General features: G+C 42.0%; 3 protein-coding genes across 4 annotated transcripts; all 3 read left to right on the top strand.

Moving 5' to 3' along the window:
* Positions 1-45,927: 45,927 nt before the first annotated feature.
* On the top strand, positions 45,928-56,312 carry lancl1 (LanC antibiotic synthetase component C-like 1 (bacterial)). 2 transcript variants are annotated; one of them, XM_071532953.1, is made up of 10 exons: positions 45,928-45,981; positions 46,343-46,492; positions 46,613-46,730; positions 48,404-48,614; positions 49,511-49,658; positions 50,403-50,549; positions 51,298-51,480; positions 53,086-53,262; positions 54,548-54,620; positions 54,810-56,312. In XM_071532953.1, the coding sequence occupies exons 2-10, from the start codon at positions 46,406-46,408 to the stop codon at positions 54,884-54,886; spliced, it is 1,221 nt and encodes a 406-aa protein (XP_071389054.1). In that variant the 5' UTR covers positions 45,928-45,981; positions 46,343-46,405; the 3' UTR covers positions 54,887-56,312. The 2 variants fall into 2 exon arrangements, with proteins under 2 accessions (XP_071389054.1, XP_071389056.1); XM_071532955.1 differs by lacking the exon at positions 45,928-45,981 and adding an exon at positions 46,076-46,165.
* Positions 56,313-59,626: 3,314 nt separating this feature from the next.
* Positions 59,627-63,660, top strand: mylz3 (myosin, light polypeptide 3, skeletal muscle). The gene is made up of 6 exons (XM_071532957.1): positions 59,627-59,683; positions 60,270-60,297; positions 62,033-62,176; positions 62,293-62,463; positions 62,592-62,669; positions 63,138-63,660. The coding sequence occupies exons 1-6, from the start codon at positions 59,681-59,683 to the stop codon at positions 63,164-63,166; spliced, it is 453 nt and encodes a 150-aa protein (XP_071389058.1). The 5' UTR covers positions 59,627-59,680; the 3' UTR covers positions 63,167-63,660.
* A 3,715-nt stretch (positions 63,661-67,375) lies between these two features.
* On the top strand, positions 67,376-71,863 carry acadl (acyl-CoA dehydrogenase long chain; the record flags this gene model as incomplete). The annotated part of the gene is made up of 7 exons (XM_071532952.1): positions 67,376-67,565; positions 68,397-68,576; positions 68,723-68,860; positions 70,172-70,336; positions 71,158-71,224; positions 71,342-71,506; positions 71,762-71,863. Coding segments are annotated over exons 1-7 (906 nt in total), but the record flags the coding sequence as incomplete, so codon positions are not given.
* Between the last annotated feature and the right edge of the window lie 226 nt (positions 71,864-72,089).

Raw genomic sequence — 72,089 nt, 5'->3', positions numbered from 1 at the left:
TGTATTTGTGTGAAGCATGGGCAGTTACAGTTGTTACATATAGATGTTTTACGAAAATAAATGTACTATATATACATTTACATGTGCACAAACATAACTTAATGGAATATAAATATCAGTATTTATAGAGTATGAAATAGTGGAGCCATCATGAAAATATTATTAATTTATACAGAGTATAACAATGAGAGACATATGTGAAAAAAGTGCATCCGTGACACATCGGTTGATACATTGTTTGGTTTGAATTGGCAATTTACTGAAGAAATTCCATCAGTCTTCTTTTTTCCTGCTGCATCTTTGTCAAAGTATCTCTAATTATTAAATTTACAGTTTAGGCACATAGCTCACGCTCTTATCCAGAGCGATATACAGTGTGCAACAGTAGAATAATAACAGTAGAATAAATTATTTGATTGTCAGCATAATAAGTGACCTACTGTAAGGATTGTAGTATTATGATAAAGCTACCAAAACCTCCAAAGGGCAGTATATTGGTGTTTTATGTACTCTATGTATTTGTGTGTGTTAGTCTTGTATTTTCAGGTCTATGTTTGAGCCCTGCCCCAGTCCCACATGGCCACACCTTATGGGTTTAGTAGGAAATGGGTGGAGTGGCAGGAAGGGAGAGAACAGAGAAAAAAACAAACTGAAGAGCTACATGGCAGATAAATGAAACTAGGAAAATTCAGTACAATAGTTTGGCAGTGTAGTTGTGTTAAAGCAAGAGGGGTAGATTTAGAGACCTTGTTGAGTGCCAAGAAAGTACTGGAGTGTCAAGGAACTGAACAGATCTGGTAAGACCAATCCTTTTTTTACTATTTTGCTTTTCTCTGAAGGAAATTATTTTTGGAATAATGTAGTTAGGACGTTGTATTAGGAAACAGCCTGCAGGATAGAGCCATTCAGGTTAAAATTTCATGTTGAACCAATATATTAGCTAACTGTTATAACCTCTGCAACACACCTGCACCCAACCCTGTTTGAATATGTGAATATCACGTTGTTAAATCTAATTAGAATGAAAAAGTGTCAAAGTCTTTGTGTGCAACCAGTTCAACTGGCTTCTGAATCCATCAAGCAAACATCAATAAAAAAAATCAATGGAAAAAATTAGGGGGCCCGAAATGTTTCTGTTATTTGTTCCCTTGCTGCTGCTGCTGTTTGCGATAAATGCATGAAGATTCATTTTTGTGCCCCATTTTTTTTTCCTCTTAATCTAATTAGTAACTAAAATATGTATTCCACAGATAGCTTCTGATGGCTAGCATTTAGCCAATCCATTAATTTAATTGAGTCACTGCAATTAGTTAAGGTATGTCATTGTAACAGCAAATCATACGGCGTGATCCATTAATTCAATTGTGCGTCACTGCGATTGGTTAAAGTATGTCATTATAGCAGCATTGTGGACAGACCTGTTGAGCTGCCTGCTGTCCTATTCCAACATACAGAATAGCTCTCCTTAGTGTAGTCAAATAGGTTGTGTGTGTAAAACATTTTTTTATAATAAATGCAAGGGAAAAATGTGTAATTGTCAGGATAAAGCGACAAAAACATAAAGAAACGGCCACAACAGCAGGAGAGGAGGCGTAGTGCAGACTGAATAGCATGAATGGCAGATACAGTAGGTCATGAAGCCAAGGCAGGATTCCCTATTTTCTTTGTTTCTTTCTCCCTCCCTCTCTCCAAACAGCCACATCTTGCACTGAGTTGATATAGAGCCAGGGGTGAGAGGAGTTCATCGACTTGGACAGCTCGATAGCAGGCGTTGCTTCAAAAACTCCTGCTCTCAAATTGCCCGTAATTTCATTTTTGTGTGTAAATATGTGTTTCTTGTCAGGTGCGTGGCGGCGAGAAGAAAAACAGGCGAGCAGACAGCTCTGACAAGCAATTACACCGTAGCTTGTTTGGGAGGCAGGTTGGGATGAGCTCCCGTCTGCTAGCGGGGCAGGGGGAATGAATACTCGAGAGACAGAGAGGAAAATGGCCAATGGGAGAGCGGTGGCAAGAAAAGCCAGGGCCAGAGCGGGTGCTTTTCATTTTATTCAAATGCTTCTGGGATTGATTGAACTTGTCTGGTGTGATGGGAGCAATTGATTTGCCTCAATGCGAGCAAATAAACCTGAACCACCTGGGGCCTCATTTATAAAAGGCCTTGTGCCATAATTCAAAGGTCCTGGGTTTGAATCCCACTGCATCCAACTTGTCCATGACAAGCTGTGACCCTCCCATAACCTAAGGGCCACAGGTTTGATCCCAGAAACATCCTGCATGTGTCCTGTCAAAGTTATTAATAGAACACTTCAAAATAGATGAAAAGGACATAAAATTGGGTGTTAAGAGTATTCACTTCTAGTAAAAGGTTTGGACACACCACATTTTTCTTAATTTTTACTATTTTTCACATTTTAGAATAATAGTAAAGACATCAAAATTATGAAATAACACAAATGGAATTATGCAGTGACCAAAAAAGTGTTGAACAAATCAAAACTATCTTATATTTCAGATTCTTTAAAGTAGCCTCCCTTTGCCTTGATCGAAAGGCAAAGGCTTTGGAAATAAATTCATACATAGACATCAACTTCAGTATTTACATTTGTCTAAGAAACACATTTCAAGCATTTCAGCATAAGCCTTTAGATCAAAATGGCTTTAAGAGAATGAAAAACATAGTACATTCAATCAGGTGTGTCCAAACATTGGCCCCAAATATCGTAAATATCCTGATTGGTATTTGTTAGTGCTTTCAGATGTGTACACATTGTTGTGAGATGGTACATTTCTAAGACGACCTTTTTCTACTTATTGAGTATAACCTGCCATGCTTTATGCACACTGGCTGGTGTTTCCTCTTCTGTTTTGTTCCGTGTGCTGGTCAGTTCAGTAGAGGTAAACTATGAAAAGATATAAACATGCCTTTGTACCGGCAGCTGGCACTGCTGAACAACAGACAGCTCATTATCTTTCTGCGCATTGTGCTGTTATGCACTTTTCATGTTATTAAAAACTTTGTAAACTCCTGCCCGCAGGTTACTGGATTGTATGTGGAGTGTATTGTGTATTATGTATTTTGTCTTTTAACTCTAGAGCCGGCTGAATTTACCTGACTGCAAGACCAATATACTGTACCTTGGGGTATAATCAAGTTTCCCTTCAACCTTGAACTATGAGCATTCTGGTAGAACACCCAAATACATCTGGCACTGGCCAACATTCAGAGAGTTCTGGCAGGAACATCTGATGTTCACAACTCCAGCGGGAAAACCAAAGTGCTGATGCTACACCAAACCCAGAGTGGGTCTAATTTGGTATGCAGTAGAACAGCTACAAATGAGATTTTGAAAACCTTTCTGCCCCTGGACTCCAGGCAAACCTGTAACCTCTCCTCCACATAATTGAATTCATGTTATTTTTAATGATCAGATTGCAATTGCAATCAGATCAGCAGGTCTGCTAAGACGGCACGGCGTTATGCCAAGGCCACAAGTTTAGGTCTCGGACATCCTGCCATCCCAGCTGATAACTTGAACAGCGTACAGCAGTGCAACAGAGCATGCTGACTGGTTACATCCAATGTGTAACCTTCCCACGGTGCGCCCATATGTGGATGTCAGAGTCGGAGGCTGAGGAAGCGGGTTTGACAGATGGGCGGGCCGGCTCACCTCTCCCTGGCCACCGGCCAGGAAGTCCCGCCCTCAGGGGGAGTCCGAGGGGGAAGTGTGACGGCTCTGTGGGAGCAAGCACAGTTATTTGGTTCAGGGATGTTCCATTAACTTGATTAATGGCCTAATTACCGCCAGTAAACACTCCTAGGAGATAAGAAGCAGGAAGGAGGAGGAAGGTTGGGGGCGGTAAAGTGAGACAGAGAGAGATTGTGAGAGATTGCTTCAAGGATCACACTTCAGGCGGTGTTCTTTTTATTTTTTCAAAGAATACTCCAAAGGTCTCTGTGTGATGTGTATGTGTGTGAACAAGTGCATGTGCATGTATGAGAATATGTTCTTGCTTGCGGCACGATGAATGCTCTTTTTTTTCTCCTTGTGTGTGTCGTCATTAGCAGACCTTCTTCCCGGCTGTATTCCTCTCACATAAAAAAGACATCATTGTGTGCTGTGTAGGTACAATGTTCTATTTCTTTTAGCCGCTGCTTCCAGTCTCTTATCTAAACCCAGCTGGTTCATGGTCAGTCCATTACACTTGTTCTGTGGTTCCCAAAGAGCATGCTCCAGTCTCATCGTAGTGTTACTGCATACACTACCAGTCAAAGGTTTGGACACATCTGATCTAAAGCCTTATGCTTAAATGCTTGAAATTTGTTTCTTAGACAAATATAAATAGTGAAGTTGATGCTTTTTTATGAATTTCTTTCCAAAGCCTTTGCCTTTCCATCAAGGCAAACGGCGGCTACTTTAAAGAATCTAAAATATAAGATAGTTTTGATTTGTTGAACACTTTTTTGGTCACTGCATAATTCCATTTGTGTTATTTAATAGTTTTGATGTCTTTACTGTTATTCTAAAATGTGGAAAATAGTAAAAAACAAAGAAAAATATGTGTCCAAACATTTGACTGGTAGTGTATTTATGTCTTTTACCTTAGAATTTGAAGATGAAACAAAATACAGAGCGAGGTTCTCCTGGAGCAACAAAACTTGCTCTCAGGTGTCACTGACAATAAACAAAAACAGGGATGTAAACTCTGCAAATCATGGTTCTCCGGCTCTCTGAAAATAGCAGCCAATTGTGAAACAAATGGCCCCCACAAACGCTTTGGAGCAGCGTGTCTGGTGGCCCCTCTGCCATTTCCAATCGCCGTGTGGGCGGATTGCTTCAGCCTCGGTTCCCTCTCCCCTCGTCTTCCTCTACAGATGTGGGTTGAGAGTGTTAGGAGGCCTTTGCTCTCTCGCTGAGAGAGGCAGGGAAGCGAGCCTTCATCCTCCTCCACACTAGTCTGAAATGCAGCCAAGTTCAGCCAGGCAGGCGCGACCCGCCCTGTGCAACACTTACAACTAGTTCAAAGGCCAGTTCCTGCTCCGTGATTTGGAACAGAAATGTGAATTTCTCTGGTAATTAGTGGAATAGTGGTAAAATAAGTGGAATTTATGATTGCAAATTATGCAAAGATGGGAATGTGCATTATGACCAATGTGTGGGCAATATGACCAGAAGAGGCATCTATCTTATCTATCTATCTATCTTGAACCTGCTGGGTTGTGTTTATCTGTGATGGAGCCTCAACAATGATTATCCAAGCTTTTTATAAATGGCATGTGCTGCCAAATCCTTTGCAAAATGTTTCATTTACTGGAGACATGAATGATGGTAATGATTGTGATCATTGTAGAAGTGATGCTTGACTGCTGACGTTTTTTGCACAGAGAAGCCAATTTCCTAAAATGAGTCATTTAGTCTATTATCGAATCCTAAAATCCTACTTTTCTTAAAACAAGTGAAACATTCTGCCAGTGAGGAGAGATAACTCCACCTGTTTCTGATGCAGTTTCACTTGTTTCAGGCATTTTCTAGAAATGAGTGTCAGTATCTTAAAACAAGTCAGAATAAGGCAGATCACTGCACTACTATCAAGAAAATGACACTTGATTATACAAAATTCTTGAAACAAGTTGATTTGCATTGGAAACAAGTGAAATTATCTAAGCCCATTGGCAGATTTTTTCACTTGTTTTAATAAAATGAGGATTTTAGGACTCAATAACAGATTAAATAACTTATTAAAATGGAGATTTTTCACAACTTTCTGTTGTTAACAGACTTCTTCACTGCAGTATAAACTCTTTGGAAACCTCCCCCTTGGCAGTTGGCACAACTTCATTCCACTTAGCTCTTTCTTCTTTAGCTCCTCTGCAAATTATTTTGTTGTTCGATTGGGGTTCATTTTGAAACCCTCACACAGCATTGCTGTTGACTTGGTATGAAATGCTGACATTTTCCTTTAAAGTAAGGTCTGTGGCCCTATCCCAGTAACACGTGTTTGAAATGGGACTCTCCTATATTGTTTTCATTGATTCTGTCATGGCAACCTTGTAACAGAGTCCTGCTTCATAATTGGATTCCTACATTGGACACAATAAGCTTCAATTCCCCAGCAAAGCCACAGAGACGGAGGAAAACGGAAATGCTTGTCTGTTTTGTGCGATGCAGAGATATGGCCTCTTCTGCTGCGGAGAAATTACTGATCAAAGGGAGATTGGATCTCACACAAAAAAGCTCAATTTTTCGATATAGGGTATGTTTTCCGTATAAATGAAACGTGTACAGTAACAGGATGGTTAACTTATTATCAGGTGGCAGGAGAAACAGTATTGTGAAGGGAAAGATATGAGTTTGTCTGTTGTTTTTCCTCAGTCACTTCAGAAGCCGTTGTGCACGGTTTAAAGAAATATTGTCTTGTATTTAACCCCAGGAACAATACACACTGTATTGCATAGTATTGGTGATATCTGGTAATGGTAAATGCTCTCCTCTCCTTTTTTTGGAGATTTGGGCAAGATTCAGGATCTACCTAAAAACAACCAGATAGACCTCAACCAGAACAGGATGATAGCTGTAAGGCCAGTATCATTTCACCCAGAATAACCCTGCAGAATAGGGGAATCAAGTCTTTTTATTTATTTATGAAGAACTCTGTCAATAGGATGAGACAATTTCACCGGATCCAATGCAAATCGACTTGCTTCAAGAATTGGCAGACTTTTTGTCACTTGTTTAAAGAAAAATAAGATTTTAAGATCCAATACGTGATTATAGCACTAGTGAAGATGGATTGCATTGCAGTGCATGAATTATTAATTAACATTGGACTGTTTCATCCCCATACAAACACTCTTTATGGTACTAGATCTCAGGTGGCCAGATGGTGTAGTGGAAGCTAAGGCCAGCATCTGGATCCACACATGTCCCCGATGGTATCGAGACTTTCTCCTCTACCCTTCTGTCTCAATATAGTGAGAGGGAGAGCGGACTCCCCACTCGGACAAATAAAACAGAGTTTGTTTTTATAGGATGCCGACTTGTGGTATATATCTGAAAAAGATGAAGTCTGGATCAGGTAGGAATCCCTCTGGTGGGACGGCAGAATGAGGTCATCATTCTATAAACACCAGTCTTTTTATTTATTTATGAAGGATTCTGTCAATAGGTTGAGAAAATTGTTGACTTAAAAAGTTGTCTTATTTCAAGATCTAGTCGCTTGTTTTAAGGAAATTCCTGAACCTGGTGGAATATCATTGAAAAGTAAAATGGTTTCTCCCTATTGGCAGACTTTTTTTCACTCGTTTCAAGGAAAATAAAAGTGCCTTTTCCCTATGGGATCAATAAAGTGTCGCATTATGATTGCAAGCTTGGCTGAATTAAGCCCTATCAGGACTAGTATTATGTGGGGATTCAATACGGGGTGATGAAATTTGCTGAAATCACAGGTGCCAGGCATACAATTGTATAAAGTCAAGATTTTATATTTTTCTGATTTAGCAAAGCAAACTTGAAGTTTGCGTAGAAAATGCATTCAAAACCTTCCTCTACAGATTCTTGGCTCTTTTTTTCATGACAGGAGGAAGATAGAAAAAATAGCTCTGATTTTACTAAAATACACAAGGTAATTTGTGCTGGAATTTTTATTTAACAAATTACAGACATGGCAGATGCACAAGATTAAAATCGCCAGCAATCTCTGCAATTATTACGAATCATTGGACATCACCCACTAATCAATCCTGTGTGAAAAGGGGTTTACTGCTGTAATTAGTTCTAAAAGTTTCCAGCCGCGTCCCGACTCCTGTCCAGATCTTGTGAAACTCCACGAAAGGAGAGCAGGTCTTCTCCATGGGAGTGGTCTTTAGCACCTTGACAAGATCCTTTATTGTGGTTTTCTCTCCTATCGGGTCTGAGCTGGGGGGATAATGGAGAACACAGTGGCACAACAGATGGCATCTCACCCCCTCGCTGTCCCCCGAGCCCACTCAGTGACCAGTGCCATGCTGCCACTCTGGGCACAGGCAGTGTGAGGCAGAATTCATTAGCAGGATCAGGCTGGCAATAAGGAGGTCTAGGAGGAGGAGGAATCACTGGTCAGAGGGTTCAACATTTCCCGTGTTTCGTCCTTTTCGAGAAGTTCCATTTGCCGCTCAAGTTGCTGTGCGTCTGCGAGTCTTGCCAGCCAACGATTATCACTTGAACACTAGCCTTGCATTGAAGATCCCTGCAAACGAGTCATTGATTCGGGAAATGAAAACTACCTTGGGCAAAACCAGAAAAAGTAAACACTTTTCTGTTGCGATGCTACACGCCAAGCGGATCCATAGAGCAGACGCGGCCGCACAATACAGGACGGGGTTTTTTAAACGCCACACTCTGTCACACCGCGGGGAGAGTGCTGGAGATAAATGGATTGAGGCGACCAATTCACAGCAGAATAACCTTCGCCTCCACGCTCTAACCTCGTTGCTGGCCGCATCTCAGCCTCTTATGTTTGGCCTTTTTATACAAATCACATTACAGTCCAGTGGCCTTTTGGAGCGGACTTTGAATTGGAATGAAATGGAAACAGACACTTCTGCTAAGGCACAGCTGCATCATCAGTAGTAAGGACCACTCAGTGCAGTCCTTGTGTTTTGAAATGACCTCTCAATAGCTCTCTGAAAAAAGAGTGCATACAAGAAAATCCACGTTCTAATTATCAGGTCAGTGAATGCCAAGGCAGCAACGATGTGGGCAGATTTCCTCAACAATGCTGAGGTGGTATTTGAACAGATTCCAGGTTTCAGCAGTTCGCTGTGATTAGATTACATATCAAAATAAACTCAGATGCTCAATTTTGCAGGGAGCGAAAGGCCAGCCTTTTCATGATTTCACCTCGTTTCACTACAGCGAGAGAAAGGGAACAAAGAATTTAAATCACCGAGCGCAGATACTTAACAGAAATTTAACAGCAATATTCTCCAGAAGACCCCCAAGAGGATCACTCAACCTGCTCTTGGAAACATAAGAAGAGCAGGATGTTGCTCAGGCACAGAAAAACTCTCCACTCTCCATGAAAATTTGAAGTATACGAATGAAGAAATGGGAAAAAAAAATAAAACGCAGAAGGGTGTTAAATTTCACATCTTGGAAGTGATGGTTCCATTTGGTGTCTGGCAGGAAACAAAAATATGTTTTTGCCCACATCTGGTGTTTTCATGTTGCAATCTCAGGTTGGCGCAGGATAAGCACAGTTGGTCATTTCTCTTTCAGCCGACTAGTCAGTCTGCCTGTTTATCTGTGTGTGTCTAGAACAACTTAGTCCCCAGAAAGGGGAAGGAGCTGCAGCTACATTCCTCATTACATATTCCCCCTGAAGAACTCCAGACTATGTTCACACAAACTCTGGCTCCTGAGACAGACGGACTGAATCTCTCTCTCTCTCTCTTTCTCTCTCTCTCTCTCTCTCACAAACAACCCGACTCCTCTCCTGTATTTCCAAACCTGAGTAGAATAGCAAGAAGGGAGGTGATACAAATTATAGAATATGGCAGTATATATTTGGCCACTGTCTTTAATGGATTTGTGACTGGAGTGAACGTAGCTGCGGTTACCGAATAATTGACTGTGAAAGCTGCTTGTATTCCTGCATCCACTGTAAAACTCGATTTGACAAATTTAAAATTGTATCTAGAAAGTTCATATTTCGACATGCAAATTAAAGCCAAATCTAACAGTCATACCACATGTTGTCAAATGTTAACTAATACTTTTAGCTTCACCTACATGATCAAATACACTCTCGGCTGAATGGCCCAGGCAAACTTAGTCGAATGCGTCGGGCCAAAATAGAATATTTTCTCAAATTATACAGCGTTTCGTTCTCAATAAGCCTCTGAGTAAATAATGATTTCCCTACACTCCTCTGTTTGACTCACAGTTAAATCTGTCCTGTCTGAATGTAATGCAATATGCATTATCAATTTGAGTCTGGAGGATGGTGGTGGGGTAAGCTGGTGAGTTTAGGTTCAACAGTGCCACCCTCTGACCATCCTGAACACCGTCTCTGTGTATGACTCATAATCCAAATTATGCATCCAGGATATGTGCCATCTTGGCTATAGGGGAGAATGTGTAAAAATGATAATAGCAGTAATACAAACTGTTTAGTGTGTGGATTCTTTGGCTTGACAATCAATGAGATCCAACTTCAGCAAGCAAAATCAGTATAGTCCATATGTCTTTATTTGTGGATGCAGGAAGTGTTGCTATTATTTATTTATGTATCTATTTTTTAGTGTTTATTGAAGAGGTTTGACGCAGTGGACCAGTAGCGTAGGGAGTAAGGTGAGGTGAATATTGTTTATCCAGGAGTTGGAAGAGAGAGAGACACACACACACACAGACACACACCCAGTCAGATAGCCTTGCTGGTTTGTCTCGAAGCTGTTCTTCACCCTGTCTAGACAAAGTCGGAGCGATGCTTGAGTAAAGATGACACTTGTCCGACTTGTCTGCTCTGCGATCAGCGAGGAGCTTCGACAAACTCCTCAAACTTGTTCCGTCTCTGCAGAATTCACCGACCTGGGAGCGGTTCAAATCCCCAGCACATCATGTCAGAGTTGTGCTCTTCTGCTGGCTACTTCCATACGCTGAGTACTACAGACAGACAGACACACACACACACACACACACACACACACTCCTGTCTGTCACAACTTACCACTGGGGTTGCCACAGACATGCACTGACATCACAATTAAACCGAGAACGCCCCAGCGCTGCACGGTCATCCATCACATGCACCCCACACACACACGCACGCACACACACACACTTCCTCCTGTCACACACACACACACACACACCAGCAGGAACAGTGGCAGGAGCGTCCTCCTGCATGCTAAGAGGGAGAGGTGTGCATCTCCACATGCTGGCAGTGGCAGCTCCACACATCGCATCTTGATTGGGGTGTGGAAAATAAATTTGCAGCCTCAGTCGGGCGGTCGTCTACTTTATCCTGCCGCTCTTGAGTGAATTTTCTTGTCAGATAAAAGGACAATGTGTTTCTCCCTCTCTCCCTTTCCCCTCCCTATCTCTCCCCCGCCCTCCCTGTCTCTCCTAATATCTCTCTGTCATGTTCTATGAGACTAGACTTTTCTGTGCAGCGTTTCGCGATACATATGGTTATATTATTACTACCCCACTCTCTCCCCGCTAATACCCCCCTAGTGAGCAGTCAGTCACGGCACGGAGGTGTGGATAATTCCCCGAGTATCAAGGAAGATGCCCTCTCAGGGGGCCGCTGGCACTCAGCAGGCAGGCGGCCCCGCGATTCTGATCTCATCAAGCGAGCACGTCCGCCTCCATTAGTCTCTGGCATTGTGCTCGAAATTGCTCTGACTTGTCGGGTGATTACCTCAAATGAACAATTAGGCGGCTGGCTGTCACAATAACGTGCTCCCCGTCTGTGAATTGGCTCGCCGGTTTTAACGGCTGCTGCCATCAAGGTGCTCCAAATAAATGATCCATTCTAGAGGGGAAATGTCAGCTATAGCCCTCATAATGAATTGGTGCGCAACAACTAGTCGCATGCGCTGTAATGGGATGATGAAATAGATAATGCTGTTATTGGACAATGAATTAGTTGGCGGAGGAAGTTTCTTGATTGAGCCGTGAAGAGATCCGCTTATGGTGAATGCACTTCAGGGTGTAAAAAAATAAATAAGTAAAAGACTGGAAAAGATGTGTTCTGTGACGCGAAGGCCTTTACGGCAGTTTGGACGGAAGTTCGTTTTGGTTTATTAAATTAAAGCTTTTTCAGAGGGTTTTTTATGTGATGTACTTTGTGGTTCATTTGCGTGCATGTATCACAAGACAATGTTACTGTGGCAAGCAAAGGTAATCTGCCAGTAATGGATGCCAAGAAAAGATACTGTTGTTTTAGCAGACTTACCCCATTTGTTAGCAGAATAATGGAAGAAAGCTGATATTGATCCTGGCTCTTTTTCAGTCTCCTCTCTGGTTCTGCAGTCAGAGCTTTTTACCATTTAAAATAGTCCTAGAAATTCAACTAATCTTCCATATTAGAAACAGAATCGCTTTAATCAACAATTGCAATTCAAAAATTGCAACAATTGCACAAGAACTTGCCTTAATGACATTGTGCAGACACACTGACCATACATGGTGCAATATATGGGACCTTGACAGTATTAAAGATGCACTGTAGAAGTCTCTTGTTTTACTGTAGGCTTGTTGAACTACTGCCTACTGCAGGACCTTCGTTCCATCCCCAAGAGGATTTGTTTAGAAAATCAGATTTTGCTCTTTTTTTTAACTGGTAGGAAATTGCAAGGAATGGTCTGGTACCTACAGTAGTTGGTTGAGAGACACTAGAGTGTTGAGTATACAGTATTTAACTTAGTTCTGTTATGAAATGTTGAAGAAATAATTGTCTGCAGTATTAATGCAGGATAGATGCAGGCTAATCGTGTGAACGGGGCCTTACAATGGCCACCAGGGTATAGACAGGAAATTTTACATATCACTTAAAATATATATGTATATGCCTGTAACATCATTATTCCATCAGGCCTGGCATGAGCAAATCCACTGAGATTCACAATCACCGAGGACGACTAGCCTGTGTTGTTTGTGTGTACACTTCCCTCTTCCCACTCCCCCCCCCCCCCCCCCCCTCATAGGAGCAACAGAGCAAATCCATATTCATCACTGTGTTGCCCCATGCCCCCCATCACACACACACACACACACACACACACCCCACACCCAGAATTCAGAGCAAAATCTGGTCTGCTCCGATTGGTTTCAGCCACGGTGGGCACCTCATCAGAACCAGCAGCCATTGGTTCCGGACACATCTCTATGAAGCGTGGAGATCCAGTAGAGTACAATCTGTGTGTGTGTGTGTGTGTTTGTGTGTGTGTGTGTGTGTGTGTGTGTCTTTCTCTGTGTCTCCACTCTACCTCTCCTCTCGGCCGCCTCGAGGAGAGCCCCCGCAAGGAAATCCTGCATCAGTTCCGGCCAGATTACCGATCGGAGCGTGACCAATGTCAGAAAGCGCAGAGCGGAGTAATGCGGCCTAATGGCGAGACAAGCCGGGGACTCTTAATGGTAATGAATACACAATGTGAGCCCCGGGCGGGATGAGAGGAGTGGAGGTGGGGGGTGGAGTCGTGACCGGACTGGTGAGGAGGGAGGAACGACTAGAGTGTGTGTGTGTGAGGGGAAAAGGAGAGGAAGGTGTAACGCTCACAATACCTTGCGTACTAAAACAACTTGGCAGTTTCATACATAGCCCCAGGTCAAAAGCCAATAAAACCTTTTGTATGTTTGTTAGCAGACACACACATGCACACTGACACACAAACACACACAGTGGTTACTACAAAGCCTGATATGCCTTTAATGGCCTCTCAGTGCTTTGTATAACTACATATTCTCAATTTTGGAACCATTATGTTATATATTGGTGATTATTTTGTACCAAATCTTTTATCATCCCAGTAGGGTGTGAATGTAGGAATTTGTCACTATAGGATATTGTCATTTTGTAAACTGCTTTGGCAATATTGCTTCTGTTAAGTGTCATGCTAATAAAGTTACTGGAATGAGATAGAGGGAGAGAAAAGAGAGACAGAGAAACAGAGAGGTTGCAGGAGAGCCAGCCTCGCAGTATTTCTCATTTACTGTTCGCTGTTTGTTGTGTGCGCAGCCTTCAGCCTGGGTGCTGTGTGTGACAAAGGCTTCCTTTGGTGGCAGGGGCAATAAAAACAGGAATTAAACATGATCAGGGAGGCTCTTCACCTCACTCACATCCTCCTGTGGAAGCTCAGTGCCAGCTGTTGGTCTCTCTCTCTCTCTCTACCTCTCTCTCTACCACTCTCTACCCCAGACTTCATCTCTCTGTCTCTTTTCTGTCTCTCCTCCCATCTTTCTTTTCGTTTCCCCGTCTATCTTTCCTGCTGTCCTCTTTTCATATTCACATATTCACATTTTGTAGTATGTCAATACAAGCATATATTTAACTGTAGTTTTCATACTTAGCCATTTATATTTAAAACTGCAACTTTTTTCACATTAAAATAATAAATATACAGAATATATTATAGGCTATATTATCATCAGCCTGTGTCTGTTTGTGACCCTGTGTGTTCATGCCTTGATGCCTGAAATTGGCTTTTCAATGAGGCTTGGGACATTTGGGGTGTGTATCATTCGCCGTGGGCGTGGCCAGTGGCGGCCACAGATCAGGGAAGTCACAGCAACAACAACAACAACAGTGGCAGAAAGCAGTCAGAAACAAAAGAACAGCGAGGCGTAAATGTGCATCAGACAAGACCGGTTAACAGAGAACCAAGGAAAAAGACGTCACAGTCCCGCCCACACTGTTTGATTGACAGACAATCTACTTGTTGGAATTGCCAGCTGCATACTGTATGCTTATATAACCCCAGATGTTTATATTCAATTTTTATGTTAATATTTTTTTCTCAGCTGTATACTGTTAGTTTTGCTGCTGCAACAACCCAATTTCCCCACAGGGATCATTCAAGCTTCATTTAATTTCATTTGTTATATGTCTTTCCTCACCTCTGCGCTCTCTTTCTTGCTCCTTCAACCCTTTCCTTTTGAAAAAAAAAAATCCTTTTAAAAGCGCGGACAATGGCATATCTTCAAACAAAGGGGATGCTGATGAGATGGTGAATACAGAGGCGATATCACATGGAGATAAGAGAGAGGAGAAGACAAAAAAGGGGTGCATGGATAGACCTGCAAGACGGAGATCTCTTGAAGTCTCTCTTCGCCTTAGGGAAATCCATTATTTGGATGATTACCTTCTATTCATGAACCAAGCTACTGCGAGTGAGTGCAAACGATGGTAATCAAAACAGACTTACCTTGAAACGCAGCTCAAAGTCTACACAGTCTATTGGACCCAATCAGGTGAATCAGGGAAATCTCTCAGCCAAAATGATCTGTTTCAAGCCATATCCCTACATTCTACAATTGATTAAAAGGTTTATTAGTAGACGTCCTCATTTGTCAGCAGAATGGTAGCAGACTGAAAACCACTCATGGTGACTCTGCTTAAATCTACTAGTCTTAAAAATTCTATAAATTTCCAGGATCGGGCCCAGAATCCCTTTTTAATTGGCAAGTAAAACAGAGGTACAGGAATTTTAAATTACATATTGACATATTGTACAAGGTAAACAGGAACTCACATGCAGTGAGACAGTAGAAGACACACAGTAGTACTGACAGAACACAATACAGTACATATAAATATTCATGTAGGCTACAGTCTGTGATAAGTCTACTGGATCCAATCAGGAGGTGAAATCTCTCAAACAAAACAAACCGTCTCAAGCCGCATCCCCAGATTATGTTCCACAGGAGATTAAAGGACGAAACTTTATATCAAGAAATGAAGGAGTATTGCTTCCAACACTGCTTTGCAGGGTTATGAAGTTATCTTTAGTCACACTGCGTGATTTTTCGTTAATGTCATTCGTTTAAAACAAATTTAAAAAAAAAGATCTAAAAAAATAAATTGATATGGAGTAAAAGCCAAGTACAAGTGTAAGAATTTTTTATCTTCATTTTAATATCCACTGTGTAAGCAAAATTGGTAACGCTTTATTTTACAGCCCGCTAATTACTAGTGTAACTAGTTTGTAATTATGGGGTACTAATAAAATAATGCTGTAGTTACAGGGTAACAAAACAAGAAGTCCAGGAATTAGGGGTAACAATTTTGTAATTACGAGAGATTTATGAGGTAGTTATGGTGTAACTATTTTTGTAATTACTGCATATTTAAAAAAAAAAATTCAGGGTACAATAACGTAATTAGGGGGGACAAAACAAATGTTATTGGAGCATTGTTATTTTACTAATACCCCATAATTACAAACTAGTTACACTGTTATTCATTTTGTGTTTTTGTTTGGGTTTTTTGGGTTGTTGTTTTTTTTTACAGAAAACAAGTGGTATATTAAAAGCAAAATGACTCTCAGTGAAAAAACAACCACATTTAGAATAAATATTGATTATATTGTTAGTAATAGAGGTATAGAAAATGTTAATGGCCAACATATATTTACTAATTCTATTACACTTTCACTGCATTAGGCTACAGGTTACCCATAACTGCATGAATAAAGGTGTGTTTTGAAGAAATGTGCAAAGACACTATAACAGTAGTGTGCAAATAAATATTCAAATAAGATGATTCAGTTGTTCAGGAGTTCAGAAGTGGACTGCAGGTGAGAGGGTGTTCAAGCAGGGCTTTGGCTCATCTGCTTCTGTTTGGCAGCTCTGTTGGAGTGGCGTCTCTGCTGTTGTAGCCATGTTGTCAGCAGATTTCTTGTTCTTCTTGAATATGCGGCATAGCCAAGAAAAGAAGCCACGCTTCTTCTTCTTTGGTTTTGTCGACAGGCTGTCTTTGGCACTGGAACTCTGAGGTCCTGTAGGTTTGACCAGTTGGACGGGTGAAAGTGTCTTTTCCAGGGTCAGACCGGACAGATCCTTGGTGTCCTTTACAGTTTCAACCACAAGGCTTGGTGGAGCTGTGACCTCAACCTGGATAGCTGGAGCCTGGGACTCCTGAAGCAGGTTGGTTGATCCTTCCTTAAGCAGGTGAATCAGAGTGTATTCAGCAGGAGGGACGGGGAGAGCCTCCTCTGAGGTGGAGTTATTGTCAGGTCCAGCAGAGAGGACAGTGACTTTTGTTCCCTCACATTCAGGTTGATGCAGGACGGTGACAGCGCTTCCAGCAGCGGCCTCAATCTGTGCACAAGAGTTGACTTCCCTCTTGATGATAAAAGGACATTGTTCTTTCTCCTTCTCCAAGTCCTGGAGGAACAGCATCAGTTTAGAATCAGCTTTGACGATTGGCTCCCATTCATCAAGATGATCTTGAGTAGGGGCATAGTGTGCAGCGCAGGCAGCCATAAATGTAGAACTCACTGTTGAGGAAGCATGCATGTGCTTTTCACCAAGTTCCTCCTGCTTCAGGAGGACTAAGAGGAACTGCATCAGGTGAGAATTAGTGCTGACTAATGGTTCCCATTTGTCAAGCTGGTCCAGAATCGGCAGTCAACTACAAATCTAGAGAGATGTGATGAAGCGTAGAGGAGCTCCTCACCAAATCCCTCCTTCTCCAAGTCAAAGTGGGATTTGACCAGTGGCTCCCACTCATCCAGGCAGCCCAGAGTGGATCCACAGGGTGAGCAGCAGTCAGCCACAAATCCAGATGTGTCACACGGGGGAGCATAGAGATATCTCTTTCCAACTGCCTCCAGGTTGTAGTCATCGTCAAAACCATTGGGAGAGTGCTGAAGCTGACTCAGTCTCTCAATGATTTTGAAGTCATCAGTCATTTGAGCCTCATGGGATGGAGCCTCAACAAGGTGGAGCAGGTTGGTCTGAGCCTCAACATGCTGAGCTGGGTGGATGGATGCTCCAGCATTACCTAACACTGTGTCTTGGGTCATGAGAGGAGACTCTTTCTCTGTGGGAGGAAGGTCTCCTTTGTCCATATCTGAGAGAAGTTTGTATGCTGATGAAGTTGTGACTATTGGTTCCCATATATTGAGGCTCTCAAATCCACAAGCAGGTTTGGAGCCGAGACCACAAGCAGACTGAGGTGAAAGATCACAGTCGAGCTCAGCAGTCACTCCAGAGAAACTAGAGGCTGCAGCATAAAGGTTTTGCTCCTTATTCAGGACTTTTGCAAACGTGCAGTTGATGTTTTCATGGTGATCGTCATTAAGGGCATTGAGTCGAGCGACCATTTGCATGGATGCTGAAAGAAATGCAATGGCAACATCTTAATAGTCAAATACCCATAAGGCCACCTGATGTAGCTTCATTCAAGGTCAACATGCTTCATCATAGCTTCATCTTATGCCTTTCATCATAGTTTTCTTTCAACAACAAATCTAACTGTGAATTTACAATGTAAACAAAACTAAGGAAGAACTGGACACAAATGCAAATCCTTCAACACAAACAACTAGTCTATCCTGACTGTCTGTCTCGTTTATCTGTTCAGCAAAATCCTCCGTACTGATCTGTTCCTGTTAAATAATAAAATTCTAAATACATGTGGCTTACCAAGATGAAAATCACTCTCCATGGTTTCCTTTCTAAAAGATAGATATTGTTGATGTTTCTCCAAATGAAAGCAAAGTGAGTTTTCTGTCTCAATTTGCAGGTTAACACCGATCAGAGATGAACTCTGCTGCATTATATCCAGCTGCATTATGATTCATCAGATGAAGCTCAGGCCCCAGTACACATTGGTGACAGAGATGTCTCACTTCATACATGGTTTATAAACTACACACGATTAAAAAACACATAACTGAATATTTGGAATTTGTATTAAGATACTGTATTTTTAATGTGGAAAATATCTATTTAATTGCAAATTCCTATTGCAATTTCCCTAGTTTAAACCACAAGTTAGCTCACTCTAATCTTACTACTAACTACTACTATTACTACTACTATATATTACTATTACGACTACCCACTATCATATCTGAGGGGATACTTTAGGAAAAAAAAGAAAAGTTATTCATCTTCAATTCAGCTTTTCAGGTGTAGAATTTCTTTTTCCAGAACAACCTGCATCAACCCATGTAGAAACTTTACAATGGCCTTTTGCCAGTGAATGAACATTTAAGCACCGATAACATTTGTTTAGTCCCCCCTAATTACGTTATTGTACCCTGTAATTATTTCTTTTAAGTATGCAGTAATTATGAAAACAGTTACACAATAACTACCTTATAAATCTCTCATAATTACAAAATTGTTACCTTTTAATTAGCGGGCTGTAAAATAAAGCGCTACCGCAAAATTCTATACATCCATTTTACAGGAAAAACATGGTAACTTGTTTTTTCAATATTAAAACAGTTTAAGTCTTACTATTTGTAAGCAAAGATCTTTAGAAAGCTAATAGATTCAATATGTGTCAGCTTCCCCACTCTATCCACCCCCTTTCCTCTAACATCACAAGGTCACTTTCTACATAGGCACTCACCTTTGTGGAAAATCCACCCTCAGATCCTTTCACACTGTTATATAACATCAATTTGTGATGCTCAATACGTTCCAGGGGTTATTTTGTGCTTAAGTGTTGTAATTTACTTTTTTGGTGTACTTTCTTTCCCTCAACCTGTCTCTTCTACTTCTACTTCTGTTAGTGATTTCCTATATTTCCCAGAATGCCTTTTGACAAAATCCTTGAGAATATGTGTGAACTTGTTGCATTCAGCTGTGGGTGATAAGTGTAAGTGGAGAGAGCAATAGCATAGCAAGAGCAAGAGTTTTTCCAATCAAGAAAAAGTGATAGTTGCACCTCTTACTCAAAACGTGTTGTGGCTGCATTGCATTCTGGTCTCTCTCCTGCTCCTGTGGGTGGAGAAATTGGTCTCTCTCCTCTTCTACGATGGATTTCTCCCTGTATGATTGTTGAACGTCTCTTGGTGCAAAATGGCGGCTCTAGAAAGAAGGCCTCACTCTTTGATTCTGAGGAACTGACCAAAAAACCTGACGTTTACCACTGATGTTTTAGATTGCTGAAACATTTTCTGCTGTCAAACTCCATTGTAGCTGCTGGAAATAATGGTGTGAGGTCATGTGGTCTATGTTTGGCCCATTATCCAGGGGAGTAAGACAAATACACAACCAAACAACAGAATGAACACAGAAATGCAAGGTACGTCACCAATAGCTGTGTAACAGTGTTAAAGAGTAAAGTGTGGATTTTTCCTTCATTAGCACAAGGAAGAGTTTCACCAGATCCTGTGCAGCGGTAAATAGAAAATCAAATAATAATCCATTATGAGTTTTTCTTTCATGCCAGTAATCATTTTGTAAGAATAGATGAATAGGCCTCATCAAGTTACAGATATGAAATGAATGGTTTGGTCCTGATTACCAAGAGTGGAAAAAAGGGTGAAAAAGCAAGCTTGTAAAATCATAGGTGAAACATATTGTTTCATTCTAGCTCTTTCAATGGATGTCATGCAACTAAGAGAAGAGAGTGTGGCATGCTTTTTGTCATTTTTACCCTCCATCTATATGCCCCATTAGCCAGCATCTCACTGGCTCTTTCTCTGCCATTGTAAAGCTACAGTTTACTGCCAGCACGCATTGTCAGGTTTGTGATTCATCGAAAATGATTAGGTAACGCCTCAAACCTGGACGAAAAATACACGGCTTTAAGAATGGATGCCCTATATTTGAGCCACTTGAGGGGTGCTTGATTTAACTGGCCAGAAACCTTAACTGCCTTCAAAACGTTAGCGCTCCTAACACTTAGCGCTCCTTGTGTTATGTCAAGAATGTGAAAACGCCAATTTTCCACAGGAGTCCATTTGCTGTAAAAATGTGAGCCTGCCTTTGTAAGCCATCAACCTTCTCTGGGGAAAGTCATCGAGCACCATCGACTTTTTCTGACCCTATTCTTTTTTTTTTTTTTTAAAGCTGTCTTAATATGGAGTCATTGCCTGTGAGCGTGGCTAATAATGTCTTTTCCTTAACTGGGAAGGAGAGATAAGTAGGAGAGCATCTGAAATCAATGGAGGAGGATTAAGGGGGACCCTGGGGCTTCCACCGTCTCCATTCAGACTCCTGCGGTGAACCCATGCTTCTCTTCAGTCCCCCCCGGGACCATGAGGTAGGAAATACCTCTAGGCTACACATCCTTAAAGACAACATAATGGTACCATCACCATGTACAATACAACTGTTTGCTGACCTGTTCACATCATCGATCTCGCTAACATTTCATCTAATCCAGTAATTCTCAACATTTTCATTTAATTTTCATATCAAGGACCCCTAATTTAGTCCACATCAGGGCCACGGACCCCCATTTGATGAGATTTTGTCTCACGGACCCAAATCTGAGAATATTTTTATTAGATATGATTTTGTCCACAATCCCATGACTATCTGTATTGTAGGTAGAGAGATAACAGTGAAACTATGACCAAAATAGTCAACATTTCTTCTACATTCTCTAATTTTGTTAACTTCTTGTAAATTAAATAATGCTGACGTTTTTAACAATTCATCAGTTTTCTGGGGACCCCCTGGAACCCCCTCAAGGACCCCTGGTGGTCCCCGGACCCCACGCTGAGAACCACTGATCTATTCCAACAGTAGATAAACTTTGGTACCTAAATAATACTATTCAATGCTGTTGCCGCCGTTTGCTTTATTTGATGTATTTGATTTGGTTTGAACATTATTTGAATATCAAGTGTTGCTTTTATTAATGAGAGAAGGTGGCGCTGTGCTGCACACAACCAGAGAACACAGGTGGGACCTTTGAAGCTGACATTTCAGTTTCAATTAATATATGCAGCATATCATCGGAGGGCTTTGGAACCGCGGCGTCTTGGAAATGCTGGGGAATTATGGAAATGCAACCTCAGCAAGGAATTGACTGCCCACGGCTAGGAAATTACACTGCGACAAAATAATTAAAAGCCATGTCTAATTTAAATACATGCCTCGGCACTCCAAAATATCCCTCAGACCGTGCGAGTCTGGAAAATGCCGCTTCCACAGGTTTTGAAGTGAAATCACCCGAGGGCATCTGTGCCTAAGCAACAATGATTGGACCTGCCTTTAGAAAGAGTAATAGAGAAGAAAATAAGACGTAACCCTTCAGCAGAATCAAAGAGGTGCTTTGCTCTCTGTGTGTTTTGTATGTGTGTGTGTGTGTGTGTGTGTGTGTGTGTGTGTGTGTGTGTGTGTGTGTGTGTGGCAAAGAGCATGCAGAGAAAAGGAGCAGTAAGGTGAAATTGAGAAGAGGTGGAACAGAGTGGATGGAGTGTAAAGTGGTTGGCAGGGAGAATGGAAAAACCAAGCAGTGAAGATGGGATAAAAGGAGGAGAGGAAAGAGAAAATATTGTGTGTGGGAATGTGTGTGTGTGTGTGTGTGTGTGCCTCTTTTTGTGCGCGTGTTCATATGTCTTTTATGTGTGTGTCACTTGTTTGTGGTTGTATGTGCACCCTCCTCCACACACACACACACACACTCACATACACACGTCTATATGTGCCAGGTATAGGCAACAGCCCTATTATGAACCAGTGAAGCGGCTCAGCCACTATCCCGGGCCTTGCTGACAAAACTCTAATGTATAGGGCCTTGCGCTCTCTGCACTGGGATTCAATTAGCCTGTCTAACGGTAGGGCCTGCCTGAAATGGGATGGAGGAGTTAGAGCCCTGTCATATTGGCCCAGTGGGGCGGCAAGCCTCCACTCTGTCTGCCTAATACTGGTGTCAGCCACAGGGAGAGGCCCGGCCCAATTTGACTGACTGAACGGACTGAGTTTATTTGGTGGTTTTTGTCTTGAAAGCTGCACCAGGCGAGACGTTTATGTAAAAATGCAGCTGTCTTATCAGCCTAAATCACAATATCCCATCCTCCCTAATTGAGATGCTGTAGATTTGCCCGATTTAAATTCTGGTGTCGGGTATGGACACTCGCCAGGAAGTGACAAATCAAAACTTAAAGGTCCCATATTCTCCACTTTCCAGTGTTTTTTTCTTGAGGTCCATTAAAAGATGTTTGTGTGGTGTCATGTACCAAAAATACTCTCAATCCATTTTTACACGTTCATTTTCCAGCATCTCTCTGAGCCTTACCAAGAACAGGCTGTTTCTGTCGCTGTGTCTTTAAGGCTCATTAATATTAATGACCCCTCTGTTGTGATTGGCTAACCGTTTCAAGAGTGAAACGTGAGACACCGCAGCCCGGCAGCTACAGGAAGGGAAAACTCTCCGGTAATAAACAATGACAACCGCTAAAAATATGGACCGTAATAATATGAACCGTAATAATATGGAATAATATGGAAACCGTACCATACAGTAAAAATAGAAAATGCCAGCATCACACAGTATAACCCTGAAGCTTATTTCCATTATTCTCCTCTAAGAAAGAGTTGAGGAGGGAATGGGGAAGGACAACTGATCTGCAATGACAAGAATGCAGAAATAAATCAATGCAACAGTATATTAAAATGAATTAAAACATCCTGTTATCATACAACTATACAAGTCTGTCTTGAGTGACCTGACAAACTGTTGGTTTAGCTGTGAAGCAGCATAGCGGCTGCAGGTGAGGTCTCTCTCAGGTCACAGATGGCTTCGCTGGAAATGGCAGATTTTGTTCTTTCATTATCGGTGCATTATGTGTTGGTGCAGAGCTCATATGAAGCATGTTTGCCATATGGTGCTGATATGAAACGAGGCTATATGGTCCCTGAGAGTGAGTACACTGGAGTCACTGCTTGTGACACCACAGAAGCATGTAGACGGCAAAGATATTACATGTCAAGCAGATAAGCGGTTTGTAGGGCGCCGTGAGCCTCTAATGCAATCCTTGGTTTGTGCCCGCTGTCAGCTTGACACACAGCTTGACATTTCCCCCCCAGTTGTCCCCCTTGCCTTTTATATACTTGATTGTTCATGCATAATTAGGTGATTGATACTAGGGCTGAAAGATATTGACACAAAATCGAATTGCGATTATTTAACAGAATATTGCGATTGCGATTTAAACTGTGATTCATATCATAATTTTTCTTGCCATACATTTTCTAGAACTTTAAAATTGAAAGAAAAGTGATTTTGTTAAAAAAAAAAAAAATAGATGTTATTATGCAGGATTAAGTGTGAGTATGATGAAAGGTTTTCACTGATATCTTACTTGATTCATGGACCAAAGATTACATGCAGTAATTGTTCTAATTGACATCCCCACTCCCCATACCCTAAAACACATCCCAAATATCCTAAAAGGACAGAAGGTAGAAAGGAGCTAAAAGCCCCAGGTTTGAGCACCATGAAAGCCCAAAGCAAACTCACCTGAAGCCTGGGCAAACAAACAGCATTCAGTCAATCTATAGAGCAACCGAGGACAAGAGTCTAATTTCTAGTTGAGCTTTTTCGGTGAAAACCTGAGTTGTAAGTGCATCAGCCTTTTAAAGACAAGGATTTGGCGTGTTTAGAGTAGTTCCATACTTTGAATTGCCATTAAACAGGGTCATGTTACCTGCTGAGGACACTATTTGCAGCCAATGTTTGAATATTCTCCTCCAATTTATCCACATTCAGCCAACCATTATTTCAGCGAGGAGCCCCTATTTGTCATTTATGAATTTCCTGCTTTTGTTTGTGCAACAAACATCACTCCTGTCTCCTTTAACCCGCCTCTGATTCGACGCAGCTGCTGAACAACATATCTTCCTTCCCGCGCGAGGCCGTGTCTGCAAGCCAATCCAAACAACTTTCCCTGACATGGAAGCCGGAGCCGAGTGTAATCAGGGACAGAGCTTCAGAAGCACACCCCCGCTGCAAAACACTCGACATGAACACAAGAACTTAACCAGGTAGAGCTATTCCTCAGACTGTCCTCTCCACCCTGCGCCGAAGCCACAGCCAGCGGGACGGTGGCCCGACCATCGGAGACTCAGCATGGGATAATCAGTGCGGAGCTGCGGCTGGGACGGCGGCGGGAAGGTGGGGTGCGGGGTGGCGGCGAGGGGGAGGGGAGGGGGGGGTTCCCACCATCAGCGGAGCCCTAGGACGCCAAGAGCAGAGACCCAGCATGAGATGTAATAATCACCGACCCATCAAGAGCCCCAAGCCTGCCGGCTAACTAGCCATTATGGAGCGCAATCACGAAGGAGGCAGCCCATCAGGGAGAAAGACAGAAGGAAAGGAACAAGAAGAAGACATAAACACAGTAATACCTGGCTTTGTATTTGAAGCACTTTTGGGGGGGGGAAAGATAAACAAAAAGTTGAGTGAGTGGCAAACTTCTAGTTCACTTGAGGAGGCGGCATGCAAGCGAAGTTCTGTCGTGAATTATTTCTCTGGCAGAGTACAAGGGGGAAATGAAGGCTTGGGTAATTCGATATTACATTGAGTGAATATTCAATTTTGGATTATCTGCATGTATTATTTTACAATCATCACTGATGGAGATAACAAGAAAACAGCAAAGGAGAAGAGGAGATGAAATGAAACTCTCTAGAATCAAATTTGTCTTTGAGATATGTGTACAGCGATATTAAAAAATAACACAATAACACAAAAATAACAGTTTCCCCAATTGCACATTACCCATAATGCCTGTTTAAAATGGACAGTACGTACATACTGTATCATACTAATCATTTTACAAACACCTTTAGTCTACTTTACTTTTAACACTTTTTTTTGACACTTTTTGTCTGATTTTGGCTAATTAGCTAATTTGGAATTTTGCCCTAACATACCAAACATTATTCATCTCCAAAAATATGTAGTGGGATCATTAATGCAAGGGCTTTTTATTTTCTAATGTGCCTAATTGCATTGCTCTTCACAGATGAATGGGCACCATGAGAGTAGTTCTGTTATGCAACTGCTAAACGTATAATTTAAGTCCCATTACCATCCGTTTTGAAAAGAGCACAGATTCACAAAAGAGATGGACTGGATGCACAAGACAAAATTACCGTCAGCCGGTACTACTGCTTATTAAAATGATTGTCAAGAAAACACAATGAAGTCTTTTAGTTGTTTTACAGAAAAGCTGAAGGAATCATGTTTTTTTCCGTCTCAAGGGTGACCAGGCAGGAAGGGGTGGAGGGTCATTATCACTTTAATTCAACAGAAGATGATAGTTATTGTTGAACATTCTCAGTGTTTAGATGAACCCCGGAAAGAAAAAGTAATTTTGCACATAGACGTACTGAAGTAGATGAGTATCTGTATTTTATTCACTGTGTGTGTGGGTGGGTGGCAGTGGGTGAGTGCTTGCATGTCTTTTGTATCATGTTTTTTCACGTCTTTGCAAGTGTATTTGCATGTATAACTATTACAATAAACATAATGGTTCAGCGAATTGTCACACATATATGAGAGCCCAAAACTTTAAGGTGCAATAAGAAGGATTTTTACTGTCCCATAAAACAAAGTGATCATAATATATCTGCCGGTGTTTGATAGGGTTGTGGATCAACACCAGTGACTCCGATTACTTCACCAGGTGCTGATATATCTGGCTTTAAAAATGTACTTTGTACTCTGTTTTGGAACAAAACTTCCCCACCTGTTGGAATTTCAAGACACTAAAAAGCCTCATTCTCAAGCCAAATGGCAAAACAGCATTATTGTTACAGTATTTAGCACGGTGATATATTACCTCGTCAGCAGACGTTTCTGCTGGATCTCTGCTCTAATTAGCTAGCTCACTCATCCCTGTGTGAAAATGGGACTTTATTGTTTGTGTCAATTGCATGCCACCGTCACTCAGGCGGATGGCAGGCGGGGGCTGTGCCAGAGACGTGCAGGAGATAGTAAGTCAATGTTGTGCAATTTACTGGTCGCCAATAGAGGTCGATAAGTCAAGACAAGTCAAGCAGATTTTTTGTCATTCAAACAAATACAGTGCACAGTATATAGAGGAATGAGTGGCGTTCCTTCAGGACCACAGTGCAACAGGACAATACAACACACAGGACAACAATACACTACACAACATTTAAACTACATTTGGGCTACATTTAGTGCAGTTAGACATGACAGTGTAAACACAATATAATAAATACCCTAGCTCAGTGTATAAAGTGCAGGTTATGTAATATTTACATGAGCACAAAGTCTAAAAAATATGCATAATATAAAATATAAAGTATAAAAATATAGGCTACATGAGGCAAAGGTCATAGATTACGTAATGCCCCTTTAAAGTGCATGTCCATTTTGGTCTAATGATTAAAACAAACAATTTACAGGCAAGAAATGCATTTAAATTTGTGGTTTTCTGCTCAAACAAAGAGCATTAAGCATCATCATAATCTGTCTTAACCCTGCACACAAGACCAGTGTTTCAGCAGGGTCATGGCAGCATGTACAGCACTTTCTCACTTTTACCATTCACCATGGAAGCTGAGATTATCACTAGAGGATCAAAGATTGGTTATAGGTGGAGATAAGGGGGCCTAGTGGCTAAAGAGACTGTCCTGCGACTGAAATATGGCAGATTCCAGTCAATGTGTCCACTATCATTCATGTTAAAGTGGCATTGAAGCTCCATCTGCTCACTCATTGTAAGGGATAAGGGCATTTGTAAGTGGCTACAAAATAATATGGTACATGTCATATATTTCCTGGTAACACTTATCTTCCAATTGTCTCAGGTGCTTCTCCATTATGCCTCAAATGTAAGATGGACACTGGCAGCCTTACTCATTGTCTTTGGTCCTGTCTTCAATTACAGAAATATCAGGGAAATTTGTGAAATTCAGAAGGGTTTGGGAATGGAACTTGAATTTAATCCGGTGTCTCTTCTTCTGGGTCTACCCTGTGAACGTATTACTGATGCACACAAGAAAAAAACATTATAATGTTTTAACATTCTGTGCAAGGAAAAACATATTCCTTCCTTCAGTGTCTAGCTCTTTGCCCAAGCAAGCCCTCATGCTCTATTCTGAATTTATGCTCATGCCTGATTTTTTTGGCTGACTGTTCACATCTATTCTAGAATGTGATGCATATCTGTTACCAATATGAACTGACAGCGATGTCAAAAAGACACACATGCATTAGATTAGTAACAGAAGACATCACAAACCATTTTTGTTTCGAACACAATTCGGTTTTAAGATGCTTTTGAGTTTTTAATGAATTGAGGCATCTCTTCAAATATCAATGAAGTCAACTTTTTGGCTTTCTTTCCATGGTCTCGTTGTCTTGCATGCTAACACTAGGCACCAAAATCATGACATTTGTCTCAGGTGTATGAGGTAACTTATCGTCATGGCAACGCTGACAAATTCTGATTTGAGCGTTCCAATATAAGTCACATAGGTCATGTCATGCCTCGGGATTTGATTTTGCACCAGATCGGAACTGGAAAAAATGTGACTCCATGCAGCTTTTTTTTCTCCTTTTTTTTTTTGCACACTGATGAGAAAACTTCAGATGTGTGTCACATGTGAGGGAAGAAAAATAAATTGGGCCACTTCTACCTTTAGTGTGAACACAGCCTTTGTCTGCTGTTACAGTACAGCTTCTATTTTAAGCCAACAGTGCAGCCGTTCCTTTAGCCTTTTGACTGTGGCTACAGCACAGTTCCTGAATAACCGATGGGCTGTTTCAAAACAGCAGGGGCGGACCTCCTGTAAGGCTGACGATGTTTAGATCGATGGTGTTGAGTTGGAAAATTATTTGTTGCAATCTTGTGGGCTTAAGTCTAACTGAGTATTGGTCTGAGAGCAGGAATAGAGGAGGGCGGCTCTGGGATGCTGGAATTCACTGTTGAGCTTCTTTGAGGTGCTGCGGGCATACGTCAGCAGAGCATCTGTCATCCTTACATAAAATACGCTTGTGAAAGAAAAAACGATGTCTTTGGAAGTGGAAAAATAGTATTTGATTCTAAAAATGTCTTTGATTAAATCAATAGAAACCAAGCGAGCATTAAGGTGAAAGTAGTACTCCAAACTCTCAGATTAGGCCTTTAAAAGAGAGGTGTGTGTGTGTGTGTTTGTGTTTGTCTGTCTGTAGGTATTTGTTTATCTGTCGAGCTCTCTTTTTTGTCTGTCTGTTTCCGTACTTGCATGCAGATAACAGTTTGTTCCAGACTCTACATCTTAAAAAATTCATGCTTCCTCTGGCAATAGCCTAAAAAAAATTATTTCCTGGCAAACAGGTACACAGGTTTTAACTCAACATGGAAATGGATTATTATACTGTCTGGTTGCATCATTATGTCAGTGTAAAAAACCTCTGAATTCTCTGAGTGCTTTCTGACAAGACATATTTATTTGAGTGTGAGAATTTTGCCTGTGTCTCTTCTTTATCTACCTAAAATCTCATCTAGGGAAGCTGAGGATGCATTAGATTCAGATCAAAGCTTCAGCTGAAAACAACACAGCTCAGGAGAGCAAAGGGGGAAACAACAGCTACAAGGTGCAGTTCTAGCTCTAAGTAACCATGTGGTGGTGTGTTTGGGTTTCCTCTCTGTTCGACACTTCAGAACACAATTAAGATATCGCTTTTTTTTATGTTTCTGTGAATATCTTGTTGCAACATCCAAGGTTTTGCTGTAGCTGCAAGTGGAGTCAGAATATTAATACGCAGAAACTTTAAAGGAAGGGAGGAAAATGAATGTGATCACATGAAAAGAGGAGGAGGCTGCTGGCAGTGAGATCTATGAACTGTGACAGGTTGGTCCTGCCATGAGTATTTGCAAATTGAAATTGCCTAATACCATATTCATTAAGAAGTCTAAATGCAATATTACAGTCCATACAATGTAAATTATCTCCTTATAATTCACCATATGGAAAATCCATTCATTCAGTATTCATGGAGCTTTAGCGAAGGTTCAGTCAGGAAGACTATATTTTGCATGCTTATGCTGTAGTTTCACTTCTCATTCCATACTGCCATTCACTTCTCTCACGCATGCTCACTCATTATTTCCTTGCTGTCTTTCCCGGGCTGTCAATTGAGATATCAGCTGTTCACATCAGCTGGTCACATCTATCCAATAGCACAGCGACACACCTCTATTGTTAGCCTATCATTTTGCTGCTGTCTTTTTAAATATGTCTCTCTCTCCGCTGTAGTCCATCCATGCTGCTGTTATGCGCACCCCTCCTCCTCCCCGTCTCCGCCCAGTCTTCGCAGATCCATCAGCTTCATCAGCTTCTTCACTCATCAACCTCACCAGCTATCAGTTTCAGCAGAAGTCATCAGCCACCACCACCAGTGTCTGGACTCCACGGGGGGGTTTATCTTGCTGCTGCTCAGGGCTGGTGCCCCTCGATTTCAAAAATCTCCCTGTAGAGTCTAAGCGCCAAAGACTCTTGTTAAGTCCTAATTCTCACCAAATCATCTATTATAATAAACTATCATCTTTACTTCATTCACTCGTCTCTCCTGATTGAAATGCAGTTGTTATTCCAACACAGGATTGCACCACCGATGCCAGCACACTTTAGTTGCTGTAATAGTTGACTCATGGTTGTTGTTTTTTATTATTATTGTTTCTTACATTGTGTTTATCTGCAACTTTTTGCCATAAATCTGGAATAGATTTACCTCCAAAATGTCAGCTGTGATTCCATGAGCTATACATCATGGAGGGCTATTTCCAAAACCTTGTCCATGTTGGAAAAAATGCTACCTGAAATTTATCACTCAATACTTCATGACAACGGTTGATTTCATCCTTAGATGTGATCTTATTTCAGAAGCATCTTGGAAGATCTTAGGTTGGCTAATAATCTCAATAGTATTCCACGATTAAAGGATATGGCTGGTGTTTTTAAACACATTTCTTATTGTCAACAAATCCTATGAAAATAACAAAATCAACAATGTGTTCTACTCCCATTACTTTCAGACTTCCCACGTTCCCTTTTTAGCCTTCAAACCGGAAGTCATTGGCTCCAATTGTAAGCTAAAAACCTTTAAATACAGGCCACAAAGACATAGTTTCAACTTTAAAAATCACTAACTTACCATGAAAAGTCAGGCTATTGTAGTTATTACCAAATCAAATTCAAATGGGAACAAATTCTTCATTACTCCGGGGACTATTTTTGTTCTACAGAACTACTTTCCAGAGATGGAACACGTGTTTACAGTCGGCTTATTAAGTTGTTTGACGAAAAAGTCGGCTGGCCCGGTGCATCGCAATGATGAAATATGCTGCCAGAGCAGCGGCATGGCTCTCTGATGTGTTTCTAATAGTTTTTTTAATACAATGGAGTTCTATGGCTATACTGAGACATGGTTTTATTGGACATCGGCTACATTACATTTTGTTATTTTCATAGGATTTGTTGACGGTAAGAAATGCAAATCTTTGGAAATCTTTGGACAATGGCTCCTCCAGCTGAGAGCAGAGATGGGGCTCCTTGTGTTCGAGTTGCATCAGTATGCGTCACTTTCACCGGCTGTGGTCCGGCATGGGAGAAGGTGATATCCAACTTTTATATATGGACTAAGAAATGAGTGGAGACGGGGGCAGAGCGTGAGCTAAAATCCTCTTGGTGATAATATACCGCAAACCGAAACATTCTTCGGCTGTAGATATAGATATAGATAGAAGAGGAGAAAGCTTTTTTTTTGTTATTCAGTTGTACATAAAATGGAAAGAGAACAACATACCACAGCTGATATTGCATGGTCTTTATTTATTTCCTTCTTCCTCCAATCACCATAATAGAATTTGTGCTACATCCAAGATATTAAGTATTTTTAGCAAGCAACATTTTCTGGTTTGAAAGAGTTTTTTATTGAAGGTCTCACAGGTTATCGATTGTTTACTGGCAAGATTTCGTTAGCTGTCACGCCATTAATAAGAAAAGGTGAGAAGGGGAAGTCAAACTAAGAAGACTCAATACTGGATGCATTACTTTTTAATGTAATGAGTGGGAAAACGTCCCCAATGAAATCTTCAGCGGGTCTAAGAATCATTGATTAAAGTTGGAGGAGTCTGAGTGACTTTTCCAATTATTCCTGTTGAAGTTTTCATTGTTGAATATGTGCGAGTCATTACAGTCTTAGATGTTTTCGTCTTGTGTGTTTGAACATAAGAGCATCACCCGCATTACTTTTTAATGTATTGTAGGACTTTTTCCCACCAGCTATCATTGATTTGTTGTTCTTTTGCACGATTGCCAGCTTCTTCAAAGAACCCTGGCTCTAACATGAGACCCATTCTGACCTCTCGCAGCATTTTTTTTCCCCCCTGCTAATAATCTGCTTTTTACATGCTTATAATGATGTCGGACTTGCGCTTTCTGTTTCAAAGTCTGTGGACATCCTCAGGAGTCGGGATCTATTACTGCATTACAAGAAAGCAGTTAGCAACACACACAAACACACAAGCAAAACACACGAACACACCTCAGCCTTGGCCGTTATTGGCGAAGCGGCGGGTCGGACACGAGCGAGCCCCAGCCACAGATAGCACATAGCAAGGAACATGGTGTGAATCTAAATAAAGGACATAGCAGGTAGACAGCAGGCTGTGGAGAGTCAGCCATTCATTGAGTAATTGACAAGTAGTTCTGCCTTGTTGTAACGTTCATTGTTTCTTATGTGTTTTTCTGCTATTTTTGATACAGTATGTGTTTTGCTTGCATTTTTCTACTTTCTGGATCATTTCTTTCACTGAAGTTTTAGTATTATCAACTTGCATGCCTTTTACCCTTTGCATATTTAAAGGTTTAATAAGCAAGATTTTTATGGTTCCATAGCACAAAATGCTATGGGACTATATATATAAATATATCTATATCTTTGTTGATGAATACCAATGGCAAAAGGTTTTGAAATAGGCTACTGTAGGTTATTAGCTAACTTTTTTTGGTTTTGTTTTGGAAAATAAGTTGTACTTTCATGTCAGCAGTCATTTCGTACGTGTCTCTGAATAATGGATTTCATTTTCGAGTAAAAGTCTTCAAGATTCAAATGCTTCAATGTATCCAACCACAAATGATTGGATGGAATAACTAAAGTAAATTGTACTTTTCTGCCTATAAAGAGGCAAACAGGAGGAACAGTTGTGTTTTTAAGTCCACAGGCAGAGTTTGGATTCCATATCAACAAAAAATACACCTTTCCATTAAATGATATGCTGTTTACTTTTGTACCAACAGTCATTTTTCAGGACAGGGGATCAATTTTGAAATCATTTTTTAAGTTACTGCTGATTGGCTTTGTAGGCAAACACTATTACTGGGTCACTATTTAGCTGGACCGGGTCTTAAAGTAAATGACCGAGAAAGGCTTTACCTGTCATGTCACAAACTCCCTGCTGCCAAATTAACTTAGATGCTTGATGCCTGAAGCACATAACATGATCGTGAATTTTCCCAACAACAGTTCCAATTAACACCACCGACCGCCACTTCTACTGTGGCCATCCACAGATCTGGGTTGAAAAACGACCCTGGCAGCACATCACAATGAGAGGGCCCTTGGCTACCTCAGGCCCCCCTTCCTCCTCCCCTGCAGAGAGAGGGACCCCTGCTACTAGTCCAGGTTCCAGGCCCAGAGACAGTTTGGAGCGGAGGATCCTGGAGCCTGGACTGGTAGCAGGGGTCCCACTCTCTGCAGGGGAGGAGGGGGGGCAGCCTTATGATTCCCTCCACGTTCCTCTGATTCCCAGCCACTCGCAGATCAATAGCGGTCTTTGAGCAAAGCAGAAGCCCTATTGTGGCCGCCTCAGCCGGGGCCAAGCTATGGCCACCGTTGGTGCTGCTAAACCATGACGGATTCATCCCGGCCTGGTTCTCCCATTAGTCAGCCACCACGGGTGAAAACACAGACTTAAGGTCCCCTAATGGGAATTTAATGCACTTCAATGTACCTGCAGCCAAATAGAAAGAAAACGGCCGCTGTTTTTCCCTCCACAGATGATGACTCACAGTGGATATTAGATCTCCACAGTCGGCGAGAGCGACATGTATCATAGGCAGAATCTCTTTGTGTGCAGAAGCGGCTCCAAATTGGAACCAGGGCATTGAGTGCACTTCATGTGCTGCCGTTGGGTATATGGCTTCGTGGATGGATCGTTTCTTTTACCGGGCAGGGAGTGTGTGTTTAATGGGGAGTGGGAGGAGTGTGTGTCGGTGTATATGTGTGTGCGTGCTCGCCTTGACATGTGTGCATAGATGTAGGCTTGTCCGTGTGTGTGTGTGTTCATCTCTCTCAAGATGTAAGGATTTTCTCTGTTGCTCCACGTCAAAGTAAAGAGCCAGAGAGAAAGCGAAACTTCACTCTGTGGTAAATATAATCCTCCAATATCCAATTCATTTGTGTTGCATGCTACCTGAAGAAGAGTACAAGGCGTGAAATGTTGCTGATGTTTTTGTATTTGTAAACTGAATATATAGCAAATTCTGATTTTAGCACTATCAACATTGTGAGCAATTTAAGCATATTAAATGTTCTCCCATTCTCCACTGAAGTGGCTTCCAGTCTCTTTTTGTGTTAAGCATGCTGCACATGAATAATGCATATGGATAAATGCATCATACAGCTCATACTGTATTTCCACTGTTGCCCTTGCTAAGCAACATCCCAAAACTTAAAAAAAAAAAAAAATCTTTTTCTGCTTGGCTGAGGCCTTAATTGATCTAATTACTCGCTCAATTTGACTCTCCAATCTAAACTTCCCTTGAAGAATTCTCTTCGGTAGTTCTAGCAGTGCATGAAGGGGTAAATATTTTCATAGGTCCATGTCCTGGTTCGAGCCCAGAGAAAAAGTAAACACTGTTTGTAATGCTAAATACTGTGCTGAGATGATCGGCTTGAGAAACTATTTTATACACACTCGCACTCCTATCTGCGAGATACTGAATGCTCATTTGTCAGGTTGCCTGGGCTTTAGCAGACCAGCAGTGGAGGTCAACAGGCTCGGAAAATTAGTATCATAACACACCTTGGTAGGCTTAATTTGATCCAGTGGTTTTTTAGAGCTGCTTTTCTCTAGTACTTTTACGTTGCTTTTAAAGCTCTATGTGATAACTTTAAAAAAAAAAAAACATTTGCATTTAATTGCTATATGTGTTTTTGGAGTTTGACTTTCCAAGTTTCAACGAAACCATCAAGATAACATGAGACTCTGGAACATGAGGGTAATAGTAGAGTCGTAGAGAAAGTGATTCGTTTTACATAACATTTGGCTACTATGTTAGTAGACGCTAACGCTAATGCTAACTACTGCGGCTGCGTTAGCATCGTAGCTATACTATTGTGATGTGAATGAGCTGTGGGACTCTGTTCAGTGACGTAATAAGCATGGACTCACCGATTGATTGAACTGATTGAATACAGGTGGGACTGATTGCGAGCGGGGGAGAGACTCTTAAGCAGACAAAAGACTGAGCAGAGGTCGCATTCAGGAGGAGCATCTTGCTGATGCGGTTCGGCACTCTTTTGGGAGGGAGGGTGTCGTTCGCAGTTATTTAGGACTGCCGGCGATGAAGACAGGCAGAATAGGGGGTTAGTTGTTCCTGTGTTAGGAGGGGAGGTCTGCTGCCTCCTGTAGAAAGTCAGGGCCGGGACTGTAGAAGAGTGCAGTAGCCGTCACCGCTCCCTGCCTTATTTTCTGCCGTCTGGCGTGACACTGGGGCCCCGACCGAATCCTGTCCACGCCGTCCAGCGAAGCCGTTTCCCCGGGGAGTTGGACGGTAGTGGTTCTTCAACTTAGTGGAAACCTTGACTGTCCTGGTGTGGCTGGTTGCCCCTAGTTGTTTGTAGTCCCCCCTCACCTTTTATGAAGTTGCTATCTATATATATATTTGTCTGTGACGATTTAATAAAGATTGCTCTGTTTGTACTGTATATACTTGCATCTGTGGTTATTCAAAGGCTCTGGCATTAATAGCAGTATTCTGCTAAATAAGGACAAAACCCACATTTATTACACTATATTAGCCCGTTAGCTTTTGTGAGTAGTATTCTACAATGGTAGACACAGTGTTTTATCCCAAGCATCTTACAGTATTGTGAGTGTTTCTGTGTACAAACTGTTTTATCCTAAGCAGCTTCATGTGTCATGAGTGTTTACTGATCAATAAAGCACATGCCTGTTTGTTTTCTGACGTCATTAAAAGTGCGACGGCAGTAAAATCGACAGAGTGCAGTTGCGAATTCTGACCAGAGAGCGTTCATTTTCTTGTTGAATGGAGTTTTTTCTTTGACCCCTGCTTTGTCAGCACTACTTTCCTGCAACTATCTCTTCTGTGTGTGATTTCAGTCAACATCAACAGGAGCCATACAGGCCAAGCCCCCTCTGTGTCCTATGCCTTGGGCCACGACTCTGACCCTCCAGCTATGAGGAGAGGGCAAAGTACTGGGCCTGGCTCACACACACATGCACACACACACACAAGCAGTGGGTGGGGGATGAGTATAAAACATGACAGTATTGGCAGGTCCCCAGATAGCTGGCCCCTGCGCGGCCCTCAAGGTGTTGGGATTCATAATGACCCTGTACGCTTCCATCAAATGTGTATTGAGCGCTTGTGACACATAAAACTGCCGTGGCGTGATGAGAAATAACCACTGTCAGCCCACATCTGCGCTTCAAAAGATTTAAGCGTGGATGGAGGAGGGGGGGGGGGGATGGACCAGACAGAAGAGGAGGCACAGAACAGAGATAGAGGGGGGGGGGCAAAGGGCAGCATGATTCATACGACTACAACAGGACGGCTGATTCAAAAACAAACTCCACACTCTGTGTCCCTGGTTTAGTCATTGAAAGCACTAATCCCTGGCGTTTTCATACAAATAAACTTGTTTTGCTTCTCTCTATAACTGATTGATATAACACAGTAGTGATACAACCTTATTCAGTTCATGAAAGCTTTTACATTTGCTGTTCTGAACACCCGGCGTCTGGTAGCTCTTTCTTGGGGAAAAAAATCCTCTGCTGCAGGAAGCGATGTGTTTTATGCTACTGGCAGCAGCAACAGCGGTTTGTTTGGAATAAATAGGAGAAGAATTCAGTTGCTAAAATGAGCAGTGATCGCCACCATGCCAATAAAACACATGAAAGTCACAGGCTTACTTTCAGTGTGGCCCTTGAGCATAAAACAGTTTACAATGTGTTGTATGTCTAATTAAACACCGACTAAAACGCGAATAAACAGCCTTTGATTTTCTTTTTGTACCCGGCTTGTTTTCAGGCGTGGTGGACTAATGTGATTTTGAATGATGAGACGCGCTCAGCGTGTCTTCCAACTCACAGAGGGGTTCCAGGTAGCTCTACCTGTTAGCCGATTGTTAGCCTAAGTGTCGGAGCGGGCTTCCCCGCGGCGAGGCAAGAACGTCAGCTCCGTGGGGGAGGAGGGGAGGGAGGGAGGCGGAGGCGATGAGAATCGTGTGCGGCCTCCCAATCATGTCATCAGTCTTTGGAGCGGAGAGAACTTTGTTAGTCTGCGTCTCTGCACAAGACAGCCCGCCTGTGGTATCTGCATGCTTGTGAGGTGGACACACGGATATAACCATGAGCATGCATGCACACGCATGGGTGTGTAGGGGTCGACCGATGTGGGTTTTGAAGGTTTTTGGATTGAAGCCGCCGATGGACAGTATTTTGTGCCAATATTTTGTTTATTTAAATGACCAGAGTGGAAAAGCCTCTGAAACAGCATTTAGACCATCATGGGACTCTCCATTGACACCCATGCTAATGAAATTCTGAGTTTGGTTAGCAGCTCCTTAAGGCAGAGTGAGGTAGGTTTCATTCTAGGTTTTACACACTGCCATTGACTGACCAATATCCCATTGTTATTGAAATATCGCCCAATATATCATTTTTGTAACCCTAGTATACATGCTCTCACACACACACACACACACACACACACAAAGGCATGCGCACCTGCACAAAAACAAACACACACACACACATACACTCAATGCAAATGTGGTGAGTAATCACAGCTGTTGTCATAATCCACTGTTGCATTGACTGCCTCAGCCGGTTCCAGTGAGTCATGCATTGTCCAACTATCTGATTGGGCGCCACCTTTTATCTCTCCAGCTCTCCAGCCTCTGCCTCCCCACCTCCACTCCTCCGTTCCCCCATTCCCTTCTTCCCCCCACTCCACCCCACCCCCCACCTCCACATCCCCCCACCTCTACTTTACGTCTTCCCAGAATCTGATATTCCCTGAATGAGTCACACTTTTCTCATCCCTCTCTAAGTTGAATTTCTCTCTTTCTCTCTCCTCCAGTAAGTTTAAGAACTGGTTGTGTGTGTGTGTGTGTGTTTTGGGCGTTGGGACTAGAGGGGGCAGCTTAAGGTCTACGGACCACACCGAATCTTAATTTCAACCCCTCCCAGACCTTTTTGGATGAGCGTATCCGTGCCTCCCTCCATGCCGGAGGCCTCCCTGGGGTGCTGAGCGAGCGATGAAACGGGTGGAGGGGGGTTGGCATGGCGGTGGGGGGTCTCAGGGCTCCGCACAATCAGAGCGGTGCCTGGCTTTAATGAGGAGCCTGTTTATTAAGTCCACTCAGGGAGCCTGTGCAAGTGCTTAGCATTTGCTCCCTAATTAGGAAAGCTAAACAGTCCCCATTGCTGAGGATCAACCATTAAGGGGGAGAGGGGGCACTCAGCGTGGCTGTGCGCTGGGTGCAGATGGCCATGCCAAATACCGGCGGACGGAGGTGGAGGAGGAGGGTGACAGGAGAAAAAGAAAGAAACAAATGCAGGCCTGGTGTCATTAGAAACAATAGGCCCATATTTTTAGAAGATTAAAGAAGGGAATCGATTTTCACAGTCATACCTATGATGAAGAAAGCAATCACATACAGAGCGCCAGCAGGAACCATCTGAAGCTAAATTTATCAGGCTGGGCCTAGTCATTACAAGGCTTCCACCTAGTGGGCTTTTACTGTATTGCAGCAAAGCGTCCCACTGGAGTAGTCTGAATAGGAGCCAAATTGCTTGATGCAACTCCTAAAACGCTGTATGTCTAGATAATGAGATACAGGTTACTGGGAGATGCCATGCATTGTTCAGGTAGGAGCCAGTGCATGCTCATACAACTAGTATAGCTGTGGAGTTCAGGCGAGAAAGCCAATTGGTAATCACAGTCATTCATATGCAGTGACAAAGTAGGGTACATTACAACTGTCAAGGATTTGAAATTGAAGACGACCTGCCATTCCCAAGCAAGAAAGTAACTAATTACATTTACTCAAGTGACTGTATTTGAGTTGCTTTTTTGTGTACTTGTACTTTTTTGAGTAGTCAGTAATAAGTAAATAATTTTACTTTTACTTAAGTACATGGTTGCTGAAGTATTGAATTTGTACTGTGATGGATGTGATTTAAAATGTAGCAAACATTTTAAATCACATCCATCACAGTACAAATTCTGTGGCTTTCCATAAACATCAGAAACTGGACCAACGTAAATTGACAAACTGTGGAAGAAGAGTAATCTGGCTTTAATTTACAAATTTTCCAATGAAAGGAAACAAAGTTGAACTCTGTCCTCTCATCGTTTGAGCTGCATGGAAAAGATCACATCCAACAGTACTTTTACTTCTACTTCAGTAAAATAAGCCATAGTACTTCTACTTGAGTAGTTCTAGTACTCTTTCTTTCCACCATTGTTCCTCAGAACAATGCCTATTTCCCAGGTCTGTGCAGCACAGGGAGCCATGTGCATGTTGACAGGGAAAACATCACCATTCTGCCACGGCGTCTCTTATTCACACAATAAATGCCTCTCTGATTATCCTGTTCCCCATCACACAGATTGCTGTTAAAGTGCAAGGAGAGACGAGCGCTTTTTAGATTAAGACCCTGATCAAATTTTCATAACTCAATTTCAGCGAGAGAGGGGCTGCTGTGGGCGAGAGGGAAAGAGAACGTGGGCATCGCGGTGCCTTTTTTAAATCGTTCCCTGTAATCAGCTTTCTTTTGTCTGCGTCTGTGTCAATCTGAGCAAAACTTTCTTTCACTGCTTCGCTGATGATAGCGTCACGTGTTTCATTGGTACAATGCGACATCACGGTCACAAACTTGAAACCCCTGTAGTTTGGCAATAATAGATCCATTCTTCTAGTTGGAGCATAACCCGTCAACAACACACTTTCGGGTTCGACCGATGTGGATTTTTGAAAGCCAGTGCCGATACTGATGTTTTTGCATTTAAGTCACCAATAGCTCTTTAATTTTGACCATTTTTATGCCAAAAATGTACAAGTATTCAGTGTTTCCCCCAGAATTATATTCTTGTCAGGGTGGAAAAGCAACAACATTATTATACAATTAAATGAATAAATAAAACATGCAAAGAACAATTGCACTATCACTTTAGACGTGCTCAGGTGGAGGGGTGGGGTGGATTGGAGTGAGTCAAACCATGCTGACGTTAAAAATTAATGCGTTGATTTAGTCACTACAGCTAGAAAATCACGCAGCTACTTCCTGGTATATCTGGATGTACTGCTTAACCTAGAACTGGCTGATGCTTGTGTGACTTCTACCGTACTGTCTGGTGTACGAGTGCACACTGTATTTCCCTTATCCAGGGCTCTTAAGCTATGTTCACATTTTAGCGCAAGAAAGATTTTGTGCACAACTCGACCACTGTGTTGGTCGAGTGTTGGTCTGAGTTTTCGAGGAATTTTGAATAAACTGAACTTTGAACCCCCTCTATCAGAGAATACCCAGACCACACAAAGAAGACACATGGTGAAATGTTGCGTGTTGTTATTCACTTGTTATTCACGCCCCCCCCCACTGTGCTGGAGAGGTTACAACATCACGCTTGTTAACGTAGCTTGTTGTTTCGCTTAAATATAAACACAACTTTAAAGCTGGTTTATGCTTCACACAGACATGGGCGCAACACAGTGCACGGAGTCAAAATGATGTAATTGCAGCCAGAATGACTAGGTGCATTGGAGTTGTGCATTTGAAACAACGCAGACGGCGCCACAGGATTGTCTGAATAAAGAGAAATCAGAACTACTGGCTCATTCCAGTTGGGTTATTGTTTCTTGTTGGGGGATGTGGAAAGAATTATTTACAGCACCACTTAAGTACTGGAGTTTCCAGGTGTGTGATTGTCATGAGAAGTGCGGCAAGCATGAATGCCAAGGTACACAGATGGCATGTCTCTCTAGCCACACAGAATGTATGAACCAAGCCTAAAAATAAGCACTGCACATTGTAAAACGTTACGCAAAGCATTACGCGTGAACGAAAGAACCAACAAACCAACAAACACACAGCCTGGCTCTTATAGAGGTGCACCTGAGCAGCTAATAACAGGCCGCTGTTACACATCAAATCATATCACTCCGCAGTCCAGCTATCGGGTTGCTGATGTCTAATCAAATTAACTAGCGCCATCTTGTGAAAAAAAAACATTAGTCCTTGGTTACTGCAGACATCCAGCTAACCTAGGTTGGAAACATGAAAGATTTTTTACAATATTTTCCAAAGAGCACAAAACTTTTCATTGCTGTGGTTACAGGCAATCTTATTGGATTGATTTATGTTTCTATGGTTACAGTTCTGCCACAGTGTCACCCATGGTTGGTACAGGAGGTTCTATGGTTGCAGTCCTGCTTAACTATCTTTTGGCAGAGGCTTGTAAATTACTTCACCTTGTAATAAAATCATTTCAAATCAATATTACGTGTCAAACGATTATCTGGTGAATTGGTAAGTAGCCGTGTAATAAGTGGGATAATGAACAGCGAGTCAGACATTATTGCATTTGGTCATTAAGCCCCAACTGGCTGATTCAAGTCCTTTATTTCTCTTGTGTAATAATGTACATTTGCAGCCTATAGGCTTCTCCTTTGAATCAAATATAATGCCCCAAATAGGCATCAAATGGGATTCAGAGAGATTTATGCTATTTGACAATTCACCATTCTGTGTATGCTTGTCATGTAGTGGGTGAGCTAAGAAGGTTTAGTACCACCAAGTACACTGCTCATGTCTGAAGTGGTTCTTTCTATGTCCCATGGTACCAATATGGTGCCCCCCCCACCCCCCACCCCTCCCTTCCCCCTCTCTCTTGACTGATTCCTTATCTATTTCTTCTCTATTACCTTCACTCATCCTCCCTCCCTCTTTCTCTCCCTTGTTTCAGTCTCTTCCTCTTTCTTTCTTTCTGCTCCGTCTCCAGCGCTTCAAGTTATATCTGTCTATCTGCCTGTCACCTCTCTCTCGCTCTTTCTCTCTCTTTCTCTCTCTCTCTCTCTCTCTCTCTCTCTCCTCCCAGCTCTCCCTCTCCCCCCCTCCCAGACAGTTGACTGGTATGGCGACACCAGACTGGGTGTATTTTTAGCGCTGCCACAGATGGGGCCATGGCAGCATGTCAGAGACCAGAATGTTCTTTATCTCAGCTGTCAGGCCGTTCCCTGGGACTGAAATGGATCCCGTCCACTTGGGGGCGGGTGGGGAGGGGGGAACACAGGGGGGGTCCTCAATAGAAGGTTTTTCTCCCTCCACCATTCCTCTTCAAATTGAGGATTTAATTATAGGACTTTTTTGTACAGCTAAATAACCTCTGCTGTCAAGAACGGAAATCAAAGGTGGCAAAAAGGGAAACGCTCACACACGCCGCGTCAGCTCCTCTATGGGAGCGGTATCCAAACCTGTGATCAGGCAGAGGTAAAATTGCAGCCCGTAGTCCCGCTTGCACCGAAAAAAGAAAACGCCAACTCCCAAAAAGCGAGCATCTTTTGTAGAGTAGATATCACACTGCAAAAATCTCCATCTTAATGAGTCATTTAGTCTATTATTGGGTCCTAAAATCATAATTTTCTTAAATCTCCCAATAGGGTTTGATAGTTTCACTTGTTTCCAATGCAAATCAACTTTTTACAAGAATTTTGTAGAATCAAGTGCCTTATTCTGACTTCAGGATACTGACACTCATTTCTAGAGCATTCCTGAAACAAGTGAAGCTGCATTGGAAACAAGTAGAGTTATCTCTCCTCACTGGCAGAATTTTACTCTTGGCTTAACAAAAATACGATTTGAAGGCTGAATATGAATATGAATATAAATATAAATGACTCGTTAAGATGGATTTTTTCTGCAATACACTTTCCCAGGCAAGTAATAATACAGAAGGCTACAGTTTCTAGCCAACCAGATTGTGTTCCCGTAAAAAGAACTAGAGACCTTGATGACCTGAAACTGTGTTGCTCCTGTCGAATGATGAGATTTGGTGAAATAACCTCGCCGTCCAGCACTGCGGCCAAGAAAATGTGCAAGTCAGCCAAGGACCTAAAGCGGGTCTGTGTATCCTAGATTCAAGGTAGTCTTCCCTCTGGTAAAATACTGACTGTGTACGGCATCGGAGCAACCATTTGCTTCACTCACAACCTCCAAACACAGTGTTGGACAGAAAAAAAAGGTATAGAGGGCCTCTCTCTGACTCCGACTGAGTTTTTTCTTTGCAGGGGGAGTAGGAGAATATGCTGCAGGCTACGATTGGGGGTCAAGCGCTCGGCTTTGTGCATCACGGCTCGGAGTCTGCCGAGACACTCCGCTGGCAGCGTTCAACTCTAGCAGCAGGCGGTCTGTCCATGTGAATATCAGGTGCGTGTGTGTGTGAGAGGAAAAAGAGTGGTAGGAGAGAGAGAGAGAGAGAGAGGAGGGATAGAGAGAGGGGAAGGGGGGGGAGTGTGAGAGGCAGAGAGAGAGAGGTGACGGTCTGGGGGGGCAAATCAGTCACGACTGATCCTAAGTTCAGTTTGTCAGGCTGTCAGATTGTGTTCACATGTCTTGGATCCTATTCAGCAGGTGTGTGCATCCTTTAAAATCCAGCCAAAGACAACCACATGATGCTGTGAATCATTTTTCTTTGCTGTTATTCCATTACCATGCATCACCGACATGAGAAAACACACTATTTATGGGTGTTTATGTTGCTCGAGTGGGTTAATACACATACCATGTACTTGTTATGTTAGGGTATTAAATCTAGCTCATGGTTCTATCCGCTGTGCGCTGTCTAATACAGAAACAAATGCCTTTCTAGTCTTTAAAAATAGAAAATGCATGATTGGAGCAGCAATCTGGATGCAGGCCTGTGCTGGAAACAAATAATGATGATCAATACCGCCTCTAATGAATATTTTCCTTCCATGAAGCTGGTTTTCCCCACAGGTGAACCATGAGAGAGACTCAACACAATAACTGGATCTTTCAAAGAGAAGCTCTAATCAAGCCCGAAGGTCTCTGGCTGAATCTTTTTTGCATTCTGAGCCTCATTTCCATTTTCTGTCCCTCAAGGCAAGGTAAAACAGTCCCAAGGTATGAGCAAAGGCTCTATACTTTGTGTTACATGACCAGCCTTCACCTGCAGCCCGGTCAATTGATATGGAAATGATGGCAGCCAGGTTCCTCTCACTGAAGGAGGAGGTAAATAAGCATATACGAAAAGCACAAAGGTAAACGCCAACAACAAAGAGTGACAATGATGACAATAACAAATTCTTATGTGCCTTGGCCAATCTAGTTGTCAGCTTCATTTGCCCTGTTCAAAGACAAGGTTACACCGATAATTAAAATAAGGAGCAGGAAGGCAACATCAAAAGTAAAAATCCTGGGCATAAGCAACTCTAAACATTGTTACATCAAGGCGTTAAAAAAAAACAACCCACCAGGCAGAATCCAAGGCACAGCGAGGCAAAGCTGGATGACTCATCTGCTGAGTTATCATCAAAGCAATGTAATCTCTAAACTATTGACTGATAATGATGCGTATTATCTAAAAACCATCATTCGATACCCCACAGTATAAATACTTAGATGTCTAACGCCGTTTCTGTAGATCAAGGCTAATTAAACTTTTCAGACCAGGAGTCAATGAGGATTCTTTGGTCCAGGTTTATGAAAACACGCCTGTACTCCCCGAGCCCTGCGGGGACATTTAATATAATCCACGGTGGTGGATGGAGACTGGCAACCCATTTTTTTGGTCCGACCCATCGTTTAATTAGGACTCAGTTATCCTTAGTCTCTGATGAATTATGCACAGTCTTGATCAGAGGGCCCTCTCCAAAAAAAACAGAGAGAAAACTGATGGGGTGCAAAGGGGGAAAGGAAGAGAAAGGATTGAGGCATATTAACCGAGAGAGAATAGTAATCAAAGCCCTTCAGTAGATTTATCCATATCCCAGCGCACTCTCTCTTTGAATGTGCAATCTCAACTGCCACAACAATGTATTCTCTCTCTCTCTGTCTGCTGTGCCATGCACTGGACAGAATATTCAAAAGGAGATTACAAGGCTGGTGCAGCTTGCTTCTCTGCAATAAGTGGGAATGCGGAGCGCCAGCAGCGAGACTCGGCAGAATGCGAATCAATACCAGGCTCTGTGTTCTCCATGACTACAGTAATTATCACCGCACAACCAGAGGAGTGAGATGTTGTTTAGGTTTTTTGCAGAAGGTCAAAAGCAGATCGGGGCGGCATACGATGTTTCCATGGCAGCGACGTGTGTAAACCCGTGCTCCACCCTGCGATCGTGAATTGTGAAAGTCCCCGTTCTTGTCTTATTTGTGTGAAAGTCATTTGCAGAATCAGTGTGGAATGGTCAATGGGGAGTCGCTTTAAAAGCTCATGCAGGTGCATATGATCATGCGATTGCTTGAGAAACACACACTCATACATGTTGAAAAGCTAATGTCTAAAATTAGACACATATGCCTCAAAGTCGTTCTGGGCTCCCAGGGGATCATTACACACTGCAGTCCGCAGGGTATCTAGCTAATTTCGTAAACAGCTATTGTTAGATTCTCCCACTCCACTCCACATGTATGTAATAGTCGACCAAACTCCACTATAGCTGTGTGCAACAGAAAATCCAGGACTGCAATATTCCTCCATTTTTGCACTTTAATCTGTTGGGGTTCAAATCACTAGAGCAGGGATTCCCAACCCTTTTCAAGTCAAGCATCCCCCCCCCCCCCCTCCCCTAATAGACACGCCTTCGGCCATGGACCAGCATTTGATCCGATTTTTCACAGAGAGACCCCCTTCAGATGTTGGATATGATTTGATGGGTGGGGAGATATGTAGCAGCGAGGAGACGAGGAGCAAACCCTTTGATCAAAACAATCAAAATCCCCATTTTAATCTCTCACTGTCCCAACTCTGAATGAATGAAATAACAGTGAATTTAAACTATAGTCCTCATTTTGCTGGGACCACCCCCCCCCCCCCTGCTGAGTGCTACCCCCTCAGTGACCCCACTTTGGAAACGACTGAGGTAGAGAAATATACGGGTTTTGTGAGCAGTAGTAATACCTCCGAGACAGCAGGTGGCAGCAGCGCGCTAGCTAACGCTACAATCCAACCAACACCCGTGAAGAGAAGAAAGGGGCTCTACATCAACAACAGTACATCACCTGCAGTGGTAGGGCTATCACGCAGTTTTAATTATACCATGTTGGTGTTTATTCCCGCCTTAGTATTGCATTTAATCATTTTATTTCACGCTTACGGCTGGGCTTGCAAATCGTCGCTGTTAGCTTGAGCGATGGAGCTAAGATTACTAGCCGCTGCAACCAGCTTATCTGTCTTTAGTCTGTACAGTAATGGTATGTGTGGGTGTGTGTGGCCGTACAGAATAGGCTTGCTGTGCTGTGTATGACTATATACTGCGGACAAATAGTGTTATAAGCTTGCTAGCTCACTGTATTCACTGTATACTCACGGTTTCTTTTCCCCTGTCGTCTGTGTGTCTGCTGCTCGTTTTGCCACCTCTTTTTCTGCAGATTCATTTTTATCTGACCTAGTTAAAAACCAGCACAGCCAGTACCGAGACGATTAGGTGTAAAATGGAGACGAGAGCTTTGATGAATCCCTATGCAGACTACGATGGGAGGCCTGCGTCCACACAAGCACTGTTTGACTCTCAGGGGAAGGTAATGCATCAGGAATGTACTGTATTATGAGTGTTTGTGCATTTAATGTGCGCCTAATCCTTTTTTTTTTTTTTTTTTTTTTTTTTTTTCCTTTTTTTTTTTTTTTATTATTCCCGTCAGCTCACATCAGAGTTTGCCCAGCGGCTGAGCAGCAAGGTCAGTGAGCTTCTGGCTGTCATGGAAAATGGGCTGAAGTCTGCTGACCCGAGAGACTGCACCAGTTACACCGGCTGGTCAGGTGAGGACAGGATTAAACCTCTGCTGGGTGTCATGTAGGGCCGGACCGGGGCGATACTGACAAAATCAAATATCACAATATTTTAGACCTCGATAGCGATAATGTGACGATATTTTGGGGATGAGTATTTGTGCTTTCATAGGATATTTACACCCAAGAACATTTAGAAAATTAGTAATGATCATTAGTAATCAGTAAGGTAAGATGAGATAGCACTTTATTGATCCACTTGGGGAAATTCAGGTACCACAGCAGCAATTGGCAGACAATGCCAAGGAAGTCAAGTATAATTCAAGTAGGAAAGTAATAGCAGAAATAGGTACTAAGATAAAAGATTTAATAGTAATGTACTAGGTAATAGTAATGTATAGTCAGTAATAAGTAATGTGGATATGATGAGCAGGTAAAGCCAATCACTGTTCATTTTACTCAGCCAGAACAGGCTAATAAGTTCAGAAAATTGTATCAGTTATTACTGTAACGCAACTTTTAAGACCAGGAAGCAGTAACATTTAAGTTATTTCACAATATAACCAAAATCCCAGACGATATCTAGTCTCATATCACGATATCAATATTATATGATATACTGTATCTCCCAGCCCTAGTGCCATGTATGCTACAGCTTTGTCTTCAAAACCAAGCATGTGCAGTGACATCATGTGCTTTGAATGAAACAAATCGCAACAGTGCAAATTGCTCATTAAGGCTGCACAATGTTGACAAAAAATCATATTGCAGTTCCTTTGCTGAATCTTATATACAGTATATCTTATTGTGATGCTCGTTGCAGACAGTTTTTTTCTACACTACCAGTCAAACGTTTGGACACACCTGATTGAATGTACTATGTTTATCATCCTCTTAAAACCATTCTGATCTAAAGGCTTATGCTTCAATGCTTGAAATTTGTTTCTAGGACAAATATAAAGAGTGAAGTTGATCCTATGTATGAATTTCTTTCCAAAGCCTTTGCCTTTCCATCAAGGCAAAGGGCGGCTACTTTAAAGAATCTAAAATATAAGATAGTCTTGATTTGTTTAACACTTTTTTGGTCACTGCATAATTCCATTTGTGTTATGTCATAGTTTTGATGTCTTTACTATTATTCTAAAATGCGGAAAATCTTAAAAATAAAGAAAAATGTGGTGTGTCCTAACTTTTGACTGGTCCTGTATATAATTTTGTTTTTCAGTACTTGGGGAAAATAATTTGGTGTGTGGAAAAATTATACGCTAATGCTTAGTTTTGTTCAGCTTGAAGATAACGACAGGCGACATGCAATTTAATTTGTAGACCCGGGGTTACGCATAACATCAGAAAACATTCAGAGGGATGTCTGAAACACCTTTTCCTCCGCTTGAAAAGCTGCTGCCTTTTTGCGAAATGGTGATAGTAAATACTTTGGTTGTTTTTTAGTTTAATTGTGCTGCCCTAGTGCATATCATTCCAAATTATTTTCAGCTACAGCCGACATTCTAGTTTCATGCTTCAGTGTTGCCGGTGTGCCAGTATTCTTTGATTATTAATTTTATAGGCTATTAATTGTGTGGCCCGATTCAAGATATGGTTTCTGAGGCTTCCCATCCTGACAGAAAACATTTCTAAGACACCAAAAAAAAAAAGCATCCTACCAAATGCTAAAACGGTGACATCCATCTGTCTATCCGCAGGTATTGCTCTGCTCTACCTGCACCTCCACAGTGTGTTCAGGGAGCCCTCCTTCCTCCAGAAGGCTCTGGACTATGTGAGCCACAGCCTGAAGTGTCTGACGCGGCGCCATGACGTCACCTTCCTGTGCGGAGATGCAGGGCCTCTGGCTGTGGCTGCAGTGGTTTACTATCGCCTGCAGAGGGCGCAAGAGGCTGACGAGTGCATCAACAGGTCAGGCTTGAAGATGATTTTTCAGTTTGGTCAGGTATTTGGACAGATAATTCCCATTCACTTCTGATGGTTGATCACTTTCCTGCTTTCTGCCTTTGTTTTCCTTTGTTTTGTATGTTCCTGATCACTTGCCTATATTGAATTAATCCCCAGTGTCACTTTCATGTTGGTTCATGTGAAGGGGTTCTCTTTCTATGCTTGTTAGCCAAAAAAGGCACACTACCAACAGAGCTTTGCATCTACAGATACTGTGTAGTACTTGTAATGGGTGATGGTACTTGCAGGTACTTGCATACTACTAATGATGCAAGCAGACCTCTAGACCTGTTACAAATATGTTAATTCTTAGTATTTTACAGTCTGTTGACAGTGTAAACAGCCAAATATGTGAAGGCCAACATAGCTTATAAAGACAATTCAAGATGCACACTTGGTTTCATGCTTTATTTATCCCTCCAAATGTATTTATCCCACCAAAAGGCCACAGTAGCTAACATCATGAGTGGCTATCAAAAATACAAAATATATTTGGTTAACCGGCATTCTAAAGATATGTTTGAGATTTTCCAATAATGGGACAAGTGTGTGTACACCACCTGCATTTTTTGTTCAATTTTGTTTGTTCCAGTGCTTCTCTGTGTACGTCTAGACTGTAGGTAGCCTCTTGGTAAGATGTCCCCCCCCCCCCCCCACTGTGTAACACACTGTGGCTGCTGGGCGCCGCTGCCAAAGCTTCCCAACCACGCAAGTACAGACTCACAGTCAGTCAGTCAGTCACAATAACCCCTTCTCACCAAAATGAGATACATGTCCGCCACTTTTGACTGGATGTGACCGCCAGCTACGACACAAGGTCATCGTGACTGCATGAATATAATAATGTGCTTCTCCCCCAGACTGCTGCAGCTCCACCAGACTGTGGTGATGGGTTCAGGCGGGCTGCCAGATGAGCTGCTGTACGGCCGGATGGGCTACCTCTACTCCCTCATCTTCGTCAACCAGCAGCTCGGGCAAGACATGATCCCCATGCAGTACATACAGCAGGTGGGTGATAATCAGAATTGCACCGTGTTGGAAGTGTGAGTGAACTTTATTTCTTGCAGATGTACTTCTATTTTTGAACCTTTGTTTATCCGGGGGAAGGTTGACTGAGAATGCTTGCTTTCTCAGTGCAACACCCTGCTGTGGCACTCATTCACACCCGGTACCTGCCTAGTACATTCACACTACGCTACTGTTGGTAGTTGTTGAGATTTGGTGAACTTTTATTGTCATGACACCCTGAAGAAGGCATAATGCCGAAACATGTTGGTGATGTAAAATAAATATTTTCATATGGAGAGAAGTGTGCAACCTTCATATAATTACTTATTCAGATGTTGAGATTTTTCCAGCCGGTCCAGGATTTGAACCGACCTTCCAGTCATAAACCCGCCTATCTAACCTCTAGGACACCGCCACTAACAATCTTCGTTCATTCAATACTTCATTGATTGGGATTTGCTTTGGCAAGCTCACTTAAAACGGACAGAGAGGGACAAGGATGGTTAACAATGACGTGAAACACTTAAAACACATAGAACGCAAAGTAAGACATAAGGTAAGCAACACCAAGTCGCCATAGTACGGCGCCATCTTGAAACCTATGATGTGGAATCTTATTTGTCACTTAATTTGCTCTTTCTTGCACTCATTGAAGTCCACTTAACATTAACTAATCTCTATTGATTTCTTCAGTGCACACAGATGAGGTGGGATTATGAGCTGATATGTTGTTTCCTCCCTCAGATCAACGAGGCGGTGCTGGCATCCGGCGAGAACCTGTCCAGGAGGGTCCGGATCCAGGACCGGAGCCCCCTGATGTTCGAGTGGTACCAGGAGCAGTACGTCGGAGCCGCTCACGGCCTGGCTGGCATCTACTACTTCCTCATGCAGGTGAAGCCCATAGGCAGCGCAGACCGACGTATTTTTCTGTTACTTCTGGGTGGGCGGATGAATTCGGCGCTGTGTTTTTCCCATTGTCTCTCTTCAGTTCCTTTTCCATCACATTGATCTTATAGTTGCCAGTGGTTTCACAGCCTTTACGGGAAATAATGTAGTCCAGTCCTTTAACAAAGGGGCACAAACACACACATACACACACTCTTGCACAAACTCAGACGCATTTTTCACGCTTGATTTAAGATGCCAATTTCTTCCACAACTTCAACAATTTCTACAGGAACTCTCATTAATGGTTGGCAGGCAGGGTCCGAAATTAACACCCGCCAAGCGCCAAACGCTGGTAGAGTTTGTCTTGGCAGATAAATCAATAAGGGTCACCTGCTCTCTTGTAATTTTGAAATCTGTTGCACTTCGTGATGAATTACAAACTTGATCTGGTACATAATAACTTGCAGTACTTGATTCTAGACACAAAATAGAATTGAAAACAGGTAGGGTGATTTGTTTCTGTGAAGAAAGCATATTAATTATTTTGGCGTGTAAAAATTATTCTTGGCAGGTACATTTATTAGTTTACCAGCCCTTGGCAGGTGAGACGAAAAGTTAATTTCCGACGCTGGTTGCAAGTATTGCAACGCAGAAGCCAGTCTGGCTCTTGCCAGCTAATTAGAATTGTACTGAAGTCGCCACCTGCTTGCTAGTCTTCACTATAACGTTGTGTAATCTTCTCTCCTCACAGCCAGGCTTTATCTCTGGAGAGGAGAGGGTGCACAGGCTGGTGAAGCCCAGCGTGGACCTGGTCTGCCGCCTCAAGTTCCCCTCAGGAAACTATCCTCCCGGTATCGGGGACGAGCATGACCTGCTGGTGCACTGGTGCCATGGAGCCCCAGGGGTGATCTACATGCTTCTGCAGGCCTACAAGGTGAACATTGATGTGGATGTTAAAACTGAAGGGATCTGTTTCAAAACACTATAAATCGCCATAAATTTTGAGGAAAAAATCAATCTGAAGGTTGTCATTCGTCTCTGAAATAGTGGTTCTCAACTTAGGGTCTGGGGACCACCAGGGGTCCTTGAGGGGGTTCCAGGGGGTCCCAGGCAAATTGATGAATTGTTCACCATTAATTCATTCACAAGAAGTTAACACAATTAGCGAATGTAGAAGAATTACTCTTTCATAGTTCAGTATCATAATTTCACTGTTATCTCTCTTTCTACAATACAGATAGTTACAGAATTTTGGACAAAATCATATCTAATAAAAATATTCTCAGATTTTGTTAGAGAGACAAAAACGTATCAAATGGGGGTCCGTGGCCCTAATGTGTCTAATTTAGGGGTCCTTGATGTGAAAATCTTTGAGAATCACTGCTCTAAAATATAGAGGATCCTGTCTGTAAATGTGATTTACATTTTGCCAATCAGTGACTTAACTTACCCTCTATCCTTGAAAAAGTGCCATTATTCGGTTTCATTTTGTGCTTTCAGTCATTTTGTCATGCTTTTCAAATGGTGGCTGTTTCATTTTGGAATGAAACTCTTCAGTTTGACACTCGAGATGAATTAAGCTATCAAGAGCGCTACCTTGAAACATAGTTGCACAGTAACAACTGGTGTCATGAGAGTTTGTTTCATATTCCTTTCCAAATTTTAAATGTTTGACTGTTGTTCACAACATAGCGTCTACTCTTAGTCCAACATGCAGCAAAATACTCAGAGATTAAAAAGAAATACTTTTCTCTTGCAGGGTCATAGTGCCATCTAGTGGTGAAGAGGGTTTATTTGTTTTGTTTTGTTTTGTTTTTGCTAAGCAGTAATGCATTTACAGCCGAGCAAATATAGTCATACCGACACAGTTGACAAAGCAGTGTTGATGTCTATTTTAGAGGGCTCTCTGTGTTGTGTTTACATCTGGATTAGTCCCTGGTGTCATTCTCTTCATAGTGCCCCTCGTTATGTAATCTGACACATAAAGCATTTAGAGAATGCCGTTATTCAAAGTGCTGCAGGAGCACTTTGCAACCTTTATGGCTTGCATCCTTGGATTTCAAGTATAAAGTGAAGAATGGTGAACTTTGACAGCAAATTATTATTTTTTTGCTATTTTTTCTTTTTTTTTTTTACTGATTAATTTCTGGAAGATGCTGAAAATTTATAACAAAAGTGAAAAATATCATAATTTATTAGAAATATGTTTTCTGAGATTCCACAAATCATCCCACCAAATCTAGTTTGGAGCCCCTGTTAAGGTTACAGGTTTCCCATTGTGGCCATGCAGATGTGCCAGTGTCATCTTGTGCCCATTAAGCTTCACACAAGCATGAATTCCCACTCTTACAAAATGGTTGCTGGATGAAAATGAAAGCATGTAGTGGCTTACTATTAAAGTTATGAGTCATCTTATGGCCTTGGCTTGCAAAAAGGTTTGTTTTTAAGAATAGAAGCATCTGTATTTTCGATGTATTGACTGATGAATTTCAGGCAGCAAAATGTTCCCAAAATGGGTATAGTTTGTTCCTTGTTCCAGGTGTTCGGCGTGCCTCAGTACATGGAATACGCCCTGCAGTGTGGGGAGGTGGTGTGGAGGTGGGGCTTGCTGAAGAAGGGCTACGGGCTTTGCCACGGCGCTGCAGGCAACGCCTACGCCTTCCTGGCCCTCTACCGGAACACCCACGACCCCAAGCACCTTTACAGAGCCTGCATGGTTAGAGCGCACAAAAGACACATCAGTAGACATCATAATGTAATCTGCATCCATTCCAACAGCCGTTTGAGTAGTCAGACAACTGCAAATTATAACTGTGACTCTCCTGTAGTGCATCCAAACTAATAAGTTTCCAAATGCTTGATTAATGCCTCAGTAGTGCTCAGTGATATCTGAATCAGGTACCAAAAACTGGTATTAAATGTTTTAGTAGCAGTCAGATGATAATGTGATGATATTTTTTAAAACTTTACTTATCGATGGAAAGTTGACTCAGCATCTATATTCTTGGAACCTTCTAGCTGGGTTTTATGCCAAGAAATTATGAAAACAAGTCTATTTCTCATTCCTCCACTGGTGCAGGGATTTGAACCAGCAACCTGCCAGTCACAAGCCTGCTTCTCTAACCTCCAAGCTAGAGTTATGAGTTATACACGTTCCTTCCAACCCACTGTATTTCTAACAGTCTGTGTAATGCAGCCACAACAAGCAAAAGAGCTCATTTCATAATGTGGCATCCCGCGGCTGCGTGTTGCTCATCCACCCAGCACTCTGCGACTTTGATGTAAGATGTGAAAGTCATATTAAACTTACTTCAGAGTACCACCAGCCATAACACAGTTGGCCGCTCGCCAGCCTTAAAATCGAAAATTATTCAAGAAACGGCGGGCGGTTTGAGAAGCGGGGGCCTTTTATGTTTATTGACAATGGGTTGGTAGCTGTCGGTGCGAGTCGGCGTCAACGCAGGCAGGAGTCGGTCGGAGGCGAGGACTCTTTGGATGCGTTCCAGGTGGCACGAGTCCCACGTGTACTTTCATTAATATGGATCTATTCATAGAGGATGGAAATAGACTCTTCAGATGTCTCGGCGAAGCTCCCTTACATGCTCCCAGTGCGACGGAGTGACATTGTGGTCACAATCTGATACCGCGGCAGATGCTAGTATTTCACTAAGAGGGGCACAATTTTTAGCCGTTGTTGACATTGCTCGCTATTCTCTTGAGACGGTCGAGATGCGGCCTCCTGTTGTAATGGAATGGGAGTGTTGTTGTGACACTGCCTCTCTCTCTCTCTCTCTCTCTCTCTCTCTCTCTCTCTCTCTCTCTCTCTCTCTCTCTCTCTCTCTCTCTCTCTCTCTCTCTCTCTCTCTCTCTCTCTCTCTCTCTCTCTCTCTCTCTCTCTCTCTCTCTCTCTCTCTCTGTGTGTGTGTCTCTCTCTCTCTTTTCTCTCTCTGTCTGTCTGTCTCTCCCTCTATCTCTCTCTCTCTATGTCTCTCTCTCTCCAGTTTGCAGACTGGTGCATGAACTATGGGAAACACGGATGCAGGACACCAGACAGACCCTTCTCCCTTTTTGAAGGTAACATGTGATGACATGTCCCATTAGCCAGAAATATCACATTGTCATAATGCCTGCTTCATTAAAAAAAAAATAAACGATGAATAGATTGGTATCTCCCAGCCAATCATTTTTAAGTCATTTATTTTTGTCCCTTTTTAATAGTGATGGAATGAAGTTGTGTAAACTTACTGTGTCTCTTCTTTGCAGGCATGGCAGGCACCATCTACTTCTTGGCCGACCTCCTGCAGCCAATGAAATCTAGGTTCCCAGCCTTTGAGGTGTAAAGGTATCCGCAGACAGCCCTCCCCACCCACAATACGGAAAATTTGACAACAAGAAGTCCCGCGCTATTGCTCCCCCTCTCTCTCTCACACTCATGCATTCATACGCTGCGTTCACCTCCATAAATGTTATCCGGGGACTTGGCAACTCCTTCATCCCGCGGGGTCTCATGTCATTGAGTCGATGGTATTTGCATCACAGTGGTTGGCTTTGACTATTGCTTTGGACAGTGTGCCATGTCTTAACTACTCCTCTTAACTGGGAACCTGACATCTTATTAACAGGATAAATCCTTTACCCGCAGCTCCGCTACCTAATTATCTCAAAGATGTGTCAAAGGAGAGGGCTTCTCTAGATTTTTGGTTCCTTTTATGTACATAAATTAATACTACTGCTTTATATGTTGCTCAGATTGTGGTGTTGAATAAAGTGCGAATAAGGTGTTGAATAAAGTTGCATCAAAGCGGAAGGGAAGTAATTTTGCAATTTCGGACTTAAGACGTAATTGTACGATATTTGTAAAACTTTGGAGTTTAGTTAACACTTTGCTTTTTACAGCTACATATGTTTCTGTTATTCTGTAAGGAATGGATGCTTTAGTTTGCTATTCTATAGGATGTTTCTTTATGGAGAATATACTTAACAGCAAAGCTAGTTATGTTGTACTGTATATAATACAGTGTTGCTAAAATATGTATTATGGGCACAGTAAAAGTGTTCAACACCGTGACATTGGGTATGATGTAAACTGTGGCCTGTCCTTTGCACTAACCGAATAATAAACCTTCTAGCTTTTTACAGCTATTGCTCTAGAGCAGATTTCAGTTCTGTTTCTGTTTTGAGGCATCTATGCAACGGCAGAGAAAAGCCACAGAGGGGCAGTAGAGAGTTTCCTCCTTGTGAATTACATCATGTCACATGACTATCACCTTCACCTGACAAATTAAGTACATTCAGGCGCAATAAAAGGAATGCACCTTGAAACTTGGTCATTTAAAAAATAGCTCTTTCTACAGTTGAAATTAATGTTTTCATTCTATATATTCTATAAGTTAATGCACTTTTTATAGCCTATCTGGATATGGATACTGGCAGTTCAATAATACTCATGGTGTGATCTGCTTTGGAGGAGTTAAACTTGTAAACCATGCGGTAAAACGATTGAATGAATGAAGGAGAGAGCCAGATGTGACTTCTCTGTCACCCTGAACCTCTTAGTTCCAAGGCATTTAGCTGGCAAGTGAGTTCACATACATGACTCCTCCATGGGACTCTTGGCTCAACTGGCCTGGTCTCTATTCCAAATAAGGCTCACGTAACACGCTGAAAACTAGCAGCGTCACAATGCCACGGCTCTTTTTTAAGCCCCCCTGCAACCTGCTTCTTTACGACGGGAAGCTGACCCAGCTGGAGTCATGAAGGGGTAATGAGGAGGGTGCAGGGTGGGATGGGTGGGGTTTGGATGGGAGGAGGGAGGGGTGGGGGGGGTTAGTCTACCAGAGAGTCCCGAGGAGCTGCAGCCTTCACTTTCTTCACCCCCCACCTCCACCTCCCATCCTGGTTGAGGAGAAACTGAACACCTCCAGCAGAAATCGGAGTAAAAATAGAGCTCATCTGTCCAGGGGCGCGGTCTCTCAGGCATGTTTTCCCAGTCCTCTCTCCCTCTCACACTCACACACACACACACACACACTCTGTCTCTCGCTCTCATTCACTCACTCACTTTCACAAAAGTCTTCCAGCTCTTGTCCTACTGATCTTTAGAGTTGGGACATGACCAATCTGTGTTACAGAGCTGATGACAAGTTAGACTGCTACAATCTCCCAGCATGCACACAGCCAGCTATTCATGCGGTTAGTGAACTATCCACTCTTCCAAGTTTTATTCCAAAGCAAGATGACAGGATGGCACCTACTCTTACAAAATAATATGTTGTATAGTCTTAGGTGTGTTGTTAAAGGAAAATATAAAGGAAATTCCCATTGTGAGCTCAGTGAATTACCCACTGGTACTTTGGATGGATGTATGTATGTAACAAATGATAACAAATAAAGTGTACGAATTGGCAGATTTTTCTCTGAAGCAGCTTAAGGAAGAAAGATGACACAATAGTACTTCCCAAGGGTTCCCAAACTTTTTGTAATAAGATATCATGGAACCCATATGGAACCCTCATGGAACCCCTTCAAGGACCCCTGGTGGTCCCTTGGTCTTTTGCATTAATTAATACTTTGTCAGTATGTGTTACTATTTTATGATAGACATAATGATGGACGACTTTTTTTTTTTTTTTTTTTTTTTTCACAGTGGTAAACATATCTGAACTCCACTTGTGCCGGCTCTGGCTCAGTGTAAAAGAGGCTGCTTGTAGTATTACGGATATTAAGGGTAGGGAGTATAACTGCTGTGTATGTGTGAAGACATTGTTGACACTGCCCTTTGGTCTGGTGGTAATGGATGGAAAACAAGGTCTATCACACATTTAGAGCACAATATAAGTTAGCAACGAATTCATCAGCTCATTAATTAATCGCTAGTTTAGGTATTTGCCTGAGACACAGCACACAGGGTACATTCACTTAAGTAAATGGATCAATCAAGATTTGAATCTAAGCTATGCAGCTGATAACAGTGAAACATCATTCTCAGTTGCTAAGGATTTGATATGGGTCATTTTACAGCATAGGATTTTGCGATTTAAAAATTTTTGACCACCTGAGCAAAATTGGACGTGAGTTGACTTGAACTTTGAGGCACTTTGACACATTTCACAACACGGGGTCATATCTTGATCTTTATTCAGAATAAACATATTGTAATAAGAAAAAGTAGTACGGTGGAACCCTATGTGGTAGTTCATTCATTCAGCATGGTTCTGTCAAGTTTAGTGAGCTTCTGCAGAACTGCAAGTGTTCAGTATGATTTGGAGAAGTGGAAAAACTGGCAGTGCATCAAGTGATGACTATAGAAGTTGACTGGAAATGATAGATTAGGACCTAGATGTGTGCACTGCCTTTAGTAAAACAGATTTTGCAGAGGAACATATCTTAAAAAATATGACGTATCAAAAAATACTCCACAGCAACTGATATAGAATTACAGTTGAAGTCTGTGGTTCATTGACCGAATTGTGTTTCAGTGAGTTGTGACATCAGACCCCTCCACTCCACCATTCATCTGTATGTCAAAATAAAACCAATAAAAAGTATCAAAGAAAGAAATCATAGATCACATGTCCCGAAGAATCTGCACAGATTAGCTGGGATTAGTTTTTAGTTCAAAATATAGTTTACAAAGTTGGGCAGTATTAATAAATATCAAACATAAGAACTGAAGTGTGTTTCTTTGTATTGTAGTCCTACCATTCAATCTGTTTTAAACTTGAAATGGCCATTTATCGGGTATAAGATTTTATATAGGTTGTAAAAATTACTTGGAAGATAAGCAACACTGTTAGAGCAGGGGTTCCCAAATTTTTTGTAGTAAGATATGACTTGATTCATAATTACATAACCATCTCTGAAACCCTTGAACAAAATAGTCATCTTTCGAGGGAGGCAAATAAAACATGAAATTTATCTATTCCTCAATTTCCTGGGGGACCTCATGGAACCCCTTCAAGGACCCCTGGTGGTCCCTGGACCCCACTTTGGGAACCACTGGTCTGGAGTATTATATGTTATAATATCATTATGAAGTCAATATTCATCAGAAATTGCACCTGCCACAGTTGATTTTATTTTTTGCATCTATATAAATTTGGCCATTTGATATCGCCATCAGCACCTTGGAGAGCGCTGCTGGAGATGGAAAGCAAGTCACTCATGCGGTCTTGCCTTTACTTCCAGGTAAATTCCCCTATTATACTACATCTGTATTGTCCAGAATCAATAGCAATGAGATAATATGCCTCAAAAATGTTCATCAAACCAGAACTTACATTCTAGAAATAGATCCTGACCCATTTTTAGTTTTGGCTAAAGCAAGGCGAAATGCACAGAGGAAAAGCTACTGAATTAAAAGCTACAAAAGCCGTTAAATTTTAAATGTTCATATTTTTTTTTTGCATGTTTTGCCAAATAATCAGGTAAATTCCTCCGGTTTCAGATCCCAGGCTGTTACCCCACAAGAATAGGCCTAAGGAGGGGTAATGCCGATTAATTTCATAGTGCACTAATGAATATAAAACCTGCTGTATATCAAGTTCAGTTCATAACTTCACTGCTGCTCAGAATGGGTTTTCTAATCTGCCCAAATGGAACCCACTTTTTCAAGTGAGTTTTGCCTGGTTCCTATTTAACCATAAGAGGAGGAGCTGCTCTCGCTGTTTAAAAATATCACCTTGTAAATGATCTTACTGGGCCTGGAGCCCCTCTGAAGTGGGCTAGTGCGAAGCTGGATTTTCTGCCTTTTCAGAGACACAGATCAGCTGCACATCTCTTCCTCTAGAGACAACTTGTCAAGTCAGTAAAAAAACGTATTTCTTTCCTGAGGGATATTGGTTAAAAAAAAAATGTCATACGCTGAGCAAAGAGTCTTGAAGCAGCTCCTTGGCCTTCTAAAAATAGCCCTGTCCCCTTCTAAAGGCCTACACCCACCGCTCAGAGGGAGCCGCTCTCCTTTCCGTTTGCCCTAAGAAAGTTAAAGATGGCCCAGTGCGTCATCTGATCCACATGTGACATCACAGGCCCGGGATAAATAAGAGGGGCCTTGACCATGGCTCAGGACCACTCTCGCCTGGGACTCCAGCTTCTCTTCTCCTTTCTTTTGGCTCTCCCATCTCCTACTCTCCAAAATGGTGTGTACAAAAAACGGTGTCTTGGACCTTTTGGACCTTCTAAGATTCCTGTTTTTTTTTTTGTATCTTTATGGCATGTGTTTGGATACCTCCTCCCCCAAAAAAAAGCCTGAAATTGTGGCTGTCAACTCTAACTGTCAACGAGTTAGAGAGGATAAATCGAGGCTGGCATTTTTATCATTGCTGTGAAAAGCCTGTCTTCACAAATTGGGGCTTAAGTTCATTTCTATGAAGATTTCCAAGGTTGAGTTGTTGTATTGGGCCCAGGACCACCGCCTTGGAATATATCCACATTTCTATCCTTAACATCTGTGTAGGCTTATATCTAAATGCATGGAATCTATCTACTATCACTTCTATTGATCTTCCAACACATGTATTTAGTGCAATAAGGTACGAGGCTAAGGTGGACTTTGTTTTAGGTGGATATTATGTGCGTTTGTGCTGTTTTCATCCACAGCAATCAATTCATTTTTCTCATTTCACTGTGTTTTGTGTGTGAATGTGTTGTATGTGTGTTTGCGTGTGTGTGTTTGTTGGTGCATTTCTGTGTGTGTGTGTGTGTGTGTTTGTTTGTGTGTGACAGACCGAGTTCACAGCGGACCAGATTGAGGGTAAGTGAAGAAACAGAAACACTCATCCTCATCCCTTTCTCTCACCAATACACTTAGTTGGCAGTTGAAAGGTGTTGCTACAGAAATCTGTTCCCTCAGTGACATTTACTTGCACAGTGATCAGCAGGAGACAACATGTCCTTAGACCCCTGAAATAGATGCACATTCGTCCACAGACACCTTGTAGTTGAACCTTTAGGCCAAATGAACTGCCATCCGAGCAGCTGAGGGTTGAAATGGGATGAAAAAGGTCCAGAGGAGAGGACGGCATTCCTCGGACTTGTCCAGTTGTCGAGGAGGATTTGAGTCCTGTCTATTCTAAGCCGGCCTGGCCTTGTCTTGCACGGCACGGTGGCCCTTAAACTGCGGAGGTGTTAATCCCCCAGCCCAAGGTTTAAGATGCAGGCCCAGTGGCATCTCCTTACACAAGGCATCCAAACTTAGCGACCCCCTCCCTAGCACCACACCACCGACCCTTTGTTCCCCGCTGACAGACGTGTCCTTTAGAAACTTGTCGAAAGGCATTTGTGGACAAGATGACCTTTTGATGCTTATTTTAAACATTTTTAGTCAATATTTTCCCCCCTTTTAAATTTTGGAATAGGCATGCATAATGCTATTTTTTGCATGTATGGATATTTTCAGTACTTTGTACATTATTTGTAAGCTCATCTGGGAGTGACAGCAATATACCCAGCTTGAAATTTCACATTTGCGCTTCTCAGAGTGGCAGGAAAAAACTCATAATTACAGCCTATCATTATTAGTAGCAGTTTTTACATAGGCTTTCAATTTGGCAATTCTCTGATACCAAAAAAAAAAAGAGAAACTGCCGTTTCAGCACGCTCCAGTGCATTTGCGCTGAAGGTCTGAAGCAGCAGGTCGGGTGCCAGCAGAATGCAGGAGGAGGTGTTGATTACGCCGCAGTCAGCATTTTTATGTTTAACTCAAGCAGGGCAGCGGGGCCATGCCTCTACATGGCCTGGGTTACTTTCTCAGGGTGTATCAGTTGCCCCCCGCGTTGCAGTAAATGCCTCCCAAATGCACGTGGAGGAAGGGGGGTGGGGGGGGGTGGGGGGAGTGGTGGAGGGGGAGCAGGTACAGCTGTTGCCGCCGCTGCTGTTCGGAAATCACATAAGAGCACTAATCTGTGGACGGATCACTTTCAGCTGGCTTCCTGGTGGGATTCATAGAAATAGCTAACCCTTGTTCAGGCCCCGCTTGCTACCTTTGTGCGCTGTGCTTGGAGACAGCTGTCGCTCCCAATTATCTGGGGACAATGAGGGAAGTACGTGTCTTTCACTGTCTTTGATCCTCCGACACAGCATGACACTGCGTACCTGCCGTGTCCTACTAAGACCCCCCCGAAGAGAAGGTGTAGAAAACACTAGGGGACGGATCTAGCAGGAACCAAAAAGAGAACATTGCTAGAATTGTTCTCATGTCAGTCATGAAAAAAGGACTGTTTCATTTCCATGTCCAATAGAAGTGACAAATCATCTTTTAACATATTCCATTTGGTGAATGTCTTTTTCCAAAGCATAGCATAAGCTTACAATACCATGAGCTCATAGATTTTTTTGTACCGGGACTACAAATCATATATTTTTCCCTCTTGAAACAGTTCTTGAATCGTCACTGTTTTTGCTGTGTTTTCAGATAAATTATGATTTTTTTTTTTTGTGTCTGTACTTTGTAACTCAGAGCGCTCTCCCGTCTCTCCCCTTCTTTCCAGACTTCAAGGAGGCTTTTGGTCTCTTCGACAGAGTTGGTGACAACCAGGTGGCCTACAACCAGGTGGCCGACATCATGCGCGCTCTGGGCCAGAACCCCACCAACAAGGACGTCAAGACGATCCTGGGCAACCCATCCGCTGATGGTGAGAGCCCAGCGCATGCAGAAAACTTCTTTACTGTACATCTAAATACCTTGGATCTACCATGGTTCCGTATGTAATTTTGTTGCCCTTCCCCTGTGATTTTTTTTCATCAACAGACATGGCCAACAAGAGAGTCAACTTCGAGGCTTTCCTGCCCATGCTGAAGACCGTCGATGCCAACCCTAAGGGCACCTACGACGACTACGTTGAGGGTCTGCGCGTCTTCGACAAGGAGGGCAACGGCACAGTCATGGGCGCTGAGCTGCGCATCGTGCTGTCCACCCTGGGTGAGTCTCCCGCGAGGGCCAAATATAGACGCACACAGAAATAGTAATGTGTGAACATGTGTGTGTGTGTGTGTGCGCGTGTGTGTGAAATGGAGAGCGCGCTGACATGGCTCCTTGTGCGTCTACAGGAGAGAAGATGACTGAGCCAGAGATTGAGGCCCTTATGGCCGGCCAGGAGGACGAGAACGGCAGTGTGCACTATGAGGGTAAGCTTTCACTTCCCTATAAGGACGCTTCCTGTTGGCTACAGCTGTGTACGACAGACCTATGCATTTTGTTCTTGTCTTTTCATTCAAGTATGAAAAAAAAAGTGGATAACACATAAGAAGAGTTCATTTCCAAAATGCCATATTTCCATTTTGGGGGGGGGGAATAATCAGAAATTTATAATTTTATACTTTAAGATCCAGTCTGTAAAACTATTAGCATTTTGCCAGCTAATGACTTAAGTTACCTACTATCCTTAAAAATGACAAACCTAGAAAGTGTCATTTGTTTCAATTTTGTGCTAGCAAATCAATCATTTTATAAGAATAGGTGTTGTTTTTTTAATTCTTAATTTTTTAATGATGCCTTTCAATATACTGTATGTACCACACATTGACTATTAAGATTTTAGACATGCAGCTCCACTTGCTAACGTCTTCTATGCCATATGGTTTCTTCTTCTGCAGCTTTCGTCAAGCACATCATGTCTGTTTAAGAGGCCAGCGGCAGGAGTGTTGAGGACGCTGTAGCTTGTCTACAGACCTCCCGACGGTGTCAGGACATCCACACTGTTTCAAAGACCAACCTAGGAAAGACAAAGGACTATGTACAAGGGATGTTGAAGCCAACCCATCTTGTTGTTTATTTTGTTTTTTTTTCCATTTCGCCTCCAATCTTCCTCTCTTTCTCTCTCTCTGGACATCAACACCTCTCCGTTGTAGACCCCCCCCCACCTGGCCTCTACCCGGGGCGCGTCTCCACCCGCCACATGGGGTGAGGAACGGGGGAGGAAGGGGTGACCGCTCATCAAGTGAGGGTTGATCCCTCCCGTCCCACCCGCCACCTCATCCAGTCATGCCACCACTGGCCCAGCAACGCCAAAGGCGCTGGAGGATGGTAGTGGATTGGCCGCCAAACTTCTCCCCCTGTCCCCGAAAAGTTTTATTTATTTCCACTCTGTTCATTTCAGAATAAACTTTTCCAAACGTACATCCCATCTGGTTTGATCCTTGGTCTTTCATTGTCCTCCTATAGTATGATAAAGCAAAAGTACACAATAGCACAGATGAAATGTAGGTGTGCATAGTTAAATTAGACAGAAGCACAGAAAACTGAAATAGTGTGATGGTGGAAGATGAAACCACTGGTGCCCACAAAGGTGATTAACTTAACAGATGCTCCTTCGTTTTAAGAGCCAGAAGGCATCTCTTACTGCGACACTTTGCGCTCTGCAGTTTAACTAGCACTTATTAAATCTGACTTGCCATCTGAAAGGGTTTGTTCATTTCTATAATTAACCATTATACTGCACACACAGACAACTGGTGTTAAGCATAATATATGCCATTTGGTGTATGTGTTTATCCAGAATGCCTTACGCTGCTATGAGTGCGTACATTTTTAGCATTGGTGGCCACAGCAGGAATAAAACCCCTAACCCTGGCAGTGTTAGTGTCCTGCTCTCTCTAATGAATTACAGGACTGTGGAAGAAAACTCAGGATGAGACAGTGGCAGTTTGACAGTTTATTCAATCTGCTTCAAACTGCCAAAGAACTCAGAATCTGCTTTATAGTGTTGAATATTTATGATTATGTTAATACAGATATTATATAATATAGCTATTGGTCAAAAAGTAGAAGGTCATATGAACAAGACTGAACAAGCAATAATAATTGAAATGGAAGATGTTTAATAAGAGGTGAGCAGGTGAGATTACATGCATATATATTATATGTGAGATTTGGGTATTTGCACATTCCAGGCTCACAGTTCTGTGAGCAACACACAAGATGTTACTTTAGAGTTAAATCTTATAATGGTGAAGCCGATTCAGTATTCTTGAGTTTTGGGTCTAAGGTTACATATAGGAATGTTGCCTAGTACAGGTACTTTTCCATTTCTTCCTCAACAGGACCAGTTAGGTAGGGTGCAACATCCAGAAATAGTGTTGATTTCTGCCCTAGAATGCTGCAAAAGTGTAAAGTGTATCAGTGGAATTTGCACATGGTCATTAGTTTGTTAATGAAAAAGACTGGCCAAGATGCAAATGTGACTGTGACAGTGTATGATCTTTTTTTTTTGGATTATGAGACTGCTTTTTGTTTCAGAATCTAAAGCATTGCTGTAACATACAGCTCATTAAAACGTCCAAACCTCTCATTGTCAATGATGAAGCTCCCAGACCTACATCTTCATGACATCATGAAATTTTGATACTGATTTGTGATTTTTTTTTTTGTATTTTTGTCTTTTTCCCATAAGATTATAACTTGTATTGTAAAATTTTTCTGTAACACACAGCTTCACAATGTATACTGGGACTTAAATGGATCATTATATTGTGTGACATACAGTATGCAAGGAATGGACTGGGAACTAGTTTGTTGAGAGACACTTTTTTGTTTAATAATACACTAATTTTGTTCCACTGTAATGTGGGGTAGATGCAGGAGCAATGATGCAAGACGATGGACTTTACAATAACTACTTCTGTAAATCTAACCTGGGTCAGATCTGACTCACAGCTTCCAAGATAAGTGCAGTGGGGAGAGTATGCACTCCTGTGGCGTAATGAGGAAGTGAATGCAGCTCTATCATATACTGTAGCATATAACTACTTTAACACATCACCAGGGTCACATGAACAGTGGATAACCAGCTTGCTAAACCACTAAAAATTGAATAATAAATAAGAAGAACAAGAAATAAACTAAGACACTGGCTTGAATCGCTGGAATATAATTATATAAAATATTAAATAATATAAAATAAATTCTTTCATGTTTAAGTTCATGGAAAGTGTTATAAGTGATATTGGGATCTCCATTCACACAATCACAATGAAAATTTAGAAACAAAAACAAGGGTTGTAGGAGAAAATATTGATTTGCTAATTAGTATTTTCTAATGCCAATTTGCTACTAAATTGCACAGCTGCTCCAGTTATTATGTATCTGTGTATTCATCCATGTCTATTATTTTTCACAGCCGAGAAAAAGATCAATTTTTTGCTGTTTAATAGTTCCTATGTGCAAATAATTATTCTGATTGTGCTCTTCTTTTAGTTTCTGCTGAAAAGTCTCTGCACTTTCACAAAAGCTAATTACACTGAATATACAAAATATTAGGGACACTTACACTTTTCATGAAGTCCACTAATGAGGTGAATCCAGATAAAAAGCCATTATCCCATATTGATTTCCCTTATTAAATCTGTAGCAGTCACAAAGGAGGAGATGCAGATAAACAGAAGCAGAGGAGTCAGAGAAGGATTGTTTATGTGGAAGTTCTGATACTGAAGAATGTAATAGCAAGTTAAAAGGTGTCAATATCCAACTTCGTATTGGTTTGTTTAGCTGTACACTCAAAATGCTGCTGTTGGGCAAAATCTGGTCGGATCTATATGGAAATTGGTGTGCGTTTTTCACATAAAGGTTGGAACATGATTACCAAGTTCCATAGCGATTGGTGAAATTCTGTTTGAGTTATAAGCCAAAATGTCATAGGCCACACCCACATTCACTAATGATGACCAAACGTCAATATTTTAATGGCTTTGCACACATGTTCATTCATTATATGGGAACATGTTGTCCAAGTTTCATGATGATTGGACCATCTATCACAAAGTTATAACATTTTAGCTAATAGGCCACGCCTTCTTCACAACTTTAAGAGAACATATCTTCAAATTACAGTAGATATCAACAATCTATAAACAGAATTAAAGAGCAGAGGACCATAGATGCTACTGACCGATGTTGGTGGTAATCGGTCAACTGTGTAGGAGGAGATGCTAAAAATGTGTTTTTCAAATAATTCATAATATCTCAAAAATGTTCCAGGCGGACCTTGAGGGTCCTTATGACAAATCTGTAGAGTACGGTTAGGTGGACATGTGCACCAAGTTTCATGTAAATTGGACAAACAGTGTTGGAGATACAGCCCTTTAAACTTTATATATTTGACCTTTAATTATAGCGCCACCATCAGGCCGATGGGGGTCATATTTCTTGTGGGTCTAATTGAAGCCATACTTGACCATGGCGCAGTTTCATGGCTCTAGCATTTACCTTCTCACGGGAAATTGAGCCAAAAGAGAAAAACAATAATATTTTTTTTTAAAAGTACCAGTACAAAAATGTATTCATTAATTTATTCACAGAAAGTGCAAACGTCATACAAATCTCCATAACTGCCTAAACAATTCTCTTGACAAATTTCAACACAATATAATGCACCATTGGTGAGATATGGGTCCAAATAGCATGGAGATTAATTTAATCAGTTAATTAATAATAGTTATTAGAATCATAAACACATCAAAATCAATAGGGGTCTTCACCAATGTCCATACCCAATTGAAAAGATTCTCATAAAAACTGTTCAATTTATCGCGGCGGTGAAGCCCCGCTGAGCATGCTGGGATTTCGGCTTTCCATAAGCGGCCAACGTGACGCTTGCGTGACGCCCCCCGGCTCTCGAAACCATGGATGTATGCTGGAAACTCCCCGCGGCACTACCAGAATGCATTGCACGGCTAAACTGTATGGGAAGCGTGAAAATAACGGATCCTGTGGAAACGTACCATGAGTGTGGGTGGCGGTAATGCGTCTTTTAAACTGTTTATCAACCGCCGTTCAACAAAACTGAAGAAGAAGAAAAAAGAGCAGGGAGTGTGCAGTACTTTGGGTGTATGGTGTGCAGTCGGGAGTGTTCGGCTTGATGACTCCTCGCCTGACTGCACTCGGCTGCTCTCGTCTATTTTCCAGACGTGCAGGTAGTCAAATCAAACGAGTCCAAGGATGTTCATGAGAAAAGCGGTCAAAACGTGTTTTTCTGGGCTGGAAAATGCTTCTCGCCGTCGACAGGTTCTCTCCGCAGCAGCCGCCAGGTGAAACTTACAGCATTGTTTCGTTTAATGTTTATCTTTCTGTAGTTTTTTTTTGTTTTTTGTAGATGTGTCTTTTTTGTAGTTTTTTTAGCTGAAATGTTGCCATGCTGGAATGTTGTGGGGCTATTAATAATATTTCTGCACGACTCCGCACGATTGTTTGATGAATGTTGCACTTTGTTGCACTGTAATCCAAGCGGGCCACTGCGACCTTTGACCCACTTTCTAGTTGTGTGCACTTTAATGTAATCATCATGTGACGTAGGAACCAGTCATACTTTTGCAGATATTAAGATTCAGAAAATTGTTAGTACATAAAAAAATATATTTTTTTAAAAATTTGACATTACAATTCGACATTAAAAGTCACTATGTATCAAAAAAAAAGTTTTTTTTACACCAATCTCTTTTTGCATTGCGTGTGTGTGTGTGTGTGTGTGTGTGTGTTACAACAGAGTTTCATATAAACCAGCCAAAAATAATGTTAAAAGTTAATTTCATCTATAACAAATCATTAAGGTGGACGTCCAAACCTAAAACATGACAATCAGTAACATGTAAAACATAATAAGTCATATGGTATATTCTTCTCTAATTATGCTTAATCAATAGTGCATTACAGCCATATATCTCTTTCTGTGTGCCATTTTAGCGGCCTTCCTCACACCTTACAGTCAAAATGTTGTATTAAATAAAGTATTAAGAAAGGAGCTTTAATCCAGTGTGCAATTACTGTAAAAAAAAAAAGAGTCCTCTCTCTCATGCCGGTGGTGTTGTTATTGTTGTGAGAAGTGTGTGATGTTGAATTCCTGTATCTCCATTTCCTCCCAGACTGCAGCACAGCCAGGACCAGCAGCATGGGATCCCCGTCTCCTCCGCTCGTCCCGAGACCTCGAGCGCCAAGACCCTGATGGACATCGGGACGCGTCGCATCTTCACCGAAGACCACGACCTGTTCAGACAGAACGTCCGGCGCTTCTTCCAGGAGGAGGTGGTGCCCTTCCACAGCGAGTACGTCCAGAGAGGGGTTTAAAGACCTCACACACCAGGAAGCACCAAGTTGCAGCCATTGAATGCCAAGACATTAAGTATTGAGATTTGAACGGTTTACCTTAATCACCTCTCCACCTCACCCAACCCATTTGTCCCTGGTGCAGGTGGGAGAAGGCGGGCCAGGTGAGCAGGGAGGTGTGGGAGAAGGCCGGGGAGCACGGCCTGCTGGGAATCATGACACCAGAGGAGCAGGGAGGCATCGGAGGAGACTTGCTGTCTGCTGCTGTCGTCTGGGAGGAGCAGTGAGTCCTCCTTTAAATGCTTCTTTAATGGAATACTTAAAGTCACACTGAAATGAAAAATGACTCTTTTTTTTTTAGCTCATTCTAACTATCAAAATCTCATTACCTTTACCTCCTGGAAAATGGACATAAAAACATAAAAATTCCAGCCAATAAGACCATCACAGATTTTTTAACAGTCCAACTCCTCTGCCCTTCCCATCAAATGAAGTTGCCTTTGTCTCTTTAACTGAAATCCCATTGGTTTACACTTTTGAATGCTCCCTCCCTGCCTTATGTCCCGCCCCAACATCCTATTTCAACAGGACATGCATCACATTAAGGAAGCAAGATGCTCTCAAAATGCAGTTTCATTGTGACTTTAATACATTAATCATATCTGAGGTAGGACTCTGGCCTGCATAGTGTTTTTTAGATGAGGCTAGAGGGGAATTGTCCTCGCCAGCATTTCAGTAATGATTTATGGAGAATGCACAGATGTAGCCGTTGCAGATGTCCCACATTTTGCTCGATGCTTGGTGAACTAGGGCTGCACAACTTGGGTGTAATGAGAGGAAAATTTGAATTTTGTTCCCTTTTCAGACATCAGAACCTGTAAGGAATAGTCTGTCCAGTTTTAAAGATTAAGGTTTTGTATTACAGTATGCCAATTCAGTTCCATCTACAATCTACAGATAAAACACCATAATATGCCATTTCAAATCTGTCTAAACTGCCCCTTAAGTTCTAATGTATAAATGTTGAATTTGATTCCTACTTTACAAAGGAATATTGTGATCGCCACAGAGCGACATCTCACAGGTTTCAGTGAGATGTTGTTCTGTTGAAGGTAGAAAAATCAGAAAATAAATGCACACTGCAATATATACATATATTTCTTTTTTCACTTGCACCTTTTAGTTGGGCACTTTGCAATAATTTTTTTTGTTTTTTAACTAGACTTTTTTTGTCCTGGCCTTTTATTTGCAGTGTGCAGAATTCTTTTCCTATTTTTCTAGTTTACAATAATTTGATTCTTGCTCCTGCGTTACAACCGATCTTCATCTGAGAGCAACCAGCATCTTTACTTTTTTGTGTTGAAGGTGACAATAATGCTGACATTGGCTGCGTTCCTGTATTCTTCAGTGTTACAGTGTCATTCTCACATAGACGTCATTTCTTTTAAATAGTCATTAGTCTGACATCATTAAGTACTTTAGGGAACATCTGTAATACTTCAGGTACTCTAGGTACTTTAAGATCTGAGATTACCTCGGAAGAAGAGATGATGTGTGTTTACAGTATCCAGCAGGTTGGGTGTCTGTCTTGCAGGATGTATTCCAACTGCTCCGGCCCAGGTTTCTCCCTGCACTCTGACATCATCATGCCCTACATCAGCCACTACGGCACCAAGGAGCAGATCGACCGCTTCATCCCCCTGATGACTGCTGGGAAATGCATTTGTGCCATCGCCATGACAGAACCAGGGGCAGGCAGGTGAGCGCTGTGTGACTGTCTCAAGCATAGACCTGGATCTGGAAGAAACATCACAGTATGTAAAGCCCTAATATATTGCATCGTAGATGTAGAGCTGCAACAAACCATTATTTTCAGTATCGATTAATCTATCGACCATTTGTTGCATTAATCATTTAGTCTATAAAATGTCAAAAATAATGAGAAATGCCCATCACAAGTTACCGGAACCTAAAGTGATTCTTCAAATTGCTTACTTCGTCTGACCAGCAGCCAAAAAAACCCAAAGTATTCATTTTATAATGATATGAAACAGAAAAGCAGCAAATCTTTGCATTTGTGAAGCTGTAACCAGCAAATGTTTGGTATTTTTGCTTGATAAGTGATTAAAATTATTAATTGATTGTCAAAGTTATTTGCCGATCAATTAATCGACTAACCGCTTCAGCACTACTTAGGAGCCTAATCCAGCCATACAGAGTTAAAAATAAGTGTGTTTTTGAGTAAAGTGTGTATGCAATATCTGATGAGCATGCTCCTTCTCGATTCAGTGATTGATTATTCAAACAAAATGATTTATTTACCTCTTCTACAGTATGTACTATACAAATTTAAAGCTCTTAATAGAAAAGCAAGAATCCATGACAAACAAAACAAAAATATCTCACATAATGCATCTGTTTTTCTATATGGGTAACAAATTTCATTTTTTTGAGCTGGATAGTGCTTTCTAGCTGTCATCTCTTGTTCTCCAATGATTGATATTGTTCTTGTAGACATTGCATGTTTATGAAGAATGCCATAAATCCATAAGTTATGTTCTTCGCTTTTTGTCTTCCCAGTGATCTGCAAGGTGTGAAGACGCATGCCAGGAGGGACGGCAGTGACTGGATCCTCAACGGCAACAAGGTACAGCCGGGAAAAAAAACGCTTCTCTGATACACGGGAGAGACGGTCATTGTGTTGGATCTTTCGGTGAATTTGGCAAGCATCTCGTTTGTACTCTTCTCCATCTCACCTCTTCAGGTGTTCATCTCTAACGGCTGGATGAGCGACCTGGTGGTGGTCGTGGCAGTGACCAACCGCGAGGCGAAGGCGGTGGCCCACGGCATCAGTCTGTTCCTGGTGGAGGACGGCATGAAGGGCTTCCAGAAAGGACGCAAGCTGGACAAGATCGGCCTGAAGGCCCAGGTACTGGAACCTGATGGAAAACATCTCTGTTTTCTATCTTCTTCTCCATCATGCATGATCATTCTAGGGTCATGGGAACATTTTGGTATATCTGTTGTCAGGACATCTGGCTTTGACCTCTCACCTCCTTAATATTGGTTGACTAAATGCCTAAAATGTTAATATAAATATGTGCAACTCATGTCATGGCACATTCCATCAGATGCTTTAGCTTTGAGGTTATTCCGTCATATTCCTCCTCCTCTTCCTCTTCAGGACACAGCCGAGCTGTTCTTTGAGGATGTGCGTCTCCCAGCGGACGCCCTCCTGGGAGAAGTCAACAAGGGTTTCTACTACCTGATGAGTCAACTGCCTCAGGTACAAGGAATATGGAAAACAAGTTTAACTCCTAATTATTATCTGTGACTTTTATCAGCCTCTGTTGGCGATCAGTAGAAATTGCAACAACATTGATAGAACTTTCCTTCTCCTACAAAAGTCTCTGGCACAGCCCCCACCCCTCCAGTCCCTTTCACAATAATAACAACAATAATAATACTTTCATACACTACATGCAGCTCAAAATGCTTTACATCAGTAGAAG

The sequence above is a fragment of the Centroberyx affinis genome, unplaced genomic scaffold, assembly GCF_046629955.1.
Source record: "Centroberyx affinis isolate AG114_WGS23_722 - 3 ecotype Tasmania unplaced genomic scaffold, CSIRO-AGI_Caff_v1 ptg002293l_1, whole genome shotgun sequence".
In the NCBI taxonomy this organism is placed as follows: domain Eukaryota; kingdom Metazoa; phylum Chordata; class Actinopteri; order Beryciformes; family Berycidae; genus Centroberyx; species Centroberyx affinis.
This window is presented reverse-complemented; position numbering and strand designations above follow the sequence as displayed.

Coding starts and splice junctions, on each gene's coding strand:
- lancl1 (XM_071532953.1), top strand. CDS start 46,406: ATGGAGACGAGAGCTTTGATGAATCCCTATGCAGACTACGATGGGAGG. Junction 46,731..48,403: donor CAGTTACACCGGCTGGTCAG/GTGAGGACAGGA, acceptor GTCTATCCGCAG/GTATTGCTCTGCTCTACCTG. Junction 48,615..49,510: donor GCTGACGAGTGCATCAACAG/GTCAGGCTTGAA, acceptor CTTCTCCCCCAG/ACTGCTGCAGCTCCACCAGA.
- mylz3 (XM_071532957.1), top strand. Junction 62,177..62,292: donor GGGCAACCCATCCGCTGATG/GTGAGAGCCCAG, acceptor TTTCATCAACAG/ACATGGCCAACAAGAGAGTC. Junction 62,464..62,591: donor CATCGTGCTGTCCACCCTGG/GTGAGTCTCCCG, acceptor GTGCGTCTACAG/GAGAGAAGATGACTGAGCCA.